This window comes from Xenopus tropicalis, chromosome 3, assembly GCF_000004195.4.
Source record: "Xenopus tropicalis strain Nigerian chromosome 3, UCB_Xtro_10.0, whole genome shotgun sequence".
Lineage (NCBI taxonomy): Eukaryota > Metazoa > Chordata > Amphibia > Anura > Pipidae > Xenopus > Xenopus tropicalis.
In genome coordinates this window covers 94,122,720-94,194,808 of record NC_030679.2, presented here as the reverse complement: position 1 = coordinate 94,194,808, position 72,089 = coordinate 94,122,720, and the positions used below count along the sequence as shown (strand labels likewise).

The 72,089-nt window shown below is 39.0% G+C and overlaps 2 protein-coding genes across 4 annotated transcripts in view; both read right to left on the bottom strand.

Annotated features, from left to right (window-relative positions):
• edc3 (enhancer of mRNA decapping 3) overlaps positions 1-10,582 on the bottom strand; it is a 39,022-nt gene extending 28,440 nt beyond the window's left edge. Inside the window, 3 exon segments of the mRNA NM_001126590.1 lie at positions 3,459-3,760; positions 4,350-4,545; positions 10,569-10,582. Of these exon segments, the coding sequence (NP_001120062.1) occupies positions 3,459-3,760; positions 4,350-4,513 (466 nt within the window). The 5' untranslated portion in view covers positions 4,514-4,545; positions 10,569-10,582.
• A 6,378-nt stretch (positions 10,583-16,960) lies between these two features.
• cyp1a1 (cytochrome P450 family 1 subfamily A member 1) lies at positions 16,961-54,672 on the bottom strand. Of its 3 annotated transcripts, XM_031897500.1 has the most exons (8): positions 54,570-54,672; positions 50,387-50,570; positions 23,801-24,655; positions 23,276-23,402; positions 22,949-23,038; positions 21,306-21,429; positions 20,515-20,601; positions 16,961-18,367 (listed from the first exon to the last, which is right to left on the bottom strand). In XM_031897500.1, exons 2-8 carry the CDS (start codon positions 50,501-50,503, stop codon positions 18,067-18,069), a joined length of 1,701 nt encoding a protein of 566 aa, XP_031753360.1. In that variant the 5' UTR covers positions 50,504-50,570; positions 54,570-54,672; the 3' UTR covers positions 16,961-18,066.
• Between the last annotated feature and the right edge of the window lie 17,417 nt (positions 54,673-72,089).

Genomic DNA, 72,089 nt, shown 5'->3' with positions numbered 1-72,089 from the left:
CACATAAACATGGAAGTTGAACATTTTTCACTGCGCGCTTTCACCCTACCCATAAATTACATATGTAAATTCGGATTTGGTTCAGTATTCGGGCCGAATCATTTCCGAAGGATTTGGGGGTTGGGAAGAATCCAAAAAAAGTGTATTTGGTGCATCCCTAATACATAGATTGTGGGTGTGTATGAAAAAATATGTTTGTCTACGAAAAAGTAGCATTTATAACAAAACTTGTTTTTTGAGCAGAACCATAAGAAACAAAATCTGTGCGTGTATGGTGGCCCACCAATCCTAGCCAAAATTCATGGGCTATCTATATACAAAGGGCAAAAAGTATTACAGCTTACTACATTAAACCTGTAATGCACGTATAGATATCCACATCTATAAAGAGATAGCACAAGCTAGAGAGATAAACTTGTATACTCCTTAAAGATAGGAACTGCATTTATAGCATTACAACGGAAAAATGTGAGCAACATGGTAATTTCCAGCTTGGTTTTGCTGGAACACGTTCAAAAGGATAAAAAGGTAAAGTGCTATGAAATAGATAGTGATGACACGTTTCTGTTTTTTTTTTTTTTTTTCTTAAAGAGGAAATACTGCAATATATATAAGGAAGAGTGGAGCACACCCTATAGAAATTCAAATGCCTTGGGTGCCGGCTAAAATGAGGAAATTTCTTGAAAAAAATCCAACGTTTCGAGTACTGACTGTACTCTTCCTCAGGGACAAACCAAAAAACCCTTTTTTTTTCTTTGGTTTGTCCCTGAGGAAGAGTACAGTCAGTACTCGAAACGTTGCATTTTTTTCAATAAATTTTTTCACTTTATTGCCAAGTCCTTGTGTGTGCGGCTCTCTGTCCGTATATATGCTTTAAATCATAGAATTCTAATATAAACATAGTCTTTAAAAAATTCTGTACAGATTTTGACATAATCAAGATAATGTTTAGTATCCCCCCTTTTAGCAAATCTGTCTCTCTCGATTCCCTCTCTATGAAAGAGTCAATTGACTATTTTAATACATTATTTGTGTGTACTTTCTTTGCCCAGGCATAGTATTTTAGTTAGATGTCAGTCTGCCTGACTCTTGCATGATGACAGAATGGAGACAGATTGCAGAGAGGGGTGTACTAAAAATTATTTTGATTTCATAAACTGCAAAGAATGTTTAACTTCATTTAATTTAATTCAATGACATGTAAGAAATGTGAATTTTTGCAATCGTTCCCAGTTTAAATATACAGTGCCAGAACCCTAGGGAACACCATCCCTGAAGGCCAGCTTATAACTAAAGAACAGATTAGAAGGACTTAGAAGGATCAATAAGTGGTTTATTTGCAATTCAAGCATGCTTTTCTGGCCCAATTCCTAATAACCCTGCCATGCCTTACTGAGATTACACTGAAATCAAATTTCCCCCAATAGTTATAAAATGCAAGTTAAGGAGGCACTACAAAATTTAATGCATAACAAATTTCCTTCAACGTGAACTCAAAAATGCTTGAGGTCGGAAAAAATACGAAAGAATAAGTAGTTGTCTAATAGAACCTTATTAACTGGCAGGGGTGAACACTACAGTGGAGTAGAAGTAAATAATACTTGAGCGTCTCCAAGTAACCCCTACAACTGTAAAGTAGAAGGGGTGCTTAACAGAAGACACCCAGCAGAACACCTCCCCAATTTCCTCCATGCCCAATTGGGTAGTGATTTATACAAGTAAATAGGGCTGAACCATTGTCCCCTCTCCCCGCTGCTTAATCACGGGACAAGGGTCACTAGTCTGGTCAGATTTTAAAGGGGACCTGTTACCCTAAGAAAAAACTACAGTTTTGAAATTCACAATCACAGCAAGCAGGCAAGTGCCATTTTATTGGTAATGTTATTAGGACAAGCTTTGCATCATCTGAAAATTAATGCACCAGAATGGGGGCCAATATGCCCATGCACAGGCACAGGCACAGGCTACAGAATTATAGACTGTAGGGAGGGAGGGGAATGTGATGAGTGCAGCATCATCTAGAAATTGCTGAATGGGAAGTAAAAATAATTTACTGCCCTGCCACTATGCCTGAGGCACAGAAGCAAGGCAGGTAATATATGATTGACAGCTCCGATTTTCAAATACATTTATAACAGATATGGATGATAGAAAAAACAATTATTATTATTATTATAAAGCTTTTTATGTATGGGTGACAGGTCCCCTTTAAGTTTAGTAGTTTAGTTTTATTCTCAGTAATTTCGTTGTTAAAACAACAAGTTGTGTGTGACTGTAGATGACCTATACAGTAATTAAAAGGGAGGTGCAGAGACATTTGATGTTTTACAACTGAAGGCGTATTGTGCCAAACAAAACAATAGTCTCTACTGATGAAGGTTAGATGCTCTTATTATTTGCCTGCTTCTTATCTAACTGCAACCTGCTGTGTGCACTCCACAACAATCCAGTCCGGTGTGTGTGTGTGCTTCCTGCTTTTCTCTGTGCTAGTCTCAAGTGAAAAATACATGCTTTATAGGCCTATAATCAGCAAGGTAGTTTATACTTGCTTTAAAGGGGAAGCTCACCTTTAAATTAACTTTATCTAGTATGTTATAGAATGGCAAATTCTAAGCAACTTTTTAATTGATCTTCATTATTTACTTGTTATAGCTTTTGAATTTGCAGTTTTCTTCTATCTCCATGCAGCTTTTAAATGGGGGTTGCTGACCCCCAGAACAAAAAAACTATTGCTCAGTGAGGCTACAGTTGTAACAAAAATTAAAAATACAAATAAAAAATTAAGACCAACTGCAAACTGTCTCAGAATATCACTCTCTACATCATGCTAAAAGTTAACTCAAAGGTCACCCCTTGTTGCATGGGTATGAAAGTTTTGGATAGGCGACTGGTGACACCAGCCTGTATGCCAGTTGCAAATCTGGAGAAAATACCTTTGTTATATGTGCCTGAAAACCCACTCTTGAAGATCACAAGGGCGAAGACACATGGGACGATTAGTTGATGCGACTTGAAAAATTCAGTGGCGGTGACTTTCCCGTCATAGGGTATTATAAAAGTTGCTGTAGGCTTGCCCTACACGGATTAGTTCCTGCGACTTTTTAAAAAATATCGGCTACTAAACCCTGCGTGTGTCTTTGCTCTAAGGAGTGAGGTTTGTGGAGAAGTTTAATTTGGTGTCCTAGATATTACTGTAAATAATAATTCATTATCCCCTTTAGATCTTCTATTTAGTGATATTCCTTTCTACAATAGAAAAAGTAATTTGAATGACTTGCATAACAGTTATTAAGTTATGAATTATATTTCCAGACAATCTTGGTCCCCTGAGAATTAGTTTAGAAATACTAGAACACAGTACAGTAAGAAAGCAACTGTACAAAAAATATCAGCAATAGAGCTGGAGATAAAAAAAAAAATTTAAGCTTTGACATTTACAATCTAGCTGTATAACTTACAGGAATTGTGTCTTCTGCGGAAGTTTTTGGGCTGATTGGCTGCTTCACTGTGCCTGTCTATATAACTTTTAGAACAGGGTTGCGGTGAACTACTAGATGGCTCAGTGGCCTTCCCCTCCTCTCGGCCAGGAATGTTCTGGGCAGTGCTTTGTGCTACCGTTGGCTTCTGCTTGCTGGTACCATTCTGCTGACGAGATGGCAGGTATCCAAAACCTGTAGAGTGGTCATTCAGCTGATCACTTGTGAACTTCAGACTTTCCGAAGGAATTTCAAGAATCTTTAATTCCGATATGTCACCAGCCCTGAGCACAAAAAAAAAAAAAAAATAATATATATTAGATATTACACATACCAGCCACAAAATCAAAGCACAGTTTACAATACCACCTTAAAAACTGGTACATGTGATCATGAACTGTCTGATTTAGGTTTCAAAGAAGGAATTCAGGAAGGAATACTGGTGTATTTCCTATAATTTTAAAAACTCAAGCATGATCTAAGGACAAATCAGAAAGGAGGGTAGAAAGCAATGACATGCATCACATTAGGGCTCTGGCACACGGGGAGATTAGTCGCCCGCAGCAAAACTCCCTGTTCGCGGGCGACTAATCTCCCCGAGTTGCCTACCCCTGCCATCCCACCGGCGAACATGTAAGTCGCCGGCGAGATGGCAGACGCGGCGGGGCGATTTGCGCGAAATCGTGCCGCCGCGTCTCCCATCCCGCCGGCGACTTACATGTTCGCCGGTGGGATGGCAGGGGTAGGCAACTCGGGGAGATTAGTCGCCCGCGAACAGGGAGTTTTGCCGCGGGCGACTAATCTCCCCGTGTGCCAGAGCCCTTAGAGTTACTTTTTACTGTATGGCATCAATCCTTAGAAGCATCAACTAACCTGAAGGTGACCTCTGGCACTAAGCACTTAACTCCATTGTGGAACGGCTGAGTAAGGGATATTGTTTGATTGATTTGATCCACAGCAGATACACAGCCTTGATAAACTCCCAACGTATTTCCACAGTTTATAGATACAATACTTCCCAGCCAATCTGCAGCCATATTGTATAGCAACAGTATATGTAACAAATGAGCTGAAAAACACAATATACTTATTAGTAATAAGGCTCTCAAACTCAACAAATGGCATTCCAGTTAACTTATTCTGCTTAACTCATTTATGAGCCAAGACTGTTTTTATAAATTCCTTAGTATCGTAGAAACTTTACTCTTAGTTATATGTACAGTTATGGAACCAAATATCAGGAATTCTTTAAAAATGAGAAGCATCACGCTGGAACATGTATTAACTAACATGAAGTACAACATAATGTCTAATTAAAGGGAAACTGAGGATGATATAAACAAGAAACGGAATTGTATTTATAAAAAAATATATATTTCTCAAAAATATGTTAATGTTTAATAGTTTTAGGGATAGAATTTGTGTGTGCTTACTCAACCTAACTGCTGCAAACAACTAAAGGTTTGACCGATTCAGCAGCTAAACAGCCCATGTATGGGCACTCCTGATGGGCCTGCCCGACCGATATCTGGCCTGAAATCGGCCAGATCTCAATCGGGCAGGTTAGAAAATCTAGTCGGATCGGGGACCGCATCGGCTCGTTGATGTGGTCCCCGGACTGACTTTGCCTATGCCCGTCATTATAATTCAATCATTTGGCCCCAGGGCCAAACGATCGAATTACCTGGATTCTCCCGATATCGCCCACCTGTAGGTGGGGGATATCGGGAGAAGATCCGCTCGCTTGGCGACATCGCCAAGCAAGAGGATCTGCCAGTGTATGGGGACCTTATGGCATACTGTGTTTCAGTAGTGCATCACAAACTGCAACTCATGATGGAACCAGCTAGTTAAAGGAGACGAAACCGGTCAGGGATTTTCAGCATAAGTGTGTTTGTTTCAGCTGGAAAAAAATATCATGAGTAACATTGGCAAACCAGCTTTAATGGTAAATTTTGCTACAATCATTTGTTTTTTTGTTTTGTTTTTTTTTTAAAGTGCTAGTTAAATCTAAGTAAGAGGTTTGTTTCTTTTTACAGCAACTATACCCATTAAAGGTTCAGTACACACCTAAAATGCAAAATTTGCTAAAAAATAAACATAATACATAGTACTACAGTTTGCCTATCATTTAAAAACCCATATTTTTTATTTTTGCCATTATAAAGCACTAATTTGAAAGTTGGGCTATTTTCACTGAAACTATGCCCTCTCATTATAAATAGGGTAACTTTGTTTATAGTTCCCTATCTACCTTTGAACAAACAAACTCAAAACAGCAGCCTATGAGCAGCTAATTATCAGTTTACTGGTAATTAGTTTTATCAGGTCCTTTGATGTTCTGCAGGATCAGGAAGTAACAGGAAATACTACAGTGAAACTTGCTTGATGTCAGAAACCATGGATATTTCTTAACTAAAACAATATGCAAAGAATATGTGCAGCACATCCCTACTTATTGAGCTCATGTTGAAAAGGAGGGTAAATACTGTTGCTTTAAATGACAAAACAATCTAGATTCATTTCACAGTATTTATTATAAATAACAGTAATAATACAATTATTATTATAATAAAGTGGTCAGTAGACAAAGGTCAAAAAAAGAAAAATAGTAATCTCCCTTGTTTCATAATAAAAATATAAAAGTAGAACCACCGACCACATCATATATTTTTAGCCAAACGTACTTTAAATTAATTGGCAGAAATAGAACTTATTGACATAGAAATAATAATAATATAATTATCAGCGTAAATGGCACTCAAATACAAGTGTGTGACACACAGAAAAGGGACTCAGCTTTCAGCATGAGTTCAAGGACTAGGGTTTGTGAACATAGTTTTTTCCTTCTGTTTTAATCACTAAAAATCTATGGTTTTTGTTATTTCTTGAGCTAAACTGCTCCTTGGGAGAGTCGATTCAGAGACAAGCATAGCAGGTACTAAAAGTCTTTTACAAGTATCCTTAAAGGAGAATGCAAGTCAAAATTTAAAAAGCATACTGCCCAATAGTCCTCCTATTGTTTAGTAAAAACGCCACACTTTTGACTCACCTAATCAAATATTTACTCACTTCCTTCACATTTTCTAGAACAGGCAGCCATCTCTAAAAAGGTATTCTCCCTTCCTTTCCCTCCTTGCTTCATACTGCACACGTGTTTCATTCCCTCCCCCCCCCTCCCCTCTGCCAGATCAGCTTCTGATTGGCTGGTGGGCATGTGTAGCTCAGAACAGGAGACAGGATCAAGTTACACATATGCTCAGAGAATAGGAAGGCTGCCGCTGGCACCTACAGGAAGGGGAGAGAGATTTCAGTGATGTCACTGTAGTCTTCACACTGCTGTAGGCTGCCAGCACCATATCTCAGAGAAGCAAGCAGGGATCTGGGAATTTAAATATGCAGTAAGTACTTAAAAAGAATGCCTTTAGACTTACTTTTAATTTATATTAACCTTTCATTTTCCTTTAAAGTGATTTCATTGCTTTCTACATCCAAGCTCACATATAGTTGTTTGGTTTATTGTCAAAGTAGTCCTTGTATAAGTTTATTAGGAAGTTTGCTAAAAATGCTTAATAGTATACCCCAGAAAAGGTAAATAGTGCTGGGGAACAATCAGCACTTAATACCCAAATAAGGTTGTTAAAAATACTAACAATGAACCTCCTTACTATTATAACTAAAATTATTCCTTCGCTCGCCAGACTACTGACACATACTATATGTAAAACATAAATAAGCTGATAAACACCACATAAAGGCTATAAACTTATTAAATGCAAAATGATCCATACTTTTATTTAGTCCTTGATCCTTATTTCTCTGTCACACAATAGATGTTTACGATGTCTTGATGTTTTTTTTTTTTTGTTAATTTAAGCAAAATCCATTGGAGTGCTAGGACATTTTTACCCTCTAAATACATGTGATTTACACTAGCCTGGGAAGAAGAAAAGGCATCAAGAGTGGATGCTCACAAGCGGGAACAGAAGTTACCGCAAATTGTTGGTATGAAGAGGAGTGCGCTTAAAGGAAAAGTAACACTAAAAATTTTTAAGTAAAAAATCTATTCTACCCTGCCCCAATAATTGCCCTATCCTGCACACCATTTATTATAGAGCTGGGCGGTATGACCAAAAATTTATATCACGGTATTTTTCAAAATTATATCGGTGTCACGGTATTTGACGGTATTTTTTTTTTCCATGCATGATTAGGTGTTAACCCCATTTCCTAATAAATTAGAGAATAATTACTGCAGTATTGAAAATCAGAGTCAGGCAAGCGAAGGATCGGCAACAGAAAGTCGTAAGGTAAATCAGGCAGGCTTAGTTTCCCAGGCAAGGCCGCAGACAACATAGCACAGGAGGAGGTGTTTGATAGCTTTAAATACCCCCCACGCATGCGCAGAACCGGCACCGTCAGCGCGTCACGGACGTGCACGCTTTGACATGTACGTGCGCTTTGACGCACGCGCACCTGGACCGCGTGAGCAACGTCCCGCGGACAACGGAGGCGCGCAAGACCGGGCCGCACAGGTGAGTACCCCGACACCCCGGTATTGCGGTATCTGAAAAATGAATATAGTTTTTAAAAAAAACAACGGTATTCGGTATTAAACGGTATATCGCCCAGCCCTAATTTATTATTTTGAATGCTTTATTAGAAATACCTGCTAAAACTTGGCTTTCGTTCATTTGAAATAGGGCGATATGGCAATGCAGAAGCAGAATCACTATGCAACGATTGATTGATCGAGCCTAGCCTGACTCCTTCCTATACAGAAGGAAGGCTAGGTTTGATCAATCAATTCTGTGCTGCATTGCCATATCGCCCTATTTCAAATGACCAGAAGCCAAGTTTTAGCAGGTATTTTCTAATAAAGCATTCAAAATAATAAATGGTGTGCAGGATAGGGCAATTATTGGGGCAGGGTAGAATAGATTTTTTACTTAAAAATGTTTAGTGTTACTTTTCCTTTGACCAAGTGAGATCTACTTTAAGTGGGGTTATTATTGCAGGAGAGACTGTTGCATAAGAATATGGTACAGGTCACATGTTATCCAGAATGCTCTGGACCTGGGGTTTTCCGGATAAGGGGTCCTTCTGTAATTTGGGTCTCCATACCATAAGTCTACTATTTTAACTTTTAAAGGGAATGTCAAGGCAAAAAAAACAGTATTGCACGTACTGACTAAACCTAAAAAGAAGCATATTTGCAATGTATTTCAGTGTTCATCTCCTCTCTCTCCTGAAGCTGCGCACAAGAATCCTTTCACAGACGGCAAAACCATCAGTGCTGCTCTGCATTCAGAAGGGCAGAGCAGGGTTATTTCTCACTGAAATTAGCCTCAATGATAAATAAACAAATGAAACAACCCTGCTCTGCTTCCCTGCCCTTCGGAATGCAAAGCAGCACTGATTGTTTTCTTTCCAGTCTGAAGTACATTGCAAATATGCTTCTTTTTAGGTTTACAGTCAGTACGTGCAATATTGTTTTTTCCCCCTTACATCTCCTTTAATTAAACCCAATAAGATTGTTTACCAATATCGATTAATTATATTAGTTGGGATCAAACACAAGGTACTGTTTTATTATTAGAGAAAAAGCACTCAACTTCCAGCAGTTATCCACCAATATTAAGAGATCTACTTTTCCCAGCATTGTGTGGAGGCTACATTTATCATCCCCAATACCCCCTTTCAGTGCGATGTTTTCTTCTAAATTCATCCTTCCCTACCCCTCTTAAAGGAACAGTAACACCAAAAAATGAAAGTGTATCAAAGTAACTAAAATATAACGTGCTGCTGCCCTGCACTGGTAAAAGTTGTGTGTTTACTTCAGAAATTATTTATATAAATAAGCTGCTATGTAGCCATGGGGGCAGCCATTCAAAGGAGAAAAGGCACAGGCACATAGCAGATAACAGATAAAACACTATTGTATTCTACAAAGCTTATCTGTTATCTGCTATGTAACCTGTGCCTTTTCTCCTTTTTTCCAGCTTAAATGGCTGCCCCCGTGGCTACACAGCAGCTTATTATATAAATTATAGTAGTGTTACTGTAGCAAACACACCAGTTTTACCAGTGCAGGGCAGCAGTGCATTATATATTTATTACTTTAAATCAGGGGTCTCAAACTTGTGGCCCGCGGGCCATTTGCGGCTCTCGGTACAGTATTTTGTGGCCCGCACCAACGCCTTCTCAAAAGCAATGAATGGATCATGATTTTTATTGTGATTCAAGGGATAATGCAAGGCACGGCGGGCGGGAGCTGCTGATTGCGGAAATGACGTTATGCCATCATAACAGTTATTATGGGAAGACGTTCTGTGTACACAATTAGCTGCTAAGGAGCTAATTGTGCACACAGAACGTCTTCCCATAATAACTGGTATGATGGCATAACGTCATTTCCGCAATCAGCAGCTCCCGCCCGCCGTGCCTTGCATTATCCCTTGAAAGCCAATTTTTTGTGAAATCCCTTATGCGGCCCAGCCTCAACCTGACTTTGCCTCCTGCGGCCCCCAGGTAAATTGAGTTTGAGCCCCCTGCTTTAAATCTCTTTCATTTTTTGGAGTTACTGTTCCTTTAATGAGCTGGTTTGTCATGATCTCACATAAGGACCAAGGACCAGTTGTGGTTTTATATCACTTTGGACATACTATAGGTCTATAGTTTGCTATAAATGTAATTACAATCGTAAGGCAGCAATTTTTGTTAGAAGTTTGCAATGCTGTTATTGTTTGACAAAATGAAGAAAATGTTTCCAGTCTGAAGATTTTAGTAATTCAAACTCTGAACCGAATCCTAAGTACCTACGGAATGAGAACACATGATATATCAACTTTAGGCTATGACTGATGTATAACCCCAATTAAAACAAACGATTACAAACGGAAACATATACCACAAAATGACTGTTTTTACGAAACTTCACACATTCAGTGCTAAACTACACCACAAAACATTCTGTAATTTTGTGCAAGTATATCCAGAAAACCCAAGGCGAGACAAGGGCTTTAACACAAAACACAGCCATTCAGTGGATCCCATAAAGATACACAGGCAGCCGTTACAAATGATACATACAGAGCAAATCCCGGTCAATCTAGAAAACCCAGCGAAGCAGCAATCAATTCTTGAAACTTCCGGCCCCGGTGCTCACTTACAACGTCACTTCCGCAATGGAAACTTTCAGAGCGTTTACCGCTGCATATGCTTTGAGGAAGCCGCGATGTCATAGCCATGTGATCAAGTTGTGGTTTGAAAGGAAAGGCGTGATGTAACATAGGGGCGTGTCTAGCGCCTAATACAATTTGATAGGTACGCAGCGATAGGAGGGCCCGGGAATGGACTTGCTGCCGTACAGTATAGAAATACGGTGGCGCGGGGTTTAAATGGCAGCAAGGCGCTCAACGCTGGTATAGCTTTATAAGGAACCGATGTGTATTGTACGTTTGTGAAATTGACAGGGGCCCTTGTGGGAATGTAATGGTTTTATTCTTCTGTGAAGTAGGGAATCCTTTTCCAGCACTGATGTTAACCTACGCCCATTTGGGCTCTGTCCTTTCTGTGGTGGGACTGACAGGGGCGCAAAGTTCGAAGCAAAGTGCTTTCTAAAAGGGTTAGTATAGTCGCACAGTCTATTGCTCACGTAAAAATACCCGAACGTAATTCCCACTCTAATTATGTGATAGTGAGAAAAAAGAACTTTCTCTTTAACTTCCATGTGGCTACTTTTCATAAGTATGAATTATGTGTATGTAACACTTGTTTGGCTTAATAGGGGTGTTATTACCAGGCTAGTTTGGACTTAGAGCATGTGTTACATGCAACCCCCTTTCCCAGGATGGGCCTCCGCTATATGGGAGCTATGTCAGGGGCTAGATGATGTTGTAGAACTACAACTCACACTGGTGTTGTGCAATAGATCAGAGTAATAGGACGCCAGGAGCTCTTGCAGATGAACTAGATGCAGATTTATTGAACAAGGCACATACAGAATAGTGCAACAGGGTATATACTCACAGCCACAGCAGTATAGGAATTGGTCACAATGGAATACAGCAGATGTGACACTTTAGGAACAGAATACCCCACTTGGAGGATGCACAGAGGATTAGCTGATACCCGAGATATAGACCTTTCAGAAGGGAGTGTTCTGGCCGACTGTGGTCCAGGGGAGAGCTCCTAACACTGGTACCTGGCGTCTAATAAAACCGGTCCCTAAAGAACGACAACAGAGCCGGGGTAGGCTAAACCCTTTTACAACTCCTGGTTGGGGCTATTAACTGCCCTTCCTAAATAAGCTGACTATGCTCACCACTCCTAGAGGGTGCTATGAATAAACTGTCTGTGCTGGCTTGTTCTCATTCACGGGGCCCTGTCCCCGACTTATCACTGGGGTATGAGGTCCCCTAGGGCACAAATTGGCTTCTGGGCCTATGTCCGGTCCAGGCTCAGTTGGGGCTCTGCCTTGGACATAGCATGCAGCCAAAAGAGGAAGACACTTCCTTGTGCAAGACACTATATAGTCTGCCAAGGGGAGTGGTCAACCTGGGCTAAACCTATAGGGGGTTGCCTAAGAACTGCAAATCTGAGTGTAGAGGGCTCTGCCCTATAACAGCACAGATATCAAAAGTAGGCATATGAAGCCATAGGGCCCTATGGGTCCCTACATGAATTTCATCCAAAGTATGGTGTTTAGCCAAGTGAGGCAGCAGCCTTATACACGAGCAACCTCCTAGAGTAAAGCATATAGGGATATTAACGAAAAATGTTTTATTCTATGTACTAAAAATGAGTTGCAAATGTTCCAAATAAGTTGAATTAAAAATACCTACAGCAGGGGTCTCAAACTCGCGGCCCGCGGGCCATTTGCAGCCCTCGGTACAGTATTTTGTGGCCCGCACCAACGCCTTCTCAAAAGCAATGAATGGATCGCGATTTTTATTTCGATTCAAGGGATAATGCAAGGCACGGCGGGCGGGAGCTGCTGATTGCGGAAATGACGTTATGCCATCATAACAGTTATTATGGGAAGACGTTCTGTGTACACAATTAACTGCTAAGGAGCTAATTGTGCACATAGAACGTCTTCCCATAATAACTGGTATGATGGCATAACGTCATTTCCGCAATCAGCAGCTCCCGCCCGCCGTGCCTTGCATTATCCCTTGAAAGCCAATTTTTTGTGAAATCCCTTATGCGGCCCAGCCTCAACCTGACTTTGCCTCCTGCGGCCCCCAGGTAAATTGAGTTTGAGCCCCCTGACCTACAGTATGTCTGGACCTGTACTGTTTATTGCAGTGATATCAGAGCATAAATCATTTACAAGGGTTGCCACCCATTAATGTCTTGTGATATTTACGTTACCTTGGGAGACCACTATATCATTATAAATCAGAACAACAAGCCCTTTTGATGGGGATGAAAAAGAAAAGTTATAGGGGTAATAATATGTTAGATGGGGCCTTATATGTAAAGGCCAGTATGATTTTTTTTTACCTAGATATTATTGCCTACATTTAGGTGAGATCATAGTACACAGTTGATTTGTGGGCACACCTTATTTAAATGACAATATTTAGTTCTTCTCAGAAGCATCAAACATGTCCTGATACCATGTATAGTGGTGTCCTATGAGTACTTCTCTACCTTAATCATGAAGTAATTGGTATAATGATGTCTTGATGTCAAGACTAATATTCTAAGACAATTTGCAATTGCTCTTTATTTTTTATTTTTTGTGGTTTTATTATTTATTTCACTTTTTGTTCAGCAACTCTCCAGTTTGAAATTTCAGCAGTTATCTGGTCTCTAGTGTTCATATTACCTTAGGAACCAGGGAATGGTTTGAAGGAGAGACTGGTATATAAATAGAAAAAGACCTGAATAGGCAAATAAGTAAAACGCTATAATAAATGAACGATAAAGACCAATGGAATAGATACTTAGAAATAGCCATTCTATGATGTAGTAAAAGTAAAATTATAGGTGAACCACCCCTTTAAGGGATATGGGTCTGACAAATCACACTGCTGTCTCTGTGCTTCTAAGAATATATGGACCTACTGGGGCATCTTTGGAGACACAGATCTTCCCTGCTAAAGGGCGGTAGTTGGCTTGGGCTGGTACAGAACCCACAAAACATAATGTACAACATTTCTAGCATATTTCATCACTTAGGTTTTAGTCTCCCTTTAATACTGGATATACGTTTAGATATTCTTTGATTCAGAGTCCTTTTGGTTTTTGCCAATATACCTTAATTTATAGGGGCATGTAATCATACAAATGACCCTTGCGCTTTTATGGTTATGCCATTGCCTCATGTGTATATTTTTAAATGTAACCTTTACTTTAGTGATGGTTTTAATAAAAGGGGAAATGGTACAGGGACCACATGGTAAAGTTCCTCGTAACTGTTTCTTTGTACCCAGATTACACACGCCTATTTATATATTAATAGATGGTACTGTTTGCAAAAGAACCCCAGTCTAGGGTTAAATCATAAATAACTCTACTAAACTGCAATCAGTTATTGAAACAGTAGCGGAAAATGTTCTTTTTGTCCTAATAAATGATATTTTGATTCTTATTTTCCACTACTGTTTCAATTACTGATGGTGGTTTACAGTTTAGCAGATTCAGACAACATAGCCCAACTTTTAAATTAGTGCTTTATAATGGCAAACACTAGGAAAATATGGGGAAAAAAAAGTCCCACCATATATCTGGCTCAATGTACACCCATTTGTTGGCCCTGTACTTGAGGATCACAATGCACACCCTCAATTTTGTGTATTCGTGCTTGCAGTACACCCATAACCCCAAATATATTGTGGTACACAGTAGTTGCTCCATGTATTGCCGTCTTTTTAAATCTTTCTCTGAGAAGACCCAAATAAAGTCAGTGAATCGTCTTGCTGAACCAAATAGCTTAACTATGCAAAAATGTGCTCTTCATTCATGTTGACCCACCCTAACAGCCTGGGGGCTCTTTTTTTGGGAGGGGGTCCCTACCTATGAGGTAGAAGAGAACTTAACCAAAATAATTGGGAGGGCCAATTTGTCAGGCACCTCTAGTGACTCTCATTGCTAAACTCTTTTTTTAAAAACTTTACCATCCTGGGTACTGGTAGAGAATGCCGCTATCATCTTACTGCTTTCGCCCAAATATCCCCTGGCCTGAATAAAGTTTGGCACACTACAGTGACCACTGAAGACATTCTGTAATGCAAATGTTCCTACCCAAAGCAGCACAAGGAATACAGATGGTGCTCTAAAGTACCCCTCAGCAACAATAGTGATCTAACAAGCCTCTATCATTAAACCCCAACCTTCCCCCTGCTACAGCTTGCCGTCTTTTTAGAAAAAGATCAACTGTGCCCAGCCCAAGTTCAGCAGTTGCATTATTTGATAGGGAGCTCAGACTTTCCTCTACACCCACAAGTTTGTGACATATGAAATTGCAAAGCATTCACATTCAGGATGATATTATGAATCTTGTATTTATACATCCTGACATCAAATCACCCCTCAGCAGGTTCTCCTTAATATTTATTCTAAATGCAAGGGACACATAGGCCGCACTGCATTATGAGAGCAAAGGGTAATGCCCTAAATAACTGCAGGATCATACTTCTCTGCCTAATTAAATTAATCGCTCAGTTGTATAACTGGAAATTACTGGGCCCTGTGCAAATTTAGAAATAAGACATTTTTCTTAAACATACAGTATATTGCTTATCAAGTCAGTTCCCCACTGGACCTCCTAGTAGGTTCCACAGCAGTCACAGGGTCTGCTTCCTCTATAGTTACATCCCTGGCATGGCTGTTATATTAACCACCTTTAGCAGCAGTTGTACTGCACTTCTAGAGACCCCTTTAATAATTTGCATATGCATAAAGTATCTTATAAGCAAAAGCTCAGTCACTGGATTATAAAGCACATGCAGGGAAGCTGCAAATACCAGCTACAGGGTTCTTATGGAGTGCTTTTTGATGAGCAGAACCAGGGACGGAGATCCACAAAAAACATTTTGAGTGAGGGCACCTCTCCTCATATGTATGCAAAAAATAAGGAATCTTGGAAAATAAACCTAAAGGCTTAAATACAAGCGCAGCTGCAGTGTGCAAAATGCAATTATGGGCCTGGGTGTCTGACACAAATGTGCTTGCGGTTCCCCATGCTTCAAAAACTTCTGACCAGCTTCTCTCAGCTGTATTTTTGCTTTCTTATCCTGGGTGACTTACATTAAAGTGCATTGGAAACCACATCCACAACTCTGATCTTACAGAATAGGTACATTTACAATTGATCTTGCTAAATGTTTATTGTTAGCAAACCTGTGAAAATCTTTAATGAGTGTATATGGCTCGTTTACGATAGTTGCATCTTATGTCATAATTTTCAGACTGTGTCCCTGATTTATATTTTTATTTACATTTAAGACGTGAAAGGGCCTGAATTTGAAGAGCCCCTGAAACATTTTTGTAATTCATCTTTATTAATTAAAATGTTTTTTGCCAAGTATGGATTTGCGGCAAATTTCCACGTTTCACCATTGCAGTTGTGCAATTTTTTTGGCAAGGCAAAACAAGACAGATTTGCTCATCACTACTGCTGACAAGCTTTCTCCTCTATCTTCTGAAGGGATGGTTGACTCTAGCTTGCTTTCTGCCCAAACAGGAAGTTGACACTGAACTGGTTACTGCGTGTCTTCCCTCCTCTCCTGCTTTATTTGCTTTGTGCTGATTGGATTGGCTGAATCTTGACAGCCAAAAATATGCAAATGAACAAGTTCAGTGTAATCTTTTTTTTTTTGGCTGCCTGCCAAGTCCTGGTCTGGCAAATCGCCTACTGAGAGTAGAGAGCAGAGAAAGAGTGGCAAGAATCTAGCAGGGCTGATCCTGGTCTGTATCTTCAAACCTACACATTTTAATTATAAAGATGATTACTATAAAACATATAATAAACCCAAAAGGATTGTTTTGCCACCAATATGGATGTATGCAGCATAGTTATGATCAAGCATGGTACTGGTTTAATATTAAGAAAAAAAACCAAACAATTCTAAATAAAAAAAGGAAATCGGTTGCCTAAAATAGATTCTATGGGAGATGGCCTTCCTGAAATTCTAAATTGGTTCTGGGTAATGGATTTACTGATTCCATGTAGTGATGTGCAGGTTGAAGACTTTACAACCCGCAATGATTCAGCCAACCATATTACACTGATTTATATACCTGCGTCACACCTCTTTTTCTGATATTATTAGAGGGGGTTGGGTGGGGTGAGCACAGTTATATAATCAAGCTCTATTGCTAGAGGGGTTTGGAATGGAGTGTAGACGTCAGGAATCGAAAAAAGTAACACTGAATTCTGCCAGTCACCTGCCTCGAGGGGCAGTTGTTCGGACTGAACTTGCCTGACCCCCATATGAGTAATGTTATATCCAAATAAACAAAATACAAAATAAAATGTAAAAGTAATATTTATTATCTCACAGAGACTACAGCAATATACAATAAAACTTACATGGAATTTTATCTGCCATTATTAAAATATTTTTTTCCATTATCATTTTAAACAACTCTTACAAAAAGAAAAATAAAGTCAATGTTAAATGTCATATAGAAACACTAATATAGTCCGTACCTCTTGCCTGAAGACTTGAGAAACACTTGTATAATATTATATTCCTCTCCCCTTGAACTTTTGGCTCCATGTGATACCCCATATCTGGGCAGAGAGGAAACTAGATGTTGTTCCCAATGCTCACACACTATAGAATATTTCCAGAAAAGGATAAGGATTTCATGCCCAGGAAACAGAACAAGCAGGGAACCCCTCTAAATCTGCAGGCTTTCCTATAAAGTAGGCATTTACTGACACTTTAATCATTTAGGTTCCCAAAAAAATGGAAACAATTTTACAAGCAGAGAACCACTAAAAAAGGACATTCATTTTGTTGGGTGAATATTTTTATGCCATGAGTATTCTTTTAAAAAATATGCCCCTATGGCTACACGCTCCCTGCATCTACATTTCCCCCTGTTGCATGTAATGAAAATTCCTAACATTAATAAATAGGGTATTTCACATAGAAAGTAATGGTAGAGAGAAAATGATCAAAATAGGTAAATGTACATATTCCAACAACTGATTTCTCTGAATTTTATCGCTATACTTAATCACATATGTAGTTATATTAAGATTTGGTTAAAAGATGGTTGAGTCCAACAATGCCGTTTATCTGTATTTGGTTACATTTTACCTGTAATTGCATCCTTCAAACATACACACACAAAATATCAAAATAGCTTTGCCACTATATACTTCTCTTTTGTTAGCTTGTTCTGTACATTTTCAGAGCTTAATTAAATCAGTAATAACAATGCAGTGGTGTGTTCATTGTCATAGTTCACACTGAATTACACTCTATAAAACATCCTCCATCAGGTCCCATCGCCAAGACTGGGGCTAGAAACCAAAGTCCAACAACACTGGACATTTTTGTTTTAGATACCAAAGCTGAAACCCATCTGAGCTTCTTACCAAGAGCTCCTACCAAGGAAATTCTTAATTAGTTAACAAAGCAAAACGCAGTTTAGCTGTAAGATGGCAACGCTTGTGTTTCATGGTTAGTCCATACTGTGGAGACATGTCCAGTTTTTCTCCATCTTGTTTAAAGAATTGCATCTGCTGGAGCATGGTAGTGAGAAAGAGGAAGACCTCCATTCTCCCAATGGCTTCCCCAACACACCTCCTTTTTCCCAAGCCAAAAATCATTACTTTCTCCATCTCAGTTTTGTTCACCATTGTGCCATCGTTGTTCAAGAAGCGCTCTGGGCAGAACTTGAATGGATCTTGCCACAGGTTGCTGTAAATCAAAACATATGTTATTAGTGGCAAAACAGCAGGAATGAAAAATTCAAATGTGACTGCAAATATAGTATGTCCGAAATGGCTGTAGGCTTTAAAAAAAGAATTTCTCTTCTCTAAGTCACAAATATTAATACAGAGCTGGGTTACATGCAGTTGAATCTACAAAATACATACTTGAGAGCTACCAGATACTGTATCAAATACATTAGGGCCCACTTACAATGCCCCATGCAGTGTATAAAGTGCAAAAAGGGAGCGACTGGAGACTGCACTTAGAATCAAGTGCAGCCTGTGTTAGGCCACACTCAATTCTTTAAGTGCAGGCGATGCAAATAGGTGCCCTCCCTTCCCATCCCTACTTTGCATGTCATTTTAAGGACATGCCCCTTTGCTCCCCTAAATGCTCTTACACTTGTGCCCCTGGGATCATAAATGGCCCCTATTGTCTAGAGCAGTGCTGTCCTATGTGAAAGAATTATATTATATCATAAGACACATCCTTAAATCCATATCCCTCCTCCCCTGTGAAAAACACAGTGACCCCCAACATATAATTACACACCTTAGGCACCATATAATTACTATTTCCAAATGCTAAGAAACTTCCAGAACAAACCTCTGCCAGGTTCACCTTTTACAGGCAGCATAGGGCAGGCAGAGTATGGCACACATATGCAGCATAGGGCAGGCAGAGAATGGCGAATATGGCGCACACAGGCAGCAAACAGTGACACAATGCTGGCACTACTCCTGCAGTCTGAGGTGTGAACAGGTGAACAATGTGGGTGCTTACCGTCTGAGCCTAAGGTGTGAAAAATGCAGGGACTAAAAGGTGTGAACAACACAGGGGATTATATGTTTAAACAATACAGAGGGATTACAGCCTGAATCTGAGGTGTGAACAATGCAGGGGGCCAGTTAATCTCAGTACTGAAACCATTTAAAGCTTACACAAAGGTAAGCAGTCACAGCAGCCTGGCATCCCCCCCCCCAGGGGGGGGCACACAGAGGGGGGCCGGGGGCCACCAGTTGAACAGCCCTGGTCTACAGGTAGTATAGCAGTGACAGATGTTTGAAACTTGTGGCATAACTGTAAAAAGGTATGTGTCAGCTTGTAAAGAAGAGTTTACAGCTGTTTCTGCTTATGTATAATTATTTTTTATTATTTTAGTGGTTCCTATCAGGAGGCTTTAAAATGCTCAAAGAGCCTAAAAGTAATTTGTTCATCGTCACCCTTAAGGGAAATTAAAAGTCCAAATATTTCCAGTATCAGAAACTAGAATAAATGGAAGCCCCTCTAAAAAAATGTAGTTAATTTAGTCAGTGCTGATACTGGAAAAAAGTTTACCAGTTTTAAAGAAATTATAGCCACTTACCAATCACCATAAGAAGCATTAAGATTCTACTTTTATTTGTAGTAATTTTCCCTGTTTTTATTCATCTCATTTAATACTGCATGCACAGTACAGGGATCTATTATGCTGAATGCTTGGGACCTGGGACTTTCTGGATAAGGGATCTTTCCATAATTTGGATCTCCATGCCTTAAGCTGGCCATACACGCACCGATAATAACTTTGTTTCGTACGATATTCGGTGTGTGTATGGCATGTCAACGAGTCGACCGATATCGCAGGAGGCTGCTGATATCGGTCGACTCGCCGATCGGCCAGGTTAGAAAATTTTGATCGGGCGCCATAGAAGGCGCCTGACCAAAATCTGCCGTCAGAGCTGAATCGGCAGAAGGAGGTAGAAATCCTATTGTTTCTACCTCCTTATCTGCTGTTTCAGCCCTGAACGGTGTATGGCAGATGTTTCGTGCGACCGGCCACCTTTAGACTGGATCCTATTCCTGTACAGTACTGTGTAGTTTTATTAGTCAAGTGATCAAAAAAAAATATTTTATTTCCTTATCTCCTTCAAATTTCAATTACATACATACATTACTGAAGAAAAGTGAATGCGCACTAAGGGGGTTATTTATCAACATTTTTTACGTAATTTTCCTATTTTTTACTACTTCAAATAACCTCAATATAAAGAAAAAGTGAATGTGAAAAGTAGTGCCTGGAACAAACAATTTATACATTCTTGCTGTAGTTTCCTATAAAGCATAGAAAGCGGGTATTTGTTTATACTTACGGGTCATGATTAACTTGCCACTGGTTGATCAGCACACAGATTCCCTTGGGGATGAAATATCCATTTAACATTGTGTCTTTGGTTGTGCTGCAACATAAAAAGTCAACACATATTTGCCAATGTTACTTCATGTATTAATGATCTGTGTACATTTAATTCTCAAGTAGACTTTTTAGTATGTTGTGAAATGGTCAATTCGTAGCAACTTTTCAGTTGATCTACATTTTTTATAGTCTTTTTTTTTATGATATGCCTTCTTCTGACTCTTATCTTTTTTAAATGGGGGACCCTAGCAGCCAAAAAGTCTATTGCTACAATATTGTTATTGTTACTTTTCATTAATCGTGGACCCAAGCAACCAAATTGCTGCTGACATTTTCAACTGGCAAATAATTTAAACCCAAAAAAAAATAACCTCTGTCAAATACTTGAAAAAACAAAATTCTATATTATAGTAGAAGTTATGCCAAACATGAAATTGCTCCCGTAGGCACAAATTCATACTACATACAAGACTTAAACCGCTATGGCACAGAAGGTTTGTTTGCGCATGCGTGCGCAGGGGAGGGGGGGCTTTGGGGTGCCCAGATTTGAAATCCGGCACTGCATACATGTACCATTCAGTTAGCCTCAGAAGCACCACTTTACTTTAGTAGTGAGCAACATGGTAGACTTCATGTCCCTTAAATTGAAGATTACTCAAAAGAGCAACAAGTTTAATTTGATGTCCAGTGGTCAACGCATCCCAAAAAACTACAAAATGCTTAGTGTGAAATATAATGTATTCTTACCAGTGAGGAATCGTGAAGGGCATGAAAGAAGAATGACGGAACATCTCCAGTATAAAAGCTTCAGTATAAGGCAGCTGAGCTCTGTCTGATAATCTGGGCCTCCTTTCTCTGCCAATAACCTGGTCTGTATGTAAAGATCAAGAAATATTATTGATAAGTTGCTATTTTTTTGCTATTTTTACCTTTGGGTAACTAATACATATGAGTAAATTGTGGTCTGAGTTACTGTAGTTGCAGCCCATGTTACTGCTAACTGCATTCTAAATAACCCTACACATAACGTGAAGGCACATCCCTATATTGCCACCCCTTTAAAATTGTTTGTTTGCAGCTTATTAGTGTAACTAAGGCGGGGAAAAATAATATAACTCCTTGTGAAATTTACAGAATCTTTCTTATATAAAGAGCCACACTTAATAATAATCAGGCACCATTTTACTGGTTAAAAAAAAGCCTTTAAACAGACAAAAGTTTCATAGTAACATAGTAAGTTAGGTTGCAAAAAGATGTACATCTATCACGTTCAACCATAATGCCTATATATAACCTGCCTAACTGCTAGTTGATCCAGAGGAAGGCAAAAAAAGAAAAAAAATATTGTCCTCCAGCAGACATGCCCAAAATATGGTAAAGTATGGGGAGCTAGAAACATGGCCAACCCCCAAAGCGAGAGAGAGACTGAAACTGTCCCATGCATGGTCCTTGCAAGGATGATTATAAGATTCACAGTGCTTAAATAATCCCCCTCCATAATACATAATAACGAAAAAAATAAAACCACTTAAAAATTAGAACCCAGCATCATAGCGTCTACCATTACCCCAATACATACATAGTATTACATAGTATACATAGTAGATAGATATATAGTATTAAATGACATTATGCTAAAGTGGCTTAATTAAGTAGCTGCCTGCATCCCCAGTCTGATCCAAATGGTAACAAAGTGGCAGTAAAGTGCTAAAGTAACCATAAATATAGCAACCGTACATGTGTCAACCAGAGTGTTGTAATATTCTCAGTAACATACAAATTACTTTTGGGAACTCACTGGGGCCAGAAAATAGTGGGACATGGAGGTACAGGATGGCATACTAACAGACCCATGATTTACTGTCAAAAGGCTAATTTACCTGTGGTGCATTTTAAGTTCCTTTGGTTGAAGCACATTTACTGCTGAAAACGTTTTAGGGCTTTTATAGCCTTCTTAAATTAATTTTTTTAAAACCTGGGGACACATTTCCTTAACATTTCTTCAGTTCTTTTAAGCCTTCTTTTATGTGAATAAAAATATGTTTTTTTAAAAACAATGACTTATTTATTTTCAGGAATTACTGATAACACTTCGCCGTTTTTCATGTTATGGAACACAAAGGCACACATGTCATAGCATACATTTTCTCTGCCAGTGGGAAAAGTGCTGATCCCTATGCTTGTGTGTAGTAACAGTCTTGAATAGGATCCTCCTGTCACTGCACACACTGGGTAGATTTCACACACAGGTAGGCATTTTCTGGACCAAATTCACCAGCAGAGAAAATGCAAAATGGGACACTGGTCAAAGCCTTGTGGAAATCTGCAATCCATATATCTTGGTTAGAGTCAGATAATATTTAAAATAAATACATCTTTGATGACCTTACCCAGTTCATCCTGAATTCTCTGTTGTATGTTAGGATGGGCCACAAGGTACATGAGACTCCATGAGAGAGCAGTGGTAATGGTATCAAACCCTAAAATGATAAGTAGGAATCTGTTATCATAACCTCAGTGGTGTCTTTCAAAGACTACCCAAAGCTGTTTCCTTTTCATAGACAGGTTGGCAAAATACCATTTTCCTTAGAGAAACCAGAGTATACAAGAATGGATATTTGTGGCAGAAGTACAGGATGAGTTTCTCTTTAAACAAAGACATACCTAATGCATGTATTATGCTATACTTCTAAACTGTAAAGATTGATTCTACTTACCAGCACCAAAAAGGTCATTTACTATATTCACAATTTTTTCATTTGATAATTGAATATTTGAGTTCTCATCAACTCTCTTCTCCTGGGAGTGTTGAATAAGTGAATCAGTAATATCTCGTATATGGTTCTGGAGAAAAGATTAAAATGATAAAAAGAAACTAAATGATAGGATCTCAGCATGGCTCTAGCTAAAAATCTATACATTACTGGGCAAATTTTTGCATTTATATTTTTTATAAAAACACTGTTACACAAAAACTGAAATTCCTTCTCTGCACATTTGTATTCTTGCCTGTGGAGGGAAGCTTCCACATTACTTACATGCACCAAAATATTTTCTAGAGCATTAAAAAGGTAATGCTTAAAAAAGATAATGCAGTTCTTTTAAAATGCTTGGCAAACATATATCAGCCAAGCAGTCTTACTTTCATGTATGAAATATTTAAAGAAGAAACTTCCTTTGCATACATTTTTGCCTTAATACCTCACTGCCCATTAAAGGAAAATATGTTGTTTTCTGCTTACCTTGTCAAATGTTTTGTAGTGCTCTTTGGTGAATTTCTGCATGAAGGCTAGGAACTTTTGGTTGATTTCCTTGAAGGCCTTCATGCTAGAGTTGGGAAGATATTGTAGAATTGGGATGAAATCTGCAGGGTTGCCTGAAGCAGCTGCTGCGCCAAACTCATCAGTAAGATTCACCACATTCAGAAGCTCTTCATCATCATGGTTATATCGTTTACCAAAGCACATGCCACAGATGACATTGGCGACGGAGACCACCACGTATCTGTAGGGGTCAAACTCTCCTTTGTCATCAATTAGTTCCTTAAATTTCCTTATTAAATATTCTGCTTCTGTAATAATGTTTTCTTCAACAAGGCAAGAATTTGATGATGTGGGTGAAGGGGAAGTAGCAAAGGTTTTGAGGGCATTTTGTGCAAGTCTGCGTCGAGCTCTCCACACCTCTCCGGAATCACTGCTGAATGTCATGCTCTGACCGTCACCGACCAAGCGGAAAGTGAAGAGATCTGGACGGCCGGCAAACTCATCACTCTGTCGTATCAGTGCTTGCCTGAGAGTCTCCAGCCCACTAAGGACCAGCATAGGCTTTGTGCCAATTTGAATCTGGAACACATCACCATAGGTTTCGCTCATTTTCGTCAGGCTAAGATGTGGATTCTTGCTCAGGGATAACAAATTCCCAATAACAGGATATGGCATAGGCCCTGGTAATTTCTTTGTTCCTGGTGGGAGTTTGACCCTTTGTGACCTAATCACCAGGAACACTATGGCAAAGACTATAGATGCCACAAGAACCTCAGTGGTAGTTGAATTGTCCATCATGTCAGCAATCAAACCTATCCAACTTGTCATTTTTGTCTGCAAGAACAAATAAAAAAAAAATCAGCAGATTTAAATGTTAAGATTTTAATGTTAAGGTACCTCAGTTACCATAAAGATCACAGGGAAAAAAAGAAAATCATGAAAAACTTTCCTTAAAATGGACATTTCTTGGCTTTCTTGGATAATAGGTTTCCTGAAAATAGAAACCACCATACCTGTACACATTTTATAAATGTACTGAAAGTTTTAAGAAAAATTAAAACAGCAACATTAGAAAGCCAAAAAAGAAATACAGAAGATGGCTGTACGCTAACTACCTATATATTACATAATACACATGCTTTTGGTTTGTGTTTAAGTCAAGTATTAGTGGTTTATTTAAAAATGAAAGCATAATTATTTAAAATTATAGGTTGGGCTACTCAGGCAGCCACAAAAATTGCTAGATGTATTTTTTAACCTTACATTTTTTAGTTATAAACCCCCAGTAAGCCTCTGAGTGGCTAAATTGTAATCACTCGCCAATCATTTCAAGCGAATGCATTCTCTGCTGTAATTTTGGGTATGTCTTATGTCCTGTTTTGTAGACAACTTATTTGCTTTTGTTTAAAGTATGTTATTAAGAGTGGACTAGAAAGCAGGATACCATTTAAAGTAGATGATTACTATTTTTCTAATGCTAATCAGACCCAGGCCTGAACTGCATCACCTCTGTGGCCCAGGACTGGGATGCACACGACTCAGTGGCTAATTTCTGATTATTGTGTTAATGCAATCCTTCTGTAGCTTAGAGAACACACTGAACTTTCAACTGTAGAAACCATGTTCCATTCCCACTTTTGCTCTGTTTGACCTTGAGCAACAAATTTTATCTCCTGGTGTCTCAGCCAGTGAGACTACTTTTAACTAGCTACAAATAGTTTGTTATTTTAGGTTTATTGTTTTCAGCAACAGAGACTATACAAGCATTAATATATTTTAAAAAGATAAGTATAAACTATTTTTCCTTTTTGACTTCTTATGCCTTGATGTTAAGTAGTGGAGGTCTGCCAACATTTTGTACAACTTGCCACAACTTTCCCTGATGATTTTTTTCACTCTACAGTACAGGTTGAAAACTTTTAAGAAATACAATTCTTCAGCCTTAACCATCCACAAAATTAACTTCTCTATCTCTCCATGACCACACACATAATTTGCCAATTTAAAGGTAGAAACTTGATTCTGGCTATTAAAGGGGTTTTCCCCTTTGAGTTAACTTTTCGTATGATGTAGAGAGTAATATTCTAAAACAATTTGCAATTGGTCTTCATTTTTATTACTTGTGGTTTTGCAAGTATTTCAGTTTTTGTTCAGCAACTCTCCAGTTGGGAATTTCAACAGCTATCTGGTTGCTAGGGCCGAAAAATTACCTTAGTGACAAGGCATTGGTTTGAATCAGAAACTGATATATTAATAGGAGAGGACCTTAACAGAAAGAAAAGTAATAAAAAGTAACTATAACAGTTAAGTAACTATAGCAATACAATTGTAGCCTTACAGAGCAACTGTTGTTTGGCTGCCGTGGTCAATGACCCCCATTTGAAAGTTGGAAAGAGTCAGAAGAAGAAGGCAAATAATTAATAAAACTATAAACAATGCAGACCAAATGAAAAGTTGCTTAGAACTGGCCATTCTGTGACACACTAAAAGTTACTAAACGTTAAAATTAATTTCCTATATTCATTTATTTTCTTAGTATTTTTCTAAAAACAGGGAAGTCAATATTCTTATAAAACGCAAAAATGAAATATTCTTAATTACTAAAAAGACAAGCAAATTCATCAAATTGAACTGTATTGCTGAAGTGTTTGACAAATTTATGATTTGCCATTTGAAACACAGTTAAGGAAACAATGTCACAGGGATAATTGTGGAGGATAATGTGATAAAGCAAGAAAAGTATCTGCTGTAAAAGAAATAACAATGCTGTATTTTATAACTGTTGCAAACAAGACTGTTTAATCATAATGATCTTTATTGTATAGAATGATGGAAATTGAATGCAGGTAATAGGAGAAGAGTGCTTGTTAGAATTCTCTTTGGAAAATGTAGGGCTTTTAGCATATTGAAGCAATTATTACAAAAACATGTTGTCTGCACGTTTGCATTTAAATCACTAGTGAGTGCCATAAGCCCCACAATTACCTTACAGCAGAGCTGCCGAGTACATGTGTATTTGTGACATAATTGTGACATGCTGAACCATAAGCACTTGTGTGCAGGGCCCCAGAAATGATGGGGGCCCCATGTGTCTGTACACCTGTTCTTCTCTGATGGTTGCCCAGCCTTTAAAGAAGTTGGCATGACTTTTATTTATATTATTACGTAATGTTATACCACTGCAACAACACTTTCAATGTGCCATGATAGTGCCAGTGGAATAACATTTAACTATAACAAAAAAAATACATATTTTTTAAAATGTAGAGGTCCCTTTTGTTTTTTGCTCTTGCGATCAACTGGCCACTGACAATCTACTGTAGATTAAGATCTGCAAGTGCTTAAGAGTATCATGGGAGAGCAACATGTGCCATAGGTTAATAATGATTATACAGAGATTATTGTAAAAATGGCATATCTTACTATAAGGGTGATTTTTAAGCCTCTACAATATCTCTTTATTTTGATATTCTCAGGTAACATCTATTATTTCCACAATTAATATTTGGATTATGATGTTATGTTATTATGAATATTTTGCCAAGAGTGTCAGTATTTGACCAAATCCAAAAATGGATTTCAAATATGGATTCAAATAATCCTTATGGTTAAATCTGTAAACACGTTATAAATAAATATATACGACGATGTGTGCTTATGTAGCTTAGCTGCTTAACGCTGCAAACACGGCAAATTGTAAGCCACTGATAAATTGGTTTCTTGCATTTCAGTGTAATAATTAATTGAAAGCCTGTTTCTCAGAAATATAGTAAGCCCCAAAGAAAAATTTGACAACAGTGCAACAATGGAGACAGAGGACCCAGCTAATTTTGGTGAGGGGGGGCGGCAGAAGTATAGTGGGCTTTTATATTCCTAAAACTGAAAAGGAATAGAGTGGTAAACTAATAAAGCTTTGTATTATAGATTTAAGTTATATTAAGATGCTGAATTCTTGAAAAAGTGTTCCCCCACTCCTCTAGGAAACATATAACTTTGCTCTGATTCACACAGGGCCGTCTTATTTCAAAAAGAACACATAAAAACACCTATTTTTTCTATGAGTTTTTTTTATTTTTTCTCTATCCCACACCCTTCAAATATTTTTTAAAACACATTCCTTCACCAAAGGGGTGCCTGCCGCAGCCATAAAACATGACAATATAAATGCAGCTCCAAAGGCTCACGAATGCAGAATTATTCAGTCCTGTTTTTCCCATCTTAATATACATTAAAATACATGGCTGGAAGAAAGGGGGGGGGGGGGGCAGCTGAGAAAGTGACATTCAGTAAACGATTTTGATAGGCATAGCTCATTATCTCTTCTGATTGTCCTTTTCCTGGTGTTGTGCAATCCTCGTGTATGCTTGTGTATACAGTGGTGCCAAAGCTTCTGCATACACATTTAAAGGAACCCACTAACCCAATCCCAAAAATACTGTACAAGAGATTTTTTTTTTTTTTTTTTTTTAAATAAAGGATTGATGAGTTCCTCTGGAATTTTATATTCAAGATTATAAAGAAATGTCAATGTCATTACTGAAATTATACTCATATATCCTTGTTTAAATTTTAATTATATTAAACTTTATTTAACTTTTATATAAGACTTTTCATAGATTATATATAACTAACATCAGTCCATGCCCCAGAGCAATTTACAATATAAGGTCTCTATCACTTTCACACATTTTGGTCAATTTTATGAAAAGAACATTAGCATGCATGTTATAGGAGGGTAAGGAGGGAACTGGAGTATTTGAAGGAAAGGGCACACAGATGCAGGGATCACATACAAAGTCATTGCAGTTGGTGCCCTGACTAGAATCAAGCTCTATTTTCACCTTTTAATTAACAAACTCTTAAATAGCTGAATTGATAGTGGTGAAAAGTCCAGCTGGCAAGATTGTGGTGAAGTCTAGTTGCATGCCTTGATAAATATGCCCCATAGAGACTGCTTGATAAATATGCCCCATAGAGACTGCTTGATAAATATGCCCCATAGAGACTGCTTGATAAATATGCCCCATAGAGACTGCTTGATAAATATGCCCCATTGAGACTCTTTGATAAATATGCCCCATAGACAGAGAGCACATGCCACTATTCCCCGTCTGATGCACTCATACTACCAGGCTGCAGCCAATTATAAGGGACAAAGTCGAACGTAGCACTAAACATTTTTTCTATATTAATATAATGCTATTAAGAAAAGACCCAGATTATAAATCAAAATCTGCCCAATCTGAAGTGCAATGGAATACAGAATAGGATAACCAGTAACAAAATAAGTATAAGCTAGTGGCACTGAAATAACAGACAGAGATTAGGTTTACATGCAGTGCTTACCTGAGCTGAAGTTTCTAGTTCTTAATCTTGCGCTCTGAAAGTAAGGTTGTAAAGCCCAAAGCCAGCAGTACCACAATGCCCGTCGCTCTGGACCCACAGCAGTACCATAGAGGAAAGTACTCGCTGCAAGCACTTTTATTCTGCTCCGGCGCACCTCATTGGCTGAAGGCGTGCAGCACGTGACTGGAGTCCAATTACAGCTGAACGGGAGCCAAGTTGCTGTAAACTCCAAATAATTGGCACTCGTGCAAAGAGTTGCGTGAAGAGATTGAGCCTCCCAGAAATCATTAATTAAAGGAGCTAGATTTAATTAGAGAGATAAGCATGCGATGTCCCGGTGACAGGGACAGGGTGGATTTTGCTTACTCTGTGTAGTTAGACTCACGTAAAAACACTATGTTTATGAGAGAATGATGAGGGCTGAAAGGACTGGAGCACGCAATTCTCGCTAGGCAGAAATTCTCTCCTCACCATTTCCACTTGCCCCTATAACATGCCTGGCTCAGGCACCTGTGATACCAGGGACCATATTTTCCCTAAAGCACTATTAGTTATTAGCATCCCCATGTGTCTGCGTGAATATTGTAGGAATCATATCTACCAAGAACACACATGTTGATGTACCATCAAGGCAGGCATATGCCCTAGTACAATTCGTGATTGTAGGGTCGCCACAAATGCATCCTGCGCATCTCTCTCTATAATACATTGTTAGTATCTCAGTAAATACACGTCTATTTATCAGCACATACACCTATCTTTCCATAATTCTACGCATTGTAGCACAGACGTAGATCTGTATTTCATCGGTACTTACTACTCTCTCTCTCTTTGTAATACATTGGTAGTAGTCATATCTTTACTCTGTCAGCATATACCTTTCTCTCTTTAATATTGTACATGGTATTACATACACCTCCTTTAGTAATATTGGCATGGTAGTACATTTCAAAACCTTCATTCTATTAACATATACATATATATCTATACTACTGTAGATGGTAGTGCATACACAGATCTCTCTTTTAATAGCACATACACATCCCTCTCTAATACTGCACATGGAAGTCCATGCACATATCTCACTTTCCAATATTAAACATATGGTAGTACATACCCACATCTTTATTCTATCATATCGCTCTCGCTCTACTGAAAATACTGAACTTGGTAGTAGCACAAACACCTCTTTCAATAATGCTGGTAGTACGTTCACATAACACTATATAACACTATATTTTATCATCATACAAATACAGTATCTCTCTAAAATACTGTACACGGTAGTACATACACAAATCTCTGTTCTTTGAGCACATACACATTTGTCACTCTTCAGTACTGTACATGGCAGTACATACCCAGACCTTTTTTTAACATTTTTTTAGCAAATGAAATGAGAGAATAAACACATATGTTACAGCAATGCAGTGCAGCAGTAAAATAGAAATATTAAGAAAATATTTGATTGGTATTTAGTTATTTGTATTAATATATTCAACAGTATCAAGATTTCAAAGTAGAAAAAATAAACAATGAAATACAGGTTAAGGAGATACGCTTAAAGGATTTAGTAAAATATCCCAGGATATCCCGATGTTGAGAAAATTAGGGGTTCTGTTGGTTATCCTATTCCAGCCTCAAATGCCTTATTTGTCTCCATTCTGTTTGATTTCAGTTAATGTAGGAAGAAATGGGGTTTTCCACTTTGCAGCTATGGAGATTCAGCATACCCAGACCTTTATTCTATCAACACCTACATATCTTTCTCTATAATACTACATGGTAGCACTTACACAGACATATGTTCTAACAGCACACATATTTCTATTTATTAGCACATACACAATTCTTTCCATAATGCTGCATATTGTAGACTTAGATCTCTAATCCATCAGTACTTACTCGTCTCTTTCTGTAATATTATAGCAGTACTCATATTTACTCTGTCAGCATATGCCTCTCTCTTTCTCTTAAATACTGAACATGGTAGTACATTCCAAAACTATATTTTATCATCTTATAAATATATATATCTAAAATACTGTAGATGGTAGTACATACACGGATATATATTTTATCAGCACATTCTCATCTCTCTGTACATGTTAATACACACCCAGATCTCTATCCTAGCAGCACATAGACATCTTTCTCTATTAGCAGCAGAAGCATACCAAGCTATCAATAATATCAACAGACATGAGTATAAATTATTACCTCAAATCAAGTTTACGTCGCCAACAGCCAGTGGACTTGTTTGTGGTTTATCTAGTTGTAACACATTTGGTACAACCTGTGTTATCTCTGGGAAATATTGCCCCTTTTACACCCTTGTTTTGTTTCTTATTTCCATTCTGGGCATCACAGAATCACGTCAGCACCTAACGCTAACACCAAAATATCACTATTTTATATGGGTTTAAATCTCTTCTTTTCATCAGCATTGTTTTTATGTGATTCCTTTGATGAGAGTGGTTTGCGAATCGTTCAGACGCTGGGTTTTGCTTCACGGCTGTTCCAAGACAAGAGCTGAACAAGCATTCCCCTGTGCTTTTATGCCATGTCAGCTTTCACATGATATGTTAAGGGGAGAACTAAGTTGTTATGAAAAAAAAAATTAAGCAAGTGTAGGGGGATTTATGATTTAGTCAGTGGCAACAGAGAGTCGAATAAGGGAAGTCTGGATATCAGAATGTAAGTTCCCTGAGCAGGAACAGGTCCTTCTTAGGACTCTTAGCGCTTCTATGTTTGTTACATTATTTATTGTATGGGCTGTCATATAACTATTATATGTTCAGAACCATTTATCTATTAGAACTACTTAACCATTTACTCTATTTATAAATAGAATAAGCATTTTCGGAATGGCTCCCTTTGTATGTATAGCAGTATCTTAGTATCTCCAAGGTTTTATCCCGCTGTCCCTTAAAAAGTAATTACATTGTTGCTCTTAATGTATACGAAATGTAGCATAAGCAGAGTACCAGACCGGATTTCTAGGAGGTTTTTCATCAAATACAAAACAGTGCCCTTTTGTAAAAAAACACAAAACGGGGTAAACCTCTAGGTAATTTTACTAAGTCCCTATGGAGCTGGAAATCTACGAAACATCTCTCTATACGCAACATTTTTTTTTTTTGGAAAAAAAAAGTTAATTGCAGCGTGCATTATGTGCATGGGAACGAATAATCCCCAAATTCACCAAAGGTTTCAGTTACTATTGCAAAGGCAATCTGTAGCAAGCGAAGTAAAAATATAATTAAATACAATTATATTTATGTTTTGGTAGGTAAAATACATTTGGCATGCTTACGTAAGTGAGTAAAAGATATATTGCCACTAATAATGAAATGCAAATGAAAGTAAGGTGAAGCAATCTCTTGTATATTAAGTTGAGTTATGAGCAACCACAGTAATGCAGCTTTCCATGTAATATTTCATACTCCAGCTACCACCTGCTCCAGCATGTAATGGAGTGTATTGCTATTGTTAATTAATAAAGACTATACGTGTAATATGGAGTTGATATATGACTGAGCATCTGCAAACGTATCTGAACTGCAGGCCAGTGCTTCAAAGTACACACCAAAAAGCAAATACACATATGTAATTTGGCTACTTTCAGGGATCGCGGGATTGAATTGAATATCCTCAAAACCTTTATTAAAGTTAAAATCCTAAAAACAGGAGAAATGTGCTAGCCCTGTCTTACATTCTTTTAGGTATACAAATATGAGGGAAGTGAGTGGGGGGCTAAATCAGTGAAGCGGGAGGTTCAGCCAAAAGTATTATATGGGTGAGATTTGTAGAAAATTAGAAGAAAATTACTTAAGTATTCGGCTAGGCTTGACCTTCGACCAATTAAGTAGTACAATCAACGATGCGTGTGTTGTACAGCCGTTACTAGTGGTCTATCTGGAAACCCAGGGTTGGCACAATATGGGCACAATATGCTATTGCGGCCCGGGGCATGTATGGGGAAATGAAGATAGTTGTTTAGCTTCTCTATACTTTGACCATCGATATAACTCTCACTCCCAGTATCCTCCTCCAACCCTTTTGGGTAGGGGTTCATTAACAGCTGAGAGACGAGGGAGTAGTTGTCCCTAATGTTAGGGCAAAAGTGGCACTTGATTGGCATAGTGTGGCCCAAGTGGGGCCTGGTTTTCTTTGGCACTGCTGCTTGGAAAGCCTAGCACCTCTGCACCTCTGGGTAAAGACGCCAGAGCAGTACATGGAGCTGAATTGAGACCTGAGGGTCCCATGTTCCAGGGTAAGCATTATATGAGGGACATGGTCCCATGTAACTAGTGAGGCTGTCCAGTACGTGGTTAAAGTTTAGCCGGGGGCTGAGGCAGCCAGTGCACACCTGTGTATGTAGGTTAAAGATTGGCCAGCTTGCGTGAGAGCTCCGGGGACTTCTGGCTGGAGTTCCAGCATTGCCTAGAGAAGTGTCTGAGAGACTGTGTGGGGTAGGGGAGGGGGAGAGTATAGGAGGGGGTCCTGTGAGGAAGACTACAGAAAGGTGGGGGAGGGGAGCCTTCAGGGAAACAAGCAGGGAGCTGTGCGTGAGACTAAGGGCATAGCGTGACAAGAGACATAGGTAACATGTACTTTGGCAAGTGCCACACCACATAGCGTGGGAGTCCCACCCCTTCAGGGGAAGCCTGGGACACGCACTATCACAGGGCAGCAACACCCTCAGCTACCAAACAGCTGCACAGCCCTGGTACTGACCTTGGCTTACCTCTCTCTCTCTCTTGTGCTCTCTGCCTTAATATCTGTCAGCTATCTCTCTCACGTACTCTCTCTCTGTCTCTTTCTCTCTGTCTCACACTACTCTAAATAGCCACCTGCCAGTTATTTCATGTTCGTTTTTCCTCTGTCTCTGCATCTCTGTCAGATATTGCCTTTCTACTAGCTCTATCTCCCTCCATGTATCAAATATTCCATTTCCTCCCTCTATCTCACTTAATATCTGCTGTCTCTCTCAACCTCTCCCTCACTCATCCAATTTAAACCAGTAGTTCCCAGACTATGGACTCTTGGTAGCAGTGTGTGTGTGGGGGTTAGGTTGGGACAATGCCTGTTTGGTCTCCCAGATACAGTCGAATGCCCAGCTTGAAGTTAATTTGGGTAAGATCTGAGATGAACACTTATTTGCTGTTCTAGATAATATTTAACTATGGCTAAATTATTCACACACCATTGTTTTTCTATATTTATAACATAATAAGAAACAAAGGGTTGCCCTGGCAAATGCCTGAACCGAAAAAGTCAGAAAACCACTGCATTAAGGTGATGTAGATGCAAAAATAAAAATTTGCCACCTGCTAGCTTGCTAATGGTATATCTTTCTGTATCCCCCATCTACATATCAGAATAATTGATGTACACAGATTACATATGTATGTACATTACATATGTAATCTTTTTACAAACTATCATCTATCTATCTATCTATCTATCTATCTATCTATCTATCTATCATCTATCTATCTATCTATCTATCTATCTATCAATCTAATAAATCATTTACAACATATAGATATATATATATATATATATAAATAGTGATGAGTGAATCTGTCCCGTTTCGCTTTGCCGAAAAATTTGCGAATCTTTCAAAAGATTTGCAAAACAGCGAAAAATTCGCAAAACAGTGAAGTTGTCATGCAAAATTGTTGCCCGCGGCTATTCTTTTGTCGCCCGCGTCAAAAAAGAATAGACGCGGGCGAAAAAAGAATAGCCGCGGGCTATTTTTGGACGCACTGCGATTTTTTTTTTTTAATCCATGTTATTTTATATGTAGATGCATTTTGCTATCAGGTTGCTGGCACCAGCCTGTGCCACAGCCTTTGCCCATGAAAGAGGTGCTACAAGTACAGCCTGGGTGCCTCCAGGTGCTGCTGGCAGGCAGAGGGGAGAGGTCACAATGTTGGGGCCATTGCGTGACAAGAGCACTGAGAGATGTTTTAACTCCCAGGACAAAACTTGCCAAACTTTCCTGGGTCAGTCACGCAATGGGAGGACTTAAAGAGATATTGCAGAACAGGAGGACACTGCCCTCAGTGCTACTCCCTGCTCCACCTTAACTGTTTAAGGTAGTAAGAGGTTCTGGTGGGGGCGGGTAACTCCTATAGTCCATGTTAAGGACACAGTATTTGGTATTCACTGAGAAGCCGAGAAGGCAATAGACTCCCTTACATAGCAGTGCTTGGTGAGCATGTTACAAAATTAAATTATTGCTATAGGAAATTTATATCACATAATAATCACATACTAGATAATATATATTTACCATGATGCTTCAATTCTAGCACTATTACTAGCCTTCTGTTTGGCATGAGAGTAATTTAGGATAAAATAAGAATCCATCTACTTCTTAAATGACCCAGTGTAAACTTCCCTGTGTGCATGATGGGTACAGGACTGGCACTCTCCCGCACATACAAACATGATTAGATTACATTTAGATAAAAATGATTAATGTACTATGTATCTGTCTACATGTAGATAGATAGATTGATAGATGATAAAGTCCTCCCATTGCGTGACTGGCCCAGGGAAGTTTGGCAAGTTTTGTTAATGCATCTCTCAGTGCTCTTGTCACACAATGGCCCCAACAACTTGACCTCTCCCTTCCAGCAGCACCTGGAGGCACCCAGGCTCTACCTGTAGCACCTCTTTAATGGGCAAACGCTGTGGGACAGGCTGGTGTCCAGCAACTTCATAGCTAAATGTATAAAAGACACAGTATACTTTATATACCTAAATTGGGCTTCAGGAAACGTTTACATATAAAATGACATGAAATAAAAGGCGTCTATTATTCTGACAGCAGTTATCTCGTAATTAGGTGACAGACTTTGCCAGCAAACATCAGCAATAAAATACACACATTTACACACAGAATATGCCACACTAAATTTCCAAATTAAACCAACTTTTTAATACATTATCTAAAATGTTCCAATACTATTTAACATTTCATGGCATATACTTTAATGTGTGTCCCTATGGGCACAAATTAGTACACATGCCTAACTATATTTAGTATTGAAACTACAGTACTACCCAAACTATATTTATGATTATATATCACAAAAATGATATACAGATTATATACATTTATTTTGTCTGCATGGAACTGTTAGATCGAATGCACTATGGAAATGTTATTGCAACTCAGCAGCAGATCAAAAGATAAAAAAACAGATAGATAGAGAGAGAGAGAGAAAGCAGGCATGAAAGGCAGGCAGATAATATATTATCCATTGGGTGATATACATTCTCTAGAAAGATGTGATGGGTATTTCCCCTTTAGTAGTAATATAATTTTTAACATGCTCCCCAAGCACTGCTATGTAAGGGAGTCTGTTGCCTTCTCAGCTTTTCAGTAAATACCAAATACTGTGTCCTGCACATGTACACTATGTGCCTTTACTCTGGAGTTCCACTATGAATAGGCACCAGTTGTACATAAGATTTATAACACACAAATGAACACACTGAAACAGACCAATAGTTCATGTGGCTGTGTGCAGATATATTTGTGAGTGGGATTATATTGTGTATGTGAATGTTTATGGATTATTGTCCCATGAGGCTTTTAATTACATCTAAATGAATCTAGTACTATTACTAGCATTCTACTTGGCATGGAAGTCATTCAAGATAAAGGATGAATCCATCAACTGCCTATGCCCCAGTGTAAACTTCCCTGCGTTATATCATTGGGCACAGGACTGGCATTTTCCCACACATACACACATGCTAAAGCTTAGATTAGTAATATCTACTTATATGCATATGTGTGTTTCTGCATGTATTTGTAATTGTGTGCATGTGTGATAATTAAGATTAGAGATGACCTCTTTTTCCTATTAACACTGTTACAGAAAAGAATGTATATATATATATATATATATATATATATATATATATATATATATATATATATATATATATATATATATGTATATATTTGTTGTAAATGATTGCTTAGATAGATGATAGATAGATAGAGGTATGTAAATAGATTACATATGTAATGTTTGTACATATGTAATCTTTGTATATCAATTATTCTGATATGGAAGTGGGGGATACAGGGAAAAGTGCCAGGCCTAAACGCAACAGCACTCAACTTAAGCTGCCTGCAATCATGCATGTGTTGTTGAGTGGCAGGAGGAGTCACAAGGGTTGGTGATGAGTGATAAGATTTAAAGACCCCCACTTTTCAAATCCAAGAACAGACAGTTGTCAAGGACTCTGAACTTACAAAAGACAAAAAGAGACAAAAGAGATATGTGTGGTGTGGTTCCCCCCCTACCATTGCGCCCTATCCACATGCCTCTTCTGCCTTCTCCTAGGTCCTAGTTGCCCTCATAGGAAATGTAGTTCACTAAGGACACAATAAGAAACTAAATACATAAACTTCTTTATACTACTTTATGCAGTTGCAGATCAGGTTTAGAACTGGAGTTTTTTTAGCGGCTGTGCAGTTCAAAGTCTCCCATACACTTTTCAGGGTTTCAAAACCCACCCAAAACTAAATCCAGACCCCTGCAGCTCCAGGTCAAGCTGGTTGGGCGCTCTATTAATGTGGGGTGTGATGGAGACTAGCATTTGTTGCGCAATTCTTTTTTGTCGCCTGTGCTTTTTTTACATGACTGCGCCTTTTTTTATGCGACCACGCCCAATTTTGAAGCGTATTTGTATTTTGGCTGTATATTATTTTGTTTTTTTGTGATATATAGCTTGGGTCGTATATCATATATACCTGTCTGTGTCCACACACACATTGTATTATATGTGATAAAAAAAAATCACATAGTGTTGCAATATGTTACTGCTTACATTTCAGATGATGTTTAAAGCAGTTTAATTAATTTCGGTTTTCGGTGTGGAATATTCTGGCTTGAACGGAAGTTTTGCATTGCAGATATTTGTGTCACCTAATAACGATATAACTGCTGTCAGAATAACAGTAACAATATCTTTTACCCCATTTTATTTTATATGTAGATGCATTTTGCTATGAGGTTGCCAGCACCAGCCTGTGCCACAGCCTTTGCCCATGAAAGAGGTGCTAAAAGTACAGCCTGGGTGCCTCCAGGTGGCACAGGCAGGCAGAGGGGAGAGGTCACAATGTTGGGGCCATTGCGTGACAAGAGCACTGAGAGATGTTTTAACTCCCAGGACAAAACTTGCCAAACTTTCCTGGGTCAGTCACGCAATGGGAGGACTTAAAGAGATATTGCAGAACAGGAGGACACTGCCCTCAGTGCTACTCCCTGCTCCACCTTAACTGTTTAAGGTAGTAAGAGGTTCTGGTGGGGGCGGGTAACTCCTATAGTCATATAGAGTGGCTTCAGTTTGTAGAAAACAGGGGCATGAGCTAAACCCACCAAATATTCTCTAGTTTGTCGATTCTTAATCTCTTTCATCATAATGACACAGTGTTGTAATGAGAACATTCTCAATGAGAACAGACTTTTATTACCATGCAAATATATTTGAATATACGTGTGCCCTTATGTGTGTGTGGTGTCTGTCCTGCCTATTGTCACAGTGGGTCTTGCCTCTTACAGTATTATGTTACTGTGTTATTCCCCTGGTTATTGTGTAGACTGTTGCATCACGTTTTGGTGCTATTTAAAGCGTAATGATACTGCTGCACTTTGTACATGTGATAGTTATATTGCTTCTACTTTTCACTGGGCAAAACAAATTGTGAAATGGTTCCATGTATGTGTAGCATTTAGGGCTGTTTGAGGGAGTCAAAAGTTATTTGTTCAATTCTATGGCCTCCCCACAACTCTGTTGCTGACATTTGTTAACTGAAAGCAGTTAGAAGTAGGGAAAAAGCAAGAACCCCTTGCACTTTACTTGTTGCTAAAACATATTCTCTAATACGTCCCAACTTTTCTCAAATCATCTGTAAGCTCATGTGTCAACCTCCTTAACTCCAGGTTGTAGCACATTTTATTCAGATAAGCTTATTATTTCCTAATATTGTACGATTCTCATGCTTGAGGGTACCAATGCAAAAGTGTGCACAGAATGCACTTGGGCATGTGTTCCTGATATCATCAGAGGTGCATTTAGTAGCTATGTGTGGCGGCTATAGATTAAACAAACCTGACACACCTTATATGTGTCTCTAATTTATGCACCCATTTTAGATTGTAAGCTCTGCAGGGCAGAGGCCTCCCTCAACTTTCCTCTTTTGAAACCTGACAGTTGCAAGGTGACGTCACTGTGTATGTGCTATTCACATGTTTATTTACTCGCTGTTTTCAGCACTTATGTTCTTGTTTGTGGCCCACATTTACTAACTACTAACCAGAGATAAGAATGATCAGTTGTTCAGTGCTTAGGTTTATTAACTTAAAACCTGCAATTTAGTTATAGGAGTCACCAGTGAAAAGCCCTTTGCATTGCTTTGCTAATCCAAAGTCACACAAAGTCTCCTCCTGCAGGCAACTTTGAATGACTTTTTAAAATGAAGCAATGCAAGGGGCATTCCTTTGGAGACTTGTATTGTTGCTGGTGGAAAGCCATTGCAGAGCAAAGTTAGATGCCCACAATAGCAGAGATCTATCACGGGTGACTGAATCGCTCTGTTGGTTCTTACCCTAAAGGGCTGGAACTAGGGGTAGGCAGAAGAGGCACATGCCTAGGGTATAACGTTTGGGAGGGCATCAGGTATGTACCCCTTTGCCTACCCCTAGTCTGGAACCTTGTCCTCCCAAGTCTCCATCACACCCCACATTAATAGGGCGCCCAACTGGGTTGACCTGGAGCTGCAGGGATTGGATTTGTATTTAGTTTTGGGTGGGTTTTTCAACCCTAAAAAGTGGACAGGGAGTTTTTGTCTGGGTTTTGCAACCCTGAAAAGTGGATGGGAGGCTTTGAACTGCACAGCTGTCCAGTTCTAAACCTGATATGCGGCAACTGCATAAAGTAGTATAAAGAAGTTTATGTATTTAGTTTCTTAGTGTTTCCTTAGTGAACTACATTTCCTATAAGGGCAACTAGGACCTAGGAGAAAGCAGAAGAGGCATGTGCATAGGGCATAATGGTAGTGGGGGGAACCACATGGCTCATACCTCTTTTGTCTGGCTACCCCTTGTTCAGGGTCCTTGACAACTGTTGGTTCTTGCATTTGAAAAGTGGGGGTCTTTAAATCTTATCACTCACCACCAACCCTTGCCACTCAACAACATGCATGCGGCGGCTCTCAGTACAGGCACTGTAGGATAGGAACCAATCAGCAGCTAGGCTGACCTGATAGGGAGCTGAAGCCTGTCTTTGCTTGTGTGAGTGCAGGGCTGTGATTGGCTCTCCCCCTCCTGCTGTGCTTCTTGCAGGGACCAGAGAACGGACAGATAACTGATAGGGGCCATTTTTACAGACAGTATTCAATTTTAGCCAAAAGTGAAACCAGCACCATATATTATTCAGTATTGCCTACAAAATTAGTGTTTTTTTCCATTTATCCCATATGTCTCCTTTAAAGAATGCTCCAGCCCATTGTACTTGGCAGTGCACCACACCACCATTTTATTTTATCTCCCAGGCAAGTTTTGTCTGTTAAGTGCTCTAGGATTACCTGGAACACGAAAAAAAAAAACAGTAGCAAGGCGTGTTTTTTTCAGGCTAGAAGGTTAGTTTTTTGGCTCACTGATTTATGATTAGCTGTCCTTTAAACTAAGGGTTACATTCTTCCAATTACATCCATTTATTAGGATATATTTTACAGGATATATGTGTATTCAGACCTGTCAACTCCCCTTATATTCCTTGGAGTTACCTGGTTTGTGACTCCCTTCCCTGGTCTCCCCTCACTTCTTTTCCCTGGCTTTGTAGTTTTCCTGCAAATACCCAACATGCGCACATGCATTGGACAATCAGTGGCTTCAGTTTGTGCACATGCGTGATGATGTCACTTCCAGGTTCTGAAAATTTTCAGAGGTGCACTTCCTGTGCTGCAATTTTCCTGGTTTACTTGCCATTGAAGGTGACAGCTCTGTGTATTACTTGTCAGTTATATATAAACCAGTTTAAATGAATACTGAACAGCAAGCAAACCACTGACAATGCATACAGTGCACCCACCTTTATTTGTATGTTGATCAAGGAAGTTGTGCAGGACACACACAAGAATGTCACAGTATTCGATTTAGTGCAACCGATTTTTAAGATTTCTTTTCCTTGCATTGCAAAACAGTTATATGAGTAGACATATTATTTGTTTTTGAGATTTGATGTACAAATACAGGGTCACAATGTTCTGACATGCACTGAGCCTCTATTCACAGAGCATACACATGGCAGAAAGTGGGGTCAAAGGGTAGTAATCAGTAGAAGAAAATGTGCTTGTTCTAAAGCAAACAACTAAAACACTGTCTGCTGTGGATTTTTAAAAGGTGGAATATATACAGACACATGAAGGAAAGCTGTACCATCAGGGAGATCCCCTCTTGGTTTCTGCAAGCTTCATTACAACAGAGATGTAAATTTTGTAAAACTTAAAAATCAGGCATGGGCTGGCAGGGCACTAGACCAACTAGTACTACCTGGACCTTCTCTGCTGTGCACAAATAATTTATGGGCTTCCCAGACCTAACTAAAGGTAATGTTAAATATGGATAAATATGGCCATAACAAATCCTATACAACAGAGCAGAGCGCTGCAGAGTTCCTCTCTGCCCAAATGTTCCAAACTCTATTATCACCATTTGATAAATATGCCTCTATGGGTGCTGGCCCCCTAGGTAAGTCTGGAAAATTTCACATCTTTGATTTTTCAGGTTCATCCAATGGGGACCACAGAGACCTGGCTGAAACCCATATCAAAGCTGTTTGCCTTCAAACAGTAGACCGCTAAGTGCTACCTGGGGATTGGTTACTGAATTGTTACTGCTTTAAGCACTCAAACCAAATTCTGTTGGATGTGGTGGTAATGTTCTGTGCTGCTCAGCAGTATCACTGAGCACTAATGCCCATCTGAACCTATAGATTCCTATGCAAATTACATGATGTGGAAGTTATTCTCCACGCTAATATTTTCCAGCACTGAAAATCAAATGTTACACTTTAACACTTTGATAATGTTATGCAATAATGAATAAATCCACTTGGAGCCCTGCATTGGGAAATGTGGATCATTTATACAAGTAGCGGTAGCTGAAACATTGAGTGTCTGTACTGTTAAAAATAATGCAAAATAAAACAGGTGCCCTATCTGGGACATTGTGTTCTAGGGGTTCTACATGATATAGAAAATTTGCATCTGTAACATATATTGAACTCATTACTAAAATGCACATTGTGATTGCAAGCATGCTGATATTTGTAGGTAGGTATTGAGAAACCACAAAATCTGTGTTACTGCCAATGCCATGTACAAGGCATTCAGAGAAATGTAATGACACTAGCTGAGGGCAATGCCAGCTAAGTTGATGGTCAGTGACCTTTTTCAAGCTCCCACCCACATAGTACATAAACCATTATCAATGATATAATAATTTATATGCCATGAAAATATCATGCATTGATTCATGTTCAATCATTTGCATTAGACTGTGTGCAATAGGAGCTTACAGTCTAGTATATTGGTAACTAACCAGAATAAGCAGAATGCACGAACACAGAGCTGGGAGAACATAAAAAATAGGGATGCACTGAATCCAGTCAGGATTTGGCCTTTTTCAGAAGGATTCAGATTTCGCCGAATCCAAGTGCAAGGCTGAACTAGAATTCTAATACTTGAAATCTTGACTTTTCGTCACATGAACACAGGAGTTGAAAATGATGTGTTGCGTGGAATGTGCACAGTTTTCTTTAACCATTTCTTACTGCAATTTGCATATGAAAATTAGGGTTTGAATTTGGTTCAAGATTTGGTGAAATCACAAATCATTTGTGAACTATTCAGCGATTCCCGAACCAAATTCAAACCTTAATTTGCAGTACATATTAAAAACTGTATGCAGACCCTACCCTACTCAGAATCAAAGCCACCCATGCTGGCATTAAGGTTAGTTATTCTACCACAGATAAACCGTCACTTGCTGCACTGTCTTCTTAGATAAGCAAACCCACAGCGAGGGAGTGGGTGCTCGCTGTTAGCGAACTGGCCATACCTAGAGGCTGAGAAAAAGTTTTCAATGGCATTCCAGAATGCAGGCAGAGGATTAGGGTCCAGTAAAAAATGACCGGCACAACGAGTATAATGCAAGCGGGGCTTAGCCCCTGTGTATTTAATCAAAGTGTAGCAGCAACTTTTCGGGGGTGTACACTTTGATTAAATACACAGCACTGGATTCCTGTGAGGGTGCTGACTCTCTAGACTGTGCATGGAGTCTATTGTTGGAGGAGGTAAGGGTGTGCTGTAATACATAATGTATGCCCTTATTAAATAATGCCCCTTTGATGTCAGTCAAGAACCTCATGTATCATGTGAGTGGGACCAGATGGGACCAGCCAGCCAATACCATGGGCCAGAAGGCTGTTTGTGTTTAATTAATATGTGCAGGGTAGAAAAGAGAGGATTCACCTAGTTCTAAGTAAATGATATTACAGTTCCTGGGCTGACTAAGGAGACAATCAACTGAACCACTGAGGGTCCTGTGCCAATGCTGCTACCCAGTCCCATTTGAATCAATTCCCCTTTAGAAACACCTAGTTGGCATAAAGTAGAAGACAAATGGACTAGGGTGAGTGCTGTTTACAAGCCAAAAGATTAAACAATTATCCTGTTGACAAGTATATTATTATCCTAAAACACACACACACCTTTTAAAATGACACTGCAGCATGCAATGCGATAGTGGTAATGACATAGCTCACTGCCTGACACGCAAGGAGCTTATCACCTTAGCACGGACAAGATGTAAAGTACTGTAAATTCACTGCCTGGGAATTTTACGTTTTCCTGCTTCTAAAAAGCCTTATGTAACCTATATAGAATCTGAGCATCTTCACTCCACTATATCCAAGGCTTAGTCACCAATCTTTCACAAGTACCTAGAAGCTTTTTGGGATCCTTTGGACGCAACATTTGGAGGGTTTATTGTGAGGGGAGAACACACAACAGTCTTAGGGGGTTATGTAATAAAAGGCACTAAGTGTGCCCAGGAACCGTAACCCATAGCAACCATCAGCAGGTAGCATTTACTGGTTACCTGTTTAAAATCTTATTGGTTGCTATGGTTTACTGCTCCTGGGCACTGGGCACTTAGGGGCAGATTTATCAAAATGTGAGTTTAGAGCTCAATACAAAAAAACTCACAGATGTTCTATTCAATCCCTATGGAATTTTTAGAAGTATATTTATTAATGGGTAAAAGCAAGAGTTCATCATTTGATAAATATGTTTTAAAAAATCCATATTAATGAATAGAACATGGATAACTTTTTAAAGAAGAACTGTGTTCCATCTCCATTACAGAATCATGTCTGTTTTTAATGCAGTGCTGCCCGAAGGCCCAATGATTATAACCATCCAATATCAGCTTTCAGCCTTGACAAGGATGCCTTGTCCCTTGCATATAGAGATTAGTCTGGATTCTCTACATTTAGTGCTATTAATTCTTTCAGGTTAAAGGAGAAGGAAAGGCTAAGTCACTTGGGGGTGCCAAAATGTTAGGGACCCCCAAGTGACTTTAATCGCTCATCTTTTACCCTGGGCTGGTGCCCCTGTTGGGAGAAAACTGCACCAGCCAGGGTACCTCTAGTGAGCCTATGATTAAGTACCCCTAAGGTACGAAACGCGTAAGGCTTCTGAATTTTTTTATGTATGGATTAAATAAATTGTAAACTTTAACTACTACAAGCTGCTTTTTCTGACTTTTTGACATACTGTGGAAACCAGAGTACCTGCCTGCTTTTTTCCTGTGAATTCCTATATGGCTCCTTGAGCTGAAGGTCTGGGGCATGAGCACCTGGACCCACCTGGGGGTAAGATTATACAAATTTCAACTTTTGCTATTCCTGTGATACCTATTGAATATTTACAATTTGTTGTGATTAATAACCACATTAAATACCTTTTAGTTTAATAAATCCAGAGTTATTAAAATGGACTTGAGAAGATAATGAATAATAATACTTAAAAAATATACATGGTTCTTCCTTCTTGGGTGTAAAACTCTTTAAAATAATGTCCAAAAGTTTTTGTAGAATTGTGACCAGATATGTAAGTGAAATATATGCTCATAAATGTAGCTACCAGTAACTTAATGTTGTTCTTTGTCAGTCACTGACAGGATGCAAAAATGCAATTGCGTTGTTGTTCTTCTCTGCATTTTGAAGCTGTATTTTGCATTTCCAAATTGTGCAGTGGTTTACACTGTTATATTGTTTCTTATTAAAGCCACTGGAGGGCAGTATGCTTTTTTTTAGACATGCCATAGCTAATTTACTAAAAGGATGGCAAAGTGCAAACATACTTGGGCCACAGAGGTACAAATAATTGCTTCTAACAGTAAATGTCATGCAAGTGGACATGGACTTACTAGGTGGCTATTCATTCTGTGCAATATAGAGCACCTGTGGGTGCAAGGCCCTACTAGGGTCAGTCTGGAATAGGGGTATTTGGTCTTACCTGCTTCAAAATAAGGCCATCTTATTAACCGTTCAGTATATACAACAATTGAGAGTCTGGCTACTGTTTTCAAAAGCTGCTCCTTACACTGGAACACAGACAGTGCTGCTTGGCCTGACCTGCCTCCTGCCTTGAACTGACTTTAGTGTGCCTACTGATGTAAAACCCTGATGCTACCATCAATTCTGAGTCAATGACTGCAGCACACTTGTGCCTAAAGAACTGGGCACACACATACATGTGGCAATGAGTACCAAAATTTACACAGCAGGGTAACTACTCCGGGTCCCCCTGAAAAAATATCTTCAGAAGGGCCTGGCACAGAGTGATGAACCCTACCAGTCCCGACTCCCTTCATTCCTCCTGCTCTCTCTCTTCCTCCAGCCTGCTTGCTCCATACCAGCTCTCCAATCCAAGGGTAGGTGGGGATTTATATGCAAGCAGGTTGGGGGACGTGAGAGAGTAGGTGAAACAAAGGGGCCATGCAACAATAGAGGAAGCAGATCCTACAATTCTGCCCCCCCTTGAACAGTGGGGGCTACTTCCTCTATTGTTATGCCTATTCATTTATGGCATCTGAATTTAATGAATTGTCAGTTTATAATCTGATTCGAATCTGAAAAAGCAAGCACTGCACTTATTTGAAAACATTGCAACATTACAGTTGGGGGAAAACACTGAATTGCAAGTATTAAACATGCCGATTGCATCCAAAAGTGCACTTTGCAGTTGTGGGTTGTAATTGTGCCCTAATATTAATCCACCATTTTTATGGCGAAAAATTCACGAAACGCATTTGTCGCACGTTTTTTTTTTTGTCGCCTGCGTCTTTTTTTACGCCCACGGCTATTTTTTGTCGTCCGCGCTTTTTGACACAACTGCACCCGATTTTGACGAGACCGCGCCCAATTTGACACACCTGTGTCCTTTTTTGACGTGCGTCAAAAAAAAATACGCGCCCCAATTTCTTTCCACTGCAAATTTTTATGGGAGTTTCGTGAAACAATTTGCCAGTGGCGAAATGTGGAAATTCGCTGCGAATCCATGCCTGGCGAAATAATTCGCTCATCACTACACCACAGTCCTTTGGATTTGGACCTCATTTTAGTTCTCTGCTATCTGGATTCCTAGTTGTGCATTATGTGGTTTAATTTTTGTTTCTGGATTTCGCCTATTTCTAATTACACCTGTCTGGTAACTCACTCCTTAGGCCGAAGACACACTGGATATCAATACTGGAGTTTCAAGAATTTCCCATTCAACTGACTGAGAAGTGGAAGGGCAAGTTTTGGGTGCTTTGCCAGTTTTTCTAATTGTATCATAATAATTGCATTGTAAATTATACCAATTACATCCTCAAAGATCCTGATCATGGTTGTTTGGCAGCAGCAGTTCTTCATTAAACCATAATAAAGGCCTGTGATTAGTTATTGTCCGTAGTCAATAAGGACCCTATGAGTCTATAACCTTTTTCACTTCTTGCTGTATGCACACAACCTTTCACGGGGCATCCTTTGACTGCGACTTTACTAACAGGGGCAATTTACAAAGACAGTATAACAACCTAAGAACAAGTTAAGAACAAATCACATTACATTTACATTACAAACTATTCCAAAAATTATTGTTAAATTAGATTTGCTAATATGAGGTGGGGTATCCTTAAGGCAGATCATGTTCCCAGTAAGAAAGACCAAGACCAGATATTTTTTATAAAGACTCAGTGTTGAACAGCATTTAGCTGCCAGTCATTTGGCAATAGATTGTTAATATAAAATAGTTGTGAAATGATATCCTTAATGATTTTTATGGGTGTAAACAGTGTGTAACCTGTAATTTATATACAACCAGTGGTATCATACACAGAAAACAGGCATAACACTTTAAATGAATACTTAACAGGTAATTCATATAAGTGACCTATTAAAGAATCTTACCATATTGGCATATACATATTAGTAATAGTACCCTTTTACATCCTTTACCCTACCATTTTGGGATAGGCTGTGTGCTCCCTCAGAGATCACCTGACAGGAAGAACATACCTCCCAACTGTACAGAAATTTCATGGGACAGTCCCTCTTTTGACAGCTCAGCCCACAGTCCCAGATTCTAAATGAAAAGCCCCTAATTTCTCTTTGATCTCCTGCACTGAAGCTAAAAAGGATACAAATTTAATCAAAAGTAACTTTTGGCAGAGTCCAGAAATCTTATTGAGCGTCACCTGCGCTTAGAAACATTGTTTCTCACGTTTAATTAAATAAGTAGCTTTTGGCAGAGAGCCCAGAAATGTAAAAAGCTACACCTGCACTGAGATACAATTGCAACTAATAATCTAAAACTGAGACTTGCAGTTTAAGGGCAATTTCACCTTTTTCAGCAAAACTGTAATAACACATAAGGCTAATGCCAGATGAGGCGATGGGCGGATATTTTCGGCAAGCAGAAGAATTCCGCCCTACGTCCCCTACTTGTGCCTGCACCGGAATGAATAGAATATGCTCGGGTGCAGTCACATGTAGCGGAAATATGCATAAAAACGTGAGAGTTGAAAGTCTTGTGTTTTTATGTGTATATCGGCTACATGTGCCTGCACCCGAGTGTATCTCATTCATTCGGGTGCAGGCACATGTAGGAGCGTAGGCTGGAATTTTCAGCAAGCGCTTTTCCGCTTGCCGAAAATATCAGCCCTACGTTCGTCTGGCATTAGGCTTAAACAGGACCCCTAAAACCCCCAGAAATGTGTTCAACTTTAAATAACCTGCCAAATGTAGTCAAATGGGAGTGGCATTTAGGGGGCGCGGTTGCAAAAATGGGCGTGGTCGAATAATTTGCTGCACAGAGTGCAGCATTTGTTGTTATCCCTCTTTCCGTTCTCTACATGTTGGTTGGTATGGGAAGAAGTGTGGGAGTAAAAGACAGAGATACAACAGGACCAATGCTTTTTCCACTCACAAATATCCTAATTTATGCTAATGGTTTAAAAATTCCAACATATATTGTTCTGGGAACTGAATTGTTCTAGAAAGGGTGCAGCTGGTGCTAGATAGGCAATGACCAGTACTCCTGTGTGTGTCTGAAGGTGCAGCATTAATGTTGGCGTTGATTCAGAGGGGTCAAACTTGGCTTTGTCACATTAAAATCAGAATCACATCTAATATTGTTTAGTGAGCCAGTCAGTCACTGATATGGCATATCCCAGCTTTGGCCATCTAAGGCTCATAGAAGAATGCAATTTTGTTTCAAGTCAGATAGATACCAGTCTAAAGATACCACATCTCACTGGTTTCTATTGCATTTAGTGTAGGAGGACTTGGCAAGAAGAGAGGATAGGTAAAACGGTTTCACATGTAGCCATATTGTTTGAAATTATGTTAATATTCTGTGTGTGCAAAAGCCCCTTGTTCACCCAAAAAGTTCCATGACCCCCCCAATAATGAATGTTCTCACATGTTATCACATACTCACATGTTCATCTTCCATGTAACATTTTAGAACAAGGGGGAAGGGTGACATGGGTGACAAAATATTATGTTGTATCATCCCTATAGAAAGGATTATTTTAATTTTAACTCAGAGTACTCAGGTTCAGGTGCACATTGCCTAAAGTCTTTAGCATAAGGGGTGGCCATACCAGTAAAGCATATGGGCAGGCCCACACAAAATACCATTCATGGTCCTGTATAACAATAACACTGATTCCACAGTTTTGAAAGAAGTTACCTGCAAAACATACAAACAGGCAACACATAAAAACAAACCTTGTCAAATTTTTTCTTCTCAAGAAACAATTAAAATAGTCATGATGCTATTCAAATTCAGGGACCTGCAGTTCTTCATCTCCCATAAGGTTCTGAGGAAAATGATCCTCACAATTCTTCCAGTCGCAAGGATCATTCAAGGGTTCTTGATATCCACACTGTTATCCTTTTATTTCTAGAGAAATACATTTTTTTAAAAAAAATGAAGAAAATAGTGTTCCACTGGGCAAGACAGTCCACAATGCTAATTGATTACAGTCACATATCCAAAGTATATAATACAAGTGGGAGATCATCTGGATGGAAACAACGCCAGCGTAATACCTTTTGTCGTCTAAAACCACTTTCTGAAGTTTTTTTAATTATATTTGTGATTTAATATAATGTCATTATGTAGCAATATTTTACTATTTTTTCCTTCTTATTTTTATATTGAAGTAGATATAATCAGTACTACAGCATGGCAAGAGGACTTGCCTTTTAAACCTATTGTCATTTGGGGTATCATCAGAGATGGGCACCTGCTGGTGGTTGGTTTCTTTCCTTAAGATCTTTGTGGAAGACAAAGTGTTTGATGTGACCCTACAAAGGATTTTTATCTCCAGGGCAGCCATAGAAATGCCATAGGTTGTATGTAAGTGTTTTACTAATACAGTGAAAGAAGTTGAAGGTACCCATCACTACCTGTAACTAAATAGCCTCTCACTGGGGCCATGCCAGATCTTTTTATGAATTAAACTTCATCTTCGCCTTTTTAACAATTACTTACCCTGCCACCTCTTCTCAATTACTTCAGTAAAAGTACTCTATTAATCAGTACTCCAAGAGATAACTCGCCTGTGAACCTTGCTGCCTGCCTTGACCCGGATCCGTTTGAATACTCCTTTGCCTACTCCCCGGTACTTCGTTATTCGGCCTTCCAGCCTCTCTCCACTGCTGCACTTCTTGTCTCATCTTCAGGTTAAGCCTCCAGCCTAGTATGAGTTGCTTGTGGGTAACATTCTCATTGGACCAGCTCGGCCTGGCAGGAACATAGACAAATGAAAGTTTTTTAAACACATCTCATCAATGAACAGTCTGATATCCATGGTACAGAGATATCATCCACCAAACATACATATACCAAAACATTTTGTAGAAGTTTATTGGTATTTGTATGACCATCTTAAGTGGAAGATTAGTTATGCACATGGGATTCAAAAGTATGCAGGTTACTTATACTCATTGCAGGACTTAGGAAAATGAAACCTTGATGGTACATGGAAGTATATACATGGGGTTTGGTGTTTACAGTGAAAAAAAAGGTGATTAATGGGGGGGTTGATTACAATGTACTGTATATATTAGTAAGGTACCATATAATAATCACTCTAACCTCTTAAAGGTCTGATTTAACCAGTAAATCATTAGGATGATACAAATGCATCTCTTGAGATAGGCTTTCTTCAAAAGGTGCAAGAAGTTTTTTTCAGTAAGATCTGTTAAAAAGTAAATCTAATTATTCAGCTTTGCCTTTTTTGTTATAAAAATGACTTGAAGAATGTTTTTGTAATTTTTTTTGTCAAGTTCTCATAGCTGATTATTATAAATTTCTTATAACTATAACAAAACCATATACCGCTTTTGTAAAGGGAGCTCTTTATGGGATGGCTTCTCTAGTAGACCTCACATCTGTAATGTCTGCATCAAAGAATTGTTGAATACCATTAGAGTAAGGGAGAAAACACAAGGTTTCTTATCATGGGTTTAGTACAGAGTCCCTTTACACAAACTTCGCAACTCATTCATAGTTACCTCTTTGGTTTAGGTGCAGAGGCACATTATACAGGAAGTAAAACCTGCAACTGTTTGGAGAGGAGAGGAATACGGGACAAAGCAGGAGATTGAATGATAGACATCTAATTTTCAAAGCTTAGAGGGGCCTAACATTATTTTGCTGTGTTTGCACAGTAACTTTTAAACTAGCTTTTAGATGTGACAGGTACAACAAGATGTAATGTATTGCCTTTATGAACACAAATTTTGAATCTTTTTTAATTATTTATGTGCTTAAAGCTTATTCCTTCATTCAATATAAACAAACATACAGTAAAAAAAGTTTCCTCTTGAGGCAACTTCGGGAAAACCCAAGCAACACATCATATGTTTTCCCACCGGTGATTACATTATGTAATTCGTTTTTTTAGTACTTGGTAATTGGTGGAACTAGTAACCACTATAGATTTCAAAATAGATGTGCTCATATGCAGAAGAGCAAAAAAATGGAATAGAAGAACACATGACCCAAAAGACACAGCCAAAGCTTATGTGGAAATGCTAGTCAGAAGCCCAATGCAACGTTTGTGGAATGACTTGATGATTTCTGTCCAGTAACACTCCCCAGGAAACCTGGCAGAACTCAAGCACCTTGTAAGGAGGGATGGTCAAATATTGACAAATCTAGGCGTGAAGAGGTGGTGGAGACCTATTGCAAAGGAGTCATAGTTGTGTTTGTGGTCAAAGGTGGTTGTTATAAGTATTTATTGTCATGGGGACAGGCCCAACTGAAGTTTGTATTTTTATTATATTGTATATGTTAATTGCAATTAAAAATTAAGAGCATAGTGTATGGATAATTTAGATTGCAAATCACTTAATTCAGATGCACGATGTCACAATTTTATCATCATAAATATCATTACCATTATTTATGTTGACAGTGCTAACAGATTAAGCTGCCCAACAATCATGTGATAAAATATTGTTGCTTTCTCTAGGCCCCTATAATACAAATGTGTATCATACTTGGAAGTGTTTTAGGAAATAGCACTGATCTTTATTCTGCCATGTCAGCTTTTTTTATGCATATCATGAATAACTCATAATAGTCCATCATAATGTCTCTTAGGATATCTAAAATTCTCAAAATGAAAGTCCATTTTTAAAAAGGGACCATATAATAATGCCGATTCAGTACATTATAAATAATATTCACCATTATGTAAAAAAAACAGCTACAAGTACCTTTAATGCAGTGATCCCCAACTAGGGGCTCATGAGCAACATATGTTGCTCCACAACCCCTTGGATGTTGCTCTCAGTGCCCCCAAACCAGGTAGTTATTTTTGAATTCCTGACTTGGTGGCAAGTTTTCTTTGAATAAAAAACAAGATTTACTACCAAAGCTTCCTGTAAGCCGATAGTGTGCATAGAGGCTGCCTAATAGCCAATCTTAGCCCTTATTTGGCACCTCCATAAACTTATGGTGCTTGTGTTGCTCTCCAAGTCTTTTTATATTTGACTGTGGCTCACGAGTAAGAAAGGTTGGGGATCCCTGCATTACAGGAAGGGGAGTTGCTGAATGGGGAAGCTAGATTTTTTACTGGTAGTCTGCTGGGTGACAATCCTTAAATAAGGTAATGTCCTTGAAAGGAGCAGAGATTTAAAAGAAATTTAATGAATGGGGTTTTGCATGCAACTCACTCTAGGAAAAAACTGAGTTGTATATAATATCTATGATGTATATAAATGCACCTTCATAGTATTTGTCATATTTGCTAAGGGCTCTGGCACACGGGGTGATTAGTCGCCCGCGACAAATCTCCCTGTTCGCGGGCAACTAATCTCCCCGAATTGCCATCCCACCGGCGAAAATGTAAGTCGCCGGTGGGATGGCACACAATGCGCAGGCGATTTCGGCAAATCACCGAAGTTGCCTCACGAGGCATTTTCGCCGATTTGCCGAAATCGCGCCGCCGCGCGTGCCATCCCACCGGCGACTTACATTTTAGCAACTGATGGCAACTCAGGGAGATTAGTCGCCCGCGAACAGGGAGATTTGTCACGGGTGACTAATCTCCCCGTGTGCCAGAGCCCTAAAACTACACACATTGCTTGGGTGAAGGTTAAAACACTGTCCTATCTGACTTTGTTTAGATATATTTGTTTTTAACCCAGCTACAGGGTGGAAACTAGGTTTGGCAGACCCTTTCCATTTATCTGAATGAGATTATCTGTTCATAACAAAAGCTTTTTTCCAATAAGCAGTGATCACTCAGATAAGGAAATAACAGTCAAGTGGCATGTAGATTTTGGTTGCTAAAGTGTCATCCAATTTTTTTGTACACAGGGAGTTACATTTTTTAAATATGTCAGGTGCAGAGTTGCAGATTTTCTAGCACAGTTTGATACACTCTGTTATTTTTAATCGGGGAGGGGGGTGTGGAGTGCTCCCTGCCCCAGATTCCGCTCTGTGTAAACTTATAAGTTACAGTAAAGAGTACCATTATCCTTATGTGCCATGTATACATTTTTTGTGGGAAATATATGGCATGTGCAAAAGATTTGTGATTAGTATGTACTGGAAAAGGTGGTTGAACTTTCCAGCCTGCCTGTGCTTCAGATTGCTGAATCAGTAGATGCAAGCCTAAACCAAGCATATAGGCTGTTCTCTGAGTACCCATTGTTGGGGTTAGCGTGCAAAAGAACAATGCTGGGACTCCATCCGTGTGATGTCAGTTTGTAAGGCTGGGGATTGCCTGACACACCAAGGCCTGTTCTGCTGTGACCTTTATCCTCCTGGTATTGAAAGACGTGTGAGCCTAAGATTAGCTGTTTAACACAAAAAATTGGGCCTGTTCTTTACAAGGGGGACCATTACTAGTTGTGAAGATGTGAATTGTAAAACTATAATTTGTAATTTGTGCTAAAGTCTGCTACATTAATTTTAATGCAAGTGTTCACATGGACTGAGAGATCTCTTTTGGGTGAATGTAAATTTCCTATCTACTATTTTTCCTTCTCTCCATTAGGCTGGCCACCTAATGCACTTTTCTGTTTTTACTCTGAATCTGTCAGCCCCTGTGAACCATGCATTTAACTAGCTAGTTTATGTTAAAAACCTGAAATGTATTTTGTGTTATATTTAAATGTGCAAGATATGCATGTATGGAAAAGTAATGCATTTGTTAGATGTATTGCTAGCAAGGCATTTAAAATACTTATTACAAGTGCAACTCTAAACATAAAAGTATTACCATACCTCTGATCCAGCCGGGTGTGGTGGCTTGCACCTCTAAGAGGCAGGCCAGCAGCACTTCCTGGAATTTAAAGGGAATATTGCAGTGCATTGTGGGAGCTCTGACTCCTATAAAAGGCTGGAGGACTCTGCAAGCAGAGAGTCATTGTAAAGGGGAAGTGCTGTTTCTCAGAAGAGCTGCTGCATGCTGTGAATAGCAGGTTTTTTTTTTTATTTTCTGTAACAAAGTCTGCTTTGCAAGTCTCTGCTACATGTGTAAATAAGAGCCTTGCCTATTTGTTTTTTTTGATAGAGGTCTTGTGAAATAAAATAAACCTCTGATTTTTTTACATCAAGACAAGAATTTTCTTTGTGAAAAAATTCCCCATGCCTTACACTAGTCATAGGAAAAATATCTTTATACCTTTGCCTAACATCATGTAAATGATTAAGATCAAATAATAATTCTGATTTGAAGTAGATGGTTTTGTAGATTGCTCTAAATATAGTTATAGCAATATAATGAAGGCTTTCTTATTTCCCTTAGGATTAAGTCTATGCAAGTATTGTTTTGAACATTTTTTTTTTAGAAAGAAGTGTATTTCCCAGGTGGAGATAGGAAAAGCCACCTTAATAAATGAATACATTTTATAAGCCACCTTATTAAATATAACAACATTCATTTTATTGCCCATCTAGTTAGTTTTGGGCCTTTTTCTGTTTCAAGATACTGTATGTCCAGTTTTCAAAAACTACAGGGCACTAGACTAAAGAAAACAAAATGTATATTATTTCTATAGGGTAAGTGAAGTTTATTTTGCTCAACTAACATGATATAAATACATTTGGAAATATTTCTTAGGGTGACAGGTTCCCTTTAAAATAAGTTTTCAGGATATTTGTCACACTTGGGTAACATAAACCTCCTTGTGTGCCATTGCCTTTTACCTTGTTTAGACTGGTAATTTATACTGATCAAACTCATGTAGTCATATGATCAATAGGTTTCAAAGAAGATCTCTGTTATGAATAGCTATGATTCTAGCCATAAAGCTCTGCCTAAAGAATCTGGCTTCCTAAATCACTGTCATTTTTTCAACATTTAAGTGATTTTTTTCTACACTAACCTACTTTACTTAACATGATATATTGTTTTCCAGCACAAGTACAAACATTGTATTTCTTTGCCCAATAACTGTTATATGTTGTCTTTTATGAAAGTTAAGCAGTTTTTTTACTTTATGGTATTCTGGTCTCCACTTGTTGTGTGAACCTTAGTGTTTCTAGGTTGCTGCCTGAGTGCTCTACCTGGGATCAGGCCTCTGCAAACCACTCTTTTTGCCCCCAGCATAAAGGTGCTCAGGTACTAAGTATGATAAATAAATATTTGCCAATCTCCTACTGGCAGTTACAACTGATATGTTTTTGTCTTACTTTTACAGCTTTTTTTTTTTTGTAACTTATATTTTTTATTAGATTTTAACAATGATAATTGTACAATAACAGTAATAAATAATAAACATGTATGTAATAAACTTTTACAGCTTTTATCTTTCCTTCCACCTCTGCCTACCTGTGGTCAGTCCAAAGGAACTCTATGAGAAAGTGTACCAGCCAGGGAAGAAGGGTAGAAGTTGTCTTTGGCACGGCTACCAATAGATGGTTTTCTATAGAAGATCTTATAGCTCTATTCTCACATACAGTAGGGTAATTGGGATTTTTGGGATAGGCTAGGCCTTTTGTTAATCTCCACTTATGACATTTGTTGTTTTTGTCTGTAACCATAAACCACATATGTAAAGGACAAAAACATATGCCTGTATCAGGCTAAATATATTTCAACACAATACATATTGTGGTGGTGCTGTTGCTATTTTTTACACAGAAGAGCGCTGGCCTATGAATTAAACTCTTACTGCTTAGTTTATTTTCTAGGCCAGTGCTCGTCTGTGCAAATATAGCACCAGCCCAGGAAATCTGACATTATTGTAATCACACGGAACCAATAAGGTATGCAGACAGGAGCTGCCTAGACAACGCATGCAGTGCTTAATGCCACAGATTGTAGCAAACAGCATACTTTTTTGGGTGATACCCCTCCCTCCATTAGGCTATCTCTCCAAAGCATTATACTGTTTTGCTAATAATAAATAAGATAAGCCTTGAATGTGCTGAACTATTAAACATTTTCAGTTCCTTGAATGATTCACGCTGCCTTGGGGCTTCCAGTTAAACTTTTCTGTTGTAATTCATTTTCATTAAATTTTTGTCCCCCCTTAGTCCTCTAACACCACTTTTAAATGAAGTATGTATTTTGTGCAGCCCAGTACTTGCTTTATGAGGTGGAACTCTTTCTCTGTGGTTTTAATTAGTGAAATGTTTCGGCAGGCATGGATTCACGGCGAATTTCCGCGTTACGCCATTGGCTTGGATTGTTTTGCGAAACAGATGAAAAAATTTGCAGCGTGTCCAAAAATTGTTGCCCACATCAAAAGAATTGTTGCGGGCATCAAAAGAATAGTTGGGCATCAAAAGAATTGTCGTGGGTGTCAAAAGAATTGTTGCAACAATTTTTTTTGACAGGTGACATTTTCACCGTTTCCTGAATTTTTCACCAGAAAGATTCGCAAATTTTTCAGGGATCACTAGTTTTAATAAATTATAGCCCCCAATGCTAGACATATATATAGTATAGGATGTAAGATATTCAGAGTTTGTTTTCTCTTCCCTACATACACAGCAATAGATAGCAAAGTCTGATGGTGTCAGGATCAGTGGGGATTTGAACATGGCTTAATGTGTTTCTGGCAACATGCATTTGTCTCCTGAGCCACTGGAGGCATTTTGGGCCAATCCTGTCTGATTCTCTTTTCTGTTTTCTACTTTTCTTTCAGCTCCCTTTCCTCCGCCCACCTCATTATCCTCCCATCTAATCATGACCCTTTATAAGCTTGTCCCTGACCAATGCACCTTGCTTGGTCATTAAGCTGTTCCTGTGACCCTGCCGCTGATTCCATTGTTCTGTGATATTATCCTGTGACCCTCTTCTGGTTCCAAGCTCCAGATTCTGAGTCTTGTTCCTGCCCTTGCCATGTTCTCTGGTGCCCTTCCTTGTTCTGTTCTGATTTCCCGATTCTGACCTTGGCCTGTCCTCAACTTCACTTGTTTGCTGCTTGTTTCCTGACCTTTGGCCTGAATTGGATATCGTCTCTGCCTGCCGTTTCAACTAATCAAGTGTGTGTATATCCATTGTGTGCACTATTACCTACTTTACTACGTTCATTAAAGTTCCTTCCACTGATCATCATGGCCTCTGACATCAGTTCTGTGGTATATGGTTACACTCCGGGTTACCCAGTCTTCAGGCTCCCAACTTCCTGGTACTCCATGGCGTCTCCTCAGGGAGATCATGACAGATGGTAAATTGCACTGCTGCTGTATAAAGGGACACAAGCTACTTTGTTATTTGCCTTTATATTTAATGAATGGGAATATTAAGTCATATATTTATAGCTTTTATTTTCAATTTGTTTTGGGCTATTCTTATTCTTATCCTCTTTATATCATCATAAAGTCACTCTGACATTGTGCCTAAGCATGGCATCACTCTTTGGCACCCTATATACTTATTTCTGATTGGCTACCACTGAAGGATGAAGACACCACTAACATCACAGAGAATTGAAACTGGGGCTGCCTCATGCAGTTGGAAGCAGCAGATGCTGTATCTACGGAAGGGTACGAAAAGAAATTTAAACCGTCACAAAACTAATTTTAGGGATTCTAGCAAATGTGGTTGATTTTTCAGTTTCTAAAGATTCAGGAGTCCCAAGACAATATTTCAATGTCTTGTCATGTTTTTAGGCTTCCTCTGTTTAATATATAGCACTTAAACATACTCCAACATGTCTGTTGAGCAGTGATAATTTCAGCTACATTTATAGCTTATGGTAACATTCTTACACCTTTAGACATATACTGTTTATTATTGCTAGTGGCCTTTTGATACAAAGGGATATGTGTATTAGGCTTAGTGTTCTGTTCAATGAATAGAAAATATGATATGCATTGGGGAGCATGGATTTGGTGGATCAGCACTGCTGCTGAGATGCACTGAGCACCCCATAAAACAGACTCCACATATATTAGCTTTGCTACAACAAAGGCCTGCTTTCCTGACTGTCAGGAAAATAGTGAACTGCTGAAAATTTGGAATTCTTGTATTTGATAATTCTGCCCCAAAACCTAGGCCTGTTCAGCAAAGAGGAGCACTAGTACAGGGTCCAAGTTTGGTTATGATATTCACTGGGGGGTGTCCAGCCTGTGACTAAAGCTGGCCATATAAAGGCAGATTTAATTTGGCACCTTTAGGCCGAGTCAGAAGTTTATCTGCCAATTTATGGGCCCTTCTGACAGATATCTAACCAAAAATTTAGCAGATATCTATTGTGCAGTGTAGGTACTTTGTCCTGTATCAAATTGGGCAAAGGTCCACTAATTTAGCTGCCTCACTACACAAGCAGATCTTTAAATGTATGGGCAGTGTAAATTGTAAAAAATGCAAATTGTCTTTGAAAACACTTTAATCTGTCACTTTGGCATTTAAGAGGATTCCCAGAACATATTTTAGGGCATTTATCAAAACACAATTTTTTTGTCTAATGGCTATATTAAAGGAGAAGGAAAGGCTAAGCCACTTAGGGGTGCCAAAATGTTACCCCGGGCTGGTGCCCCTGTTAGGAGAAAAACAAATCAGCCTGGGGTAGCTGCAAGTGTCTCCTCTTTCTGGTTTATTTTATGCAATTCTGATTTTTTAGCACTAAAAGTCGTGAATTTTTAGATATTTGCTCTTTGACAAAATGTCTAAAAATCCAAGTCCGACAATTTGCCAGCTAAAACTTGTCGAGATCATGTAGAAAGTCAATGGTAAATTCCCTTCTCTTGAGGAAACTTCTTTTATTCAAATCAGGTTATCTGATTTTTGACGCTGCGACAGTTGTAAAAAGTAGAGGTTTTAGTGTGACAATTAAAAATGTCACAGTTTTGTGGCTTTTTCCTGCAGTTACTTTCAGTTCATACTTTTTAGTAAATGTCAGACATTCGTGGAAATGAGTTTATTTGAATTTTTAAAAAGAAAAAATGAGAAAAAGGTAGAGATTTAGTAAATCTGCCCTTAGTGTTCAGGGCATGCAGGTATTAACTGTGATTACCGTTTCAGACAATTCCAGCACAGGAAATTCTCTAAAACCTTCTCTTGGAGTGGGATTTCTTAACATGTTTTCTCAGAGAACTCAAAGTAAAGGTGGCCATACACGCACCGATAATATCGTACGAAACCTCGTTTCGTACGATATTCGGTGTGTGTATGGTATGTCGGCGAGTCGACCGATATCGCAGGAAGCTGCTGATATCGGCCGACTCGCCGATCGGACCAGTTGGAAAATTTTGATCGGGTGCCATAGAAGGCGCCTGATCAAAATCTCCCTTCAGAGCTGAATCAGCAGAAGGAGGTAGAAATCCTATTGTTTCTACCTCCTTACCTGCCGATTCAGTCCTGAATGGTGTGTGGCACATCTGACGATGTTTCGTGCGACCATCGTCAGATCGCCACATGTATGGCCAGCTTTAGTGTGGAACTTTGCAACCAACTGGTATTATACTTACTATTGTTTATTAAAGGATTTCAATGGAGACCCACTCTTAACAGCACGGAGACCTGATTTTAAGACACCATTAGTGTCTTGGAAGAATTCATAAAGTATGCCCACTGTCAGGTCCATCTCGAAAGCCTTTTCTTTATTCTGTAAACAATAAAAAGGTTTTCAAAATATTTTTTATATGTTTTTGTTTACCCCCCTCTCCAACTCTTCCAATCTTCCAGTTTGTTGTTTGGTTGCTGCTGTAACTGGCAACTAATTTAAGAAATAATGAAAAATAAAGACCAAATGCAAATTATGTGAGAATGCCTTTATCTACATCATACTAAATTTAGTGACCCACCTCTTTAACAAATCAGTTAGCAGTGTGGCCCATGCACTAAAGGTCACTTGGACAGGCTGAGCTTGATAGACTTTGTCAATATCGGTAACCCAAAACCCAGAACAATTGCCAAGGTCCCGATCACAGCTCCCATTTCTACCTATAACAGCCACCTTTCGCTTTGGGTGGAGCCCTCCACTACTCAGGTGCCGCCAGGTCTTAAGCTGGCCATACACGCACCGATACTATCGTACGAAACCTCGTTTCGTACGATAATCGGTGCGTGTATGGCATGTCGGCGAGTCGACTGATATCGCAGGAAGCTGCTGATATCGGACGACTCGCCGATCGGCCAGGTTAGAAAATTTTGATCGGGCGCCATAGAAGGCGCCTGACCAAAATCTGCCGTCAGGGCTGAATCGGCAGAAGGAGGTAGAAATCCTATTGTTTCTACCTCCTTATCTGCTGTTTCAGCCCTGACGGTGTGTGGCGGATCTGACGATGTTTCGTGCGACCGATGGTCGCACGAAACATCGTTAGATCGCCACGTGTATGGCCACCTTTAAAGTGAGACCAGATTGTTTGAAAAGGACTAAATAAGCTTAGTAGAATCAGAGTCAGACAGGCCAGGTCAAAACCAAAACAGTAGCACGGTAAAGAATCAGGATCCAAAAACAGGCATGGGGTCAGTTCAGGCGAAATTCACTCAAAGTCAGGATACAGGCAAGGATCAGAACCAAATACACAGAATCACAGCACACCCAGGAACTTTGCTAGAAAGACCTATAATGGGCAATAACTGAGTGTATAGCAGAGGGTTTTATAGGCAGGTTGATGGTTAACACAGGGCACCTGTGACCAGATTAACAACAGGTGAAACTAACCCTGCCTACATATACAAGGGTAACATAGCAGGGAACCAGGACCTTAGCTGTCTGCTCAAATAGAGCTGTGGAAAAAGATACTGCACAGCAGCCTGCAGGTCACTGGTTTAATTCCAGGCAGGATGTTACACTTTGTCTTTGGGGTAAGGGGGCTCGGGTAAGGCTGCTGAGGGTCCCAGAGACTTTTATTTAAAATAAATATATAATGAGAAGCTGAACTGAATCATAGCTGATTATATTTTGAAACCTTTTTGGTCTTCATGTGATTCTGATAATTCCCCATTCAGGATATGGTGCCAATTGAGATCCTTGTAGCAGGGCTATCATGAAGGCTACAGACAGTTAGCAAAGAGTTGTTTGCCAGCCCTTCATCAAAATGTGCCTAAAGAATCGTAAAAGACTATCTACAGTCCATTCCCATGGTGACACCCTTGATATTTCTAAATCAAGGAAGCAGGAATGTGACCCAAGTTTATAAAAGACCCAGGCCACAAATTGAAAGCAATGGATTTAAAACTTAGAACCTACACTAACAAGGAATTAACCAGCTTCCAGAAAAAGCAATTTTTTAAACTGACCTGGGTGATTAGGCTGCCAGCCAGATACTGTATCATAAGGAAATACTCTATATAAGAGAGACAGCCAATATTCTCAAATTCCAACCAACATATTGTACAGATACACATTTGATACACACTAAGGTATTTCCTTTATTTGTGGCTGTTCTTTACTAAATATGTATAAGAGGAATATAACACTTGTGGTATACTGTTTCCTCCTAACCCTTTTATAGTTTGTTATTATTATTATCACGTGTTTATAAAGCCCCAACATATTCACAGCAATGTACATTAGAAGGGAACATACAGTACATCGAGCATAATGATTCAGTCTAAAAGGCAAAGGTTATTTAGATCAATTTTTCTTGTTTCTATTGATAATCTCACTATAAAAAAGAAGTGGCCCTTCTAGCGTGATGTAAATAGTTTTGTAGATTGATCACCATTTCACACTGCATACTTGTCCAGCCTGTAAATCCCCACAATGACAGCTTTTGTTAGTGACACATGGGATGACTGACAATTGGCAGAACATCATTTACTTGTCATGGAAACCTCCAAAAACAAAGTCTTGGCCTGAAAGCACGAAACTGTGGCCTCTGGTTTCAGTAGAGAATACACTGCATTATAATACAAAGAATAGTGACCAGATACTCAGCATCTAATAGAACAAAAGAAAACATTTAGACAAAGATACACTTTAAGAAAAATCACATTACTGTAAACTGTTAAAAAAGGAATGAACCATCTCCTAAGGAATTTAACCATCTCCCTGACCTAAACATACTAATATAAGCCAAAAGGTGTTACATCTAGAGAAGGAAAATACTAATACAAATTATTATACTAATAATGTGTTTTCTGCAGTAGTTGATATTTTAAAAGCAGTTGTTTTTTTCCAGCAGGTTCAACCCATTTCCATCAAAGTTCTTTTAGAGGTGGGTAATGACTGCCTCTACCGTTTTTGGGGGAGTAAATTTGATTCACTGTAGAAACAGGAAGTAAATCGCACTGCAAGGTAGCCTGTTAAATACTCCTCATACCTCTGTATAATTTAGCCAGTAAGGTTTCCTAATGGTTCTAATTTTTAACCATCACGCAATTTCATGCATAATGTATGAAATGTTTGGATGATAACGTCATTTTGAAAAAAAATTATAGCTTTCGTGTCTGTTACCAGCCAAAATGTTTAGGGCAACATATGATATAATCATGGCAGGAGTGCCTGTTACGTATGAACAAAAAACAGTGGCAAGTTAGATCTATGGACGTTAGTTAATGATTTACAGGGGAGCATTTATACATAATTTAGTGCCTTTCCAGCAGAAACCTGCATTGAAAACTAAATATTTTGACGTTTGACATGGGGCTAGACATATTCTTAGTTTCCCATATGCCCTCAGCCATGTGACTTGTGCTCTGATAAAATTAAGTCATTCTGTACTGCGCACTGCAAGTTGGAGTGCTATCGCCCCCTCTCCCCCCCCCAGCAGCCGATCAGCAGAAAAACAGGAAGTAGCAAGATAACAGATCCCTGACACCTGTGTTGTGAAAAATGCTCCCATGCCCCACTTAGTGGTAGATATGAGAATAACACTCAATAGTAAAAATCCAAGTATGCTCTGCTACATTGAGTAGAAGAAACAATTGCTAATCTAAAAGCAGTTCCATTGTGAAGTGCTGGCTCTGTCTAAAAGCTTAGGATGTTGCACAATTAACCGAGTTGGCTGCCTACACACCAATATTACAGCTAAATAAATACATTTGTTGGTTCAATAATAACATTTTAAATGGTAGAGTGCATTTTTTGCAATATACACAGTGTAATTTAGTAATAACAAGTACACCATAAAATCATGACAGAATCCCTTTAATCTATTCAGCACAGTGGTTTGTTTACTGAGTCACCAGGTCAGCAGTTTAAACCCAGAGAAAGCAAGCCTAGGGGAAGATATGTTATAATACCAAGGTAGTAGCATAAGTTTACATGGAAGGTTGAGGAAGGCAGCAGGAGTGTTTTGGATTCAAGTATCTTTAGTGAGGCTACACTTGTAGAGTTTTACTTTCTAAGTTTTTACAGGCTAAACTGAAAAATAAGGCAGATCAGTTTAGGAAATGTGATTAGCCGTGTAAGTAGAGTAATGCATCTTGATTTTTAGAAAGAAGGTCTAGATGGGTTGTGACAGGATTAATAACTGCCTCAATAGGAAACAAGACAGAACAGGCCCAATGTGTGTTCAATCAATATTAGTAGATACATCTTATCCCCAGGTTGGTAGGTAGGATCTAGCTTGCTTCAACAATTGGCTACAAATAGTCTCTGTATTTCAGCAAACTTTAAGAGGATTATTTACAATTCCCAAGGAAATGCTACAGATTGCCAGAGAGTTAAAAAAACAGTAAAAATGCTAATAACAGTTGCCCAGCATTATTAAATCATCAGTCTCCCTTGTGTCTCCTAAGGAACACTGTCATGTGTAAATGAGTAAGCTGAATATTAAACACAAAAACAATCTTCCACAGTTATACTGTAACTGGGCTTGTCCATATATTAGTGTAAGAAATGTAAAAAAGATCCACCCTACTGAATGTGGACGATGGTTACTGTGGTACATAAACAAGCAACATACTTGTGTTTCTTATTTACACACATGTCTAGGTAACATTTTAGAAAGAATTGTAAAACGCTTACCCCCATATGTAATAAAAGTCACAACATTTTCCCAGATACAGTAATCCATAGCAACCAATAAGATACTTGTTTGACTGGTGACCAGTAAATGCTACCTGCTGAATGGTTGCTAGAGGTGACTAGCCCTGTTCTAATTCATTAGGGGGGTAATGTAATAAAAGGTAATCCTTTCTAATAGCTAATTTATTTAAAGGAGACGTCCACCCAAAAACAGTTTTTTTTGTATAATGGATGTTATACTATTCTAAGCAACTTTCCAACATATATTAAACAAAAGAAATAAACACATTTGTTTTTTGTAAATATTTAATCTATTGAAAGCAGCTTCTGTTTCACTATTTCCTTTCTCTGTACTGCTGATGAAACAATGTAACTAATTCAGTACTCCTCCATCCAAGATTCCAGCTCAGATTATGAGTAACATGTTTCTACACTGGTCTTTTAATCACAGAACGTGCAAGGCATAATGGGAACTTTAAAAACATTGGAAAATGTTAATGAATGCATATTGGAAATTTACTTCCAATTACATTTCTTTCACTAGTCCTTATTTAATTAATTTATTTTTCATTATTTGGGTAAAGTATAATTTTCTGAAATTGATCAAGACTCTGAAGAGCTTTCTGCTTCATAAGACACCACAAATAACCATCCTGTGTCTAAAATAATTTCTAGCAGGATAATTCTACAGGATATGTCAAGAAAAGCACACAGACAAGGAACACATAAACAGCAAATGTTTTTAACAGAGCCGATAGAATTACTAAATAATATTACAAACACACTCATGGTCTTTTGAAATGGTTACAGGGTTTATTTGCCTAAAGCTAGAAAAGGTCCCACAAACATTTAAGAGTGTAAAAAGCATAAAGCTGTGTTTTGGTTTGAAAGACAGACCCTATTTATACCTTCATATTATCTACAACCACTGAGAATATACGGCCTGGCTCCTAGCTTGTAATGAAACTTTACAGAGTATATGTTGTTACAGCAGGTGGTTAGTTATCTCTGGTTGCGATTAGTTTAAGGCTGGTATGCAGATGATCTGGAGGAACTTGATTTAAATAGTCACAAAGAAAATCTTCCTGTAACGTGAAGTTAATTGAACTCATTACCAAATAGAATGTTCTGAAGCCTGATAATCTCCAAAAAGAATTTGTTTCCAGTCATTTATAAACACTAAACAAATGTGCACCAGGGTAGTAACCCATGACATGTCAGATAATTGCTTTTAGTGTTCGACCAGCAGCAGGCTGAAAACAGCAAATCACCAACTGGTTGGTAGCTAAGGGTTACTGCCCAGGTACAAATTTGCCCAGTGTTACGTAAGGAAATACAATGTAAAATTATGGCTAAAGGCCCCCATACACGGGCCAATAGAAGCCGCCGATATCGGTCCCTTGGACCGACTCGGCAGCTTATCTGCCCATGTAGGGGCAGAAACGAGCGGGCTGGCCGACCGATATCTGGCCTGAAATTGGCCAGATATCGATCGGCCAGGTTAAAAGATTCAGTCGCATCGGCTCGTTGATGCGGTCCCCAAACCCACTGCCCTATTGCCGCCTACATAATCCGGTCGTTTGGCCCCAGGGCCAAACGATCGGATTATTTTTTTTTAACTTCAAGATCCCCGATATGACCCACACGTAGGTAGGGGATGTCGGGGGAAGATCCGCGGATCTTACCGTGTATGGGGACCTTAAGGCACGCAGTGTGGCTTGACCACCATTGTGCTCAAGACAAGAAAACAGCAGCAATCAAAAGAAAGGTACAAGTCAATAAGAGTTGCTTTCCCTGTCAGTCCTGTATATAGGTTATTCAAATAGAGTAGAGGCACTATCAAGCCATCCAAACTTCACAAATCAGCAACAAATTCACACAAAAGAATTCCTGCAATCAAAAGAAACCCTTAACAGGAAAATGCAAAAAAAAGTTGTTCACAGAAAATTATGCACTTGCATGAACCAATTTTTTCTTTTTGCAAATTTAATATAGCTTTTGCATACCTGGAACTGTTTAGTGACCACATTCGACAGCAGAAGAAAGATTGCAAATCGTATGCAGTGCATTTAATAAAACTTCTTACTGAAAAAGTAAAAAAAGTAACACACATTTTAGCTTGCCTTAAGAGTGTGCTATGCACAATGCAATAACTGTCTAACAGAATATTACAATGTGAAATGAAAGTTTTTATTCTTTTTTGTGCAAATTTTTTTTCCATTTGCAGCTTTTATTACATTTCACCCAAAATTCTTAATAGTTTCATAAAGACCTATATAGAAAAAGCACTGGCAAGGATACATGTGCCCTTTGAATGGTACTACATACTGTATGCTAAGTATATGTTGGTATATATGGTTTATGTATATGAGTAAATAGATAGGTCAGTATGGGTCTATGTGTGTGTTGGGTTCACTAGGAAGAGTTGAACTTGATGGACTCTGGTCTTTTTTCAACCCTATGTAACTATGGGCAGTAATTGTACTGAAGTGACTACTTGGGAGCCACAGTAAAATTTCAGGGGCCACTGGTCTTGGAGTGTAGGGAGTACAGACCTAGGAGAAGGCTGGCTGAAAAACAAATAGGTATGCAGGGGTTAATAACAGAAAATAGCTTTTTTTCACCAGATCAAATGAAGGGTTAACTGAAGGTATGCACTGACACATCGAGGCCAGGAGAAACAACAAGGAACAGCACAATAAGAGTTAATGAAGCACAAAGTTCAATGTTGAGGTAACAAGTCAAGACCAACGCTAGGTCAGCAGGCTGGAGGGAACTGGCACGGGGTTAGCAGGCCAGAGGGAAGCTGGCACGGGGTTAGCAGGCTGGAGGGAAGCTGGCAAGGGGTTAGCAGGCCGGAGGGAAGCTGGCACGGGGTTAGCAGGCCGGAGGGAAGCAGGCACGGGGTTAGCAGGCTGGAGGGAAGCTGGCACGGGGTTAGCAGGCCGGAGGGAAGCTGGCACGGGGTTAGCAGGTTGGAGGGAAGCTGGCACGGGGTTAGCAGGTTGGAGGGAAGCAGGCACGGGGTTAGCAGGTTGGAGGGAAGCTGGCACGGGGTTAGCAGGCCGGAGGGAAGCAGGCACGGGATTAGCAGGTTGGAGGGAAGCTGGCACGGGGTTAGCAGGCCGGAGGGAAGCAGGCACGGGGTTAGCAGGTTGGAGGGAAGCAGGCACGGGGTTAGCCGGCTGGAGGGAAGCAGGCATGGGGTTAGCCGGCTGGAGGGAAGCAGGCACGGGATTAGCAGGCTGGAGGGAAGCTGGCACGGGGCTAGCAGACTGAATGGAAGATGGCACAGGGTTAGCAGGCTGAAGGGAAGCCGTCTCAAGAACAGCAGGAAAATGGAAAACCGGCTAAGGAACAGCAGGCTGCAGAAGGGAAGTTGGGACTGGATGAGGCAGCAGAGCCTTCAATATTTGAAAACAATAAGCAAAATTGCTCCTTTGCTGGCTAGCAGCTTTTCAGTAAAGTATAACCTATACGTCATCAGTCATTGACATGATTTTCAACAACAACTTACCAGTGTGTAAAAATCTGGCATAAAAGTAAGCAGCCACATGAAAATGCTTTGGGAAAATGTGGTGTTCATCCATTGCATTTTTTTTCCCCAGAGTGGCTTCTGCTGGAACTTACTTGACTCTTCAATTTTTCCCATTGACAGCTTACACAAGGTGTGGAGCGATGTGAAATAATGGCATCAAATGTGGTGTTGGGGCAGCATAAAATAAAATACACAGCTTGATAAATTTGCAGTTTATTTTACACAGCTTTTTACAGCATTTTTTAGGTGTTAAAACCAAAAGAAATAGTTGCAATAGGAAAGATATTGTAGCATTTCTTGTCAAATTGCTAGTGGAATTTGTGACAGGTTTCTGATATCAGTTGTGATTTATCAACAGTGTAACATCAGTAGTAAGGTCAAAGTACATAGCAGTGAAGCAGAAGAAAGTCTTGAATATTCAGAAGAACTTCAAAAAATATAATTAGCAAAGCAATAAAATATCTAGAGAGTCTCATGACCTTACAGCCATAGAAAGCCAATAGTAACAATAATAACAGGAAAATTAATTTAAACACCATAGTTTTGCAGTATGTGATAACTGGGTCTCAGAGAATATGGAGGGAGAAGTAATAAAATTACTTTCTGTCTCATCACTTAATATCTGCAATACCAGTAAGTCACTAAATTGAATCAGAGTAAAGGTGGCCATACATGAACAGATTTAAGCTAAAGATTTGGCCCCTTCAGATCAATTAGGCATCTTATCTACCTGTGTAGGGGGCCCTCCCAACCAATATCTGTCCCAAAACTGGCTAGATGTCAACTGGGCAGGTTTGATTTATGATCAAGGATCACATTGGTTCATTTATGCAGTCCCCGCCCCATAAGCCAAAATCCCTGTCATTTTGATCCGATCATTTAGCCGCAGGGCAAAACCTTAGGTGGGCATATTGGGGAAAGATGTTCTCGTTTGGCAATCTTGCCAAATAAGCAAATCTTAAGGTGGCCATATACGCACTGATATTGTTATACGAAACCTGGTTTCATACGAAATTCAGTGCGTGTATAGCAGATTGACGAGACAACCGATATCACAGGAGCGCCCGAGCAAAATCTGCAGTTAGGGCCGAATTATCAGGTGGAGGTAGAATCCTATTGTTTCTACCTCCATATCTGATGATTCAGCTCTGAAAGTCAGTGGAGGGAACAAATTATCTTTCCTGTGAGCAATAGTCGCAGGAAAAATGGTAATTGTAAGGTATATGGTCACCTCTATAATTTATGGCCATCTTAAAGGAACAGTAACAGCAAAAAATTAAAGAGCTTTAAAGTAATAAAAATATAATGCACTGTTGCCCTGCACTGGTAAAACTGGTGTGTTTGCTACAGTAACACTACTATAATTTATATAATAAGCTGCTGTGTAGCCATGGGGGCAGCCATTCAAGCTGGAAAAAAGGCACAGGTTACATAGCAGATAACAGATAAGCTCTGTAGAATACAATGGTGTTTTATCTGTTATCTGCTATGTGCCTGTGCCTTTTCTCCTTTGAATGGCTGCCTCCATGGCTACATAGCAACTTATTTATATAAATTATAGTAGACTTTCTGAAGTAAACACACAACTTTTACCAGTGCAGGGCAGCAGCACATTATATTTTAGTTACTTTTATACACTTTCATTTTTTGGTGTTACTGTTCCTTTAAGTCATGGCCAGAATCCTTATTTGCCCTACTGCAGTAAAACAATGACACAGAAAAGAATTAGACATTAAATAACAGCAAATTAATATCCTATGGCCAGTCTCTCTACACCACAAACACAAAGTTAGTGTTCTCCAGCAGCAATAACACTTTGTCCCAGAAGGAACACAAGAAGTGTTTCAGGTGGCATACATTACATATTGTCTACTCTCTCTTAGACATGAACCTGCCTTTTGACAGTGTTTTTTTATTATCAAGAGATCTGGGAACCTCAACAGGAGCTATCAGGCTGCTCTGCTTCATGTTTGCCTGATATTACTGGTATCTCAAGGTTTTGTTGTTTTTTTTAACAAATATGTGAAATCCAGCTATGCAGTGTTATGTGGCTTTATGACCTTGTTTTAGATAAAGATTCTTGTCCAGACCAGTAGCAAACACTAAAATTCTAAAACAAGTCTGAAGGTCAGATAGGCGCCAAAAAGGCAGATTCAGTAAGCAAAAAGGAAGTAAAAAAAAGCAGGCAAATAGCTGTTAGTGGGCAGCAGACAAGCAGAAATTCAAAGACAAAATGTTTTTTAATTAAATAGGTTGTCACCCTTAGAAACAATTCCAAATCATATGCTATCATGTTAGTCATGCAAATAAACCTAACTTACGCTATATGAATAATTCAAATCTTGTTTCTTACATTCTTTTGTAATCCATAATCACAGCATGCAGGCAGCCACCAATTTGTGGAAGCTGTTATTAAAGGAAAACTATACCCCCCTAAAATGAATACTTAACCAGCAGATAGTTTTTATTATGTTAAGTTACCTATTAAAGAATCTTGCTAAATTGAAATATATATATCAAGAAATATAGCCCTTTTGCATCTTTTCTCTTGATCCATTTAGTAATGAGCTGTGTGCTTCCTTTAGAGATCACATGACCAGAAATAATGCAGCGCTAACTGTAACAAGAAGCGTGGAAACAAAAGACAGAACTCTGCCCATTAATTGGCTGATGGGGCCTAACATGTACTGTATGTGTGCCTTGGCTTGTTTGTGTGCACTGTGAATCCTATGATCCCAGGGGCGCCATTAATTCTTAAAATGGCAATTTTCTATTTAGGATTACCCAATGGCACATACGTCTAAAAAAGTATATTTTTATAAAACCGGTTTGTTTAGATGAAGCAGGGTTTTACATATGAGCTGGTTTATGCAATATATTTTTATAGAGGCCATCATTGTTTGGGGGTATAGATTTCCTTTAAAGCAAGCTTTGCATCATCCCAAAATTTAGTGTATGCATCAAAAGGAAGACCTGATTTACACACTCATTTGCAGGCTATGCAATTATCGACTGTAAGGAAGTACAGAATGCAAAGTAAAAATGATTACTATGCCTGTGGCAAAAAGGTGGGGAATTACACCACCTACTGCATTTGACTTATTTCTCTGCAAAACTTCACAATTATATTTGACTTTATAAAGATCGTGGAACCTTAACTTTGTCCACTCCATAAACCAATTACTGCATATTTCTCTGCAAAACCTCACAATGATACTTGACTTTATAAAGATCTTGGAACCTTAACTTTGTTCATTCCAACACCAATTCACTTACATAAATGCAAGAGTGAACTACAGCATAATTTAATAAGCAGTTGGACACTTGCATTCATTATTCTAGCTGCATTTGGTCAGTCAAAGTTAAAACCTTATTTGAAGATAAAATGGCACCTAGTTCTTTCTGAGCCCACATGGAGTGTGTAGTGATTTGCAGGGCTGATTTAAACCAATGGCAGTCCCAGGCTAAATATACCATTGCTGGGCCCCAGAAGCAATGACAATACAGTCTTAACTTAATTTAATTATATATTTATTATAATAGTACTGCTAGAAACTCTATTACCTGACTGTGTACAGGGGCATATTCCTTTTTTTTTTTTTTTAAAGAACGTTAACATTACAAAAATAAAGAAAATAATAGTGGTACTATTTCAGGGCTAATTAGAATGAGGGTTCTGTCATTTCTGGAGCATGCTTCATTCCAAATTTTTGCTAATAAGATGGCTGATGGTAGCCCCCTGTCCCAGTGGGCCCTGGACTACTGCCCTTTTTTAAGCAGCCCTATTTATTTGGCTAGAATAATAGAACCTCTGCATTCCCTACCATTTGTATCTTTCTGTAGATATTGTCTAGCAAACAAGTGCTTATAGTGATACTGACTTGAGAAAAT

Bases quoted from the DNA above. Each gene is read 5' to 3' on its own strand.
- cyp1a1 (XM_031897500.1), bottom strand. From the start codon at position 50,503: ATGAGACAAGAAGTGCAGCAGTGGAGAGAGGCTGGAAGGCCGAATAAC. The intron at 20,602-21,305 runs GTAAGAATACAT...TTTATGTTGCAG, and splicing joins CCCTTCACGATTCCTCACTG to CACAACCAAAGACACAATGT. The intron at 18,368-20,514 runs GTAAGTATAAAC...TTTGATTTACAG, and splicing joins TGGCAAGTTAATCATGACCC to CAACCTGTGGCAAGATCCAT.